At 38.1% G+C, this 72,089-nt stretch overlaps 1 protein-coding gene across 3 annotated transcripts; it reads right to left on the reverse strand.

The window, feature by feature from the left end:
• Positions 1–773: 773 nt before the first annotated feature.
• On the reverse strand, positions 774–33,671 carry LOC133995861 (myocyte-specific enhancer factor 2D homolog). Of its 3 annotated transcripts, XM_062435368.1 has the most exons (12): positions 33,491–33,671; positions 24,404–24,801; positions 19,065–19,268; positions 18,209–18,346; positions 16,067–16,283; positions 15,393–15,449; positions 14,473–14,654; positions 9,252–9,381; positions 8,857–9,043; positions 7,487–7,555; positions 5,792–5,842; positions 774–5,307 (listed from the first exon to the last, which is right to left on the reverse strand). In XM_062435368.1, exons 2-12 carry the CDS (start codon positions 24,455–24,457, stop codon positions 4,833–4,835), a joined length of 1,764 nt encoding a protein of 587 aa, XP_062291352.1. In that variant the 5' UTR covers positions 24,458–24,801; positions 33,491–33,671; the 3' UTR covers positions 774–4,832. The 3 variants fall into 3 exon arrangements, with proteins under 3 accessions (XP_062291352.1, XP_062291353.1, XP_062291354.1); XM_062435369.1 differs by lacking the exon at positions 5,792–5,842; XM_062435370.1 differs by lacking the exons at positions 5,792–5,842; positions 7,487–7,555.
• Between the last annotated feature and the right edge of the window lie 38,418 nt (positions 33,672–72,089).

Below are 72,089 nucleotides of genomic sequence, written 5' to 3' on the forward strand. Positions count from 1 at the left end.
CAGACGTCAGTGAAGCTTTCTGTGAAATTGAACAGATCTGAACCTTCATCAGTCGTTTCTTATTGAACACTCATCTCTCCACACAGTAGAGGCCAAAAACTGACCTTTTGCTTCCCATCCTTTCATTGGATTTTTGTGCTCTTGGTCTATTTTTTAATTTATTTTATTGAATGTGAAGGGTACCCCAACCTCCCACCACTTAGGAAACCTATGAACATTTTATAATGAATAGCAACAAATTAAATACCTTTACACAAGAGAAAGTACGAAATATAAAAATGGTGCTTACATCAGTTAAAAGTACTCAAATAATATAAACTGCGATTTACAATTATTTTTGATTTATCTTTTCATTATTTTTGCAAGCAAGTACTTCTATGAATCTTATCTAGTGTTACCATCTAGACAACTTTATTTTGTAAATTAAAAGCATTTAAACAGCACCTTCTAGTCTTTAACTAATCAAAACTATTAGATGCTAACTCACTCGTATTTTCTCTTAACCTCACAGGAGTTCACAAGTGATCAGTTAAATTTAGCCGTTTGGTTATCACTAAATGTCTGAAGCGAAGTTTCATTCTCACATGTTTGTAACTGTAACAGTACAAACACTGATGCAGCTCTGAAGTGAATGAAGAAAGATTGTGTGAACATTTTACTCGCCTCACTCTGCTGCTACATGTTCCTGATGTCGGACTTGAGTTTCAGATCATTTTAGAGGCGTTTTTGCTTTGTTACAAACCGTCAGTGTAGAAAACAAACCACAGATTCAGTTTAATTTCACTCAGTTTGTCTATTTAATATATAAAATACGGTAAAACATACGCAAAAAGGATAAGGTTTCAAGGGACTTGGATACTTTGGTACAACAAACACTTTTTTGTAAAAGCGGTATAGAATTTCAATAACATATCAGTGCATACTTTGTATATGAAAATATACACAAACTGTATATCATTCTCAAAAAACAAAACAAAAAAGAAATATTTTCTTTACAACAAAACCCAAAGCAGACTAGCTCAACACAATATATTAGCTATAAATTTCATCTTTAGTATTTCATATGCTACATTATTCTGAGTTGTTTTAAAACTCATTTGTGATGCATGTCCTTTATTACTGTATGTAACATAAGTTTTGTTGTTACCTGTATCCCATGCATTAACGTTTTTCAAATTTCATGAATTACTAATTTCAGTTGTTTCCCGTTTTTATAAATATATTCTATATCTTAATTAAAATTGCAGCATTTAACTGGTATTTCCTTCATTGCATTTGCTAATACCACAATAACTGATCGTGCAATTTTCAGCAAGTTGTTTCAAAAAAGGAAACCAGTACTATATGTTTATGATAAAATAAGAGCGAGAGAGAGAGAAAGAGAGAAAAAAACAGTTGGCTATCCTACACAATAGCAATAAAATAAAACCTCCATAATAATATCATTATAATCATAGACAATGGAACTGTCACCAGCACAAATTAATCCAAAAATAGTGAGATTCTAAAAAACATTGTACACAACAAGTAACAGGGGTGCAGGTTTTCATTTCTCATATAGATTGTCATGTGACTACACTGCTAGATTGGACAGAGAACCTTTTTTTTTGTACATGAACAAACCTGCGTGTGTGTGTGTGTGTGTGTGTGTGCAGGATGCTGAAGCCGAACGGTGTGGTGTCACATTTCAGTTAACCATCAGCGCCCACAAACACAAAGTTTCCGTGGAAATTAATTCAACTTTTTTGTTTCGTCTTTGTAAAAATGGAAATGACTGTGTGGTAAAAGAGATCATTATCTCTGTTGGAAATAATGTCGTTGGCATCACGCTGTGATGGCGCTCTTTGACCCAAACAGCTAATCTGCGGCATAATACAGCGCGTGGCGGGCGAGGAATACGTAAATTCCACAGATGAGAAAATGTAGTGCCAAAGAAAAGGGCTGTCTGAAGGTAGAGTGGTGAAAATATTCTAAATATAGCAAACACTACAACTGATACTGATTTTTTTCAAAAAAAGTGGGCCTATTTTGAAGGGGCTGAAATACATTTTTCTTAGTGCTCAGCTTCCATGTCGATACTTCTGCCTGTTTCTTCAAACTACGGGCGTGCTGACCCCCATCTACTGTCAGTAAAACACTGATTGTGGATAAGTACTTCACACAACCCCACTTTAAAAAATGTGAACTATCCCTTTAATATCTTCTACATGAAACATCAACTGTGCTGGACATGCAGCTTTAGCACGAGAGTAAGTATGTAGCCAATAAGTGCAACTTTTACATGGTTCTCATTTTAAAAAACAAGTCAGCTAAAAACATCAAAACAGCAGCTGAAGACCAACCAGCTCGTTAAACTATTAGCTGTTAACAGTTATCAATTATCTTCCCCTGTTGGAAATCAAGGACTCGTTGTTTCAAAACTTACTAAGACTTCTTTTAGTGGTAAATCTACCGCTGTTATCGTTGTAAACTGCATTTGTTTCATGATATAAAAAGGAAGCTGGGCAAGCATAGCAACAGTCAACTAGAGTGAAAAGATCCCCACCACACTTTAAAATGTGGGATGGAAAAATATGCATGATGATAGAAAATTTAAACACTGGTGTTCGACAGCTTTCCAGAAACTTGTCTTACTGCACCAGCTCCGCTTCATCTACACTGACTTTCATGTGTAGGAGAGAAAAAAAAAACGGTCAATAAAGGTGCAGCTGACACGCCAGCCTGCACCTTTGAGCGTCTTCTAAAGGAAAAAAAGAAAAAAAGCAATCAGGAGAAAACTTTTCTATTTGTAGACTATACACAACCTGTGTACACACACTCATACATAAACTTGAAATGATTCTGGCACAACAAATTTGTACTATAAAGCATACAATTAAACAACACAGCACTTGGTAGCCAAATTATTGACTTAATTTCAAAGTGAAAAAGGTGGAAAAGATTCGACATGATTCTGTCATGAATCAAAATACGCTGTGTACTGTTTTCTCTTTACTAGACTACAAGTGAATGACAGTGTCTTCATGATTTTATATTAAAAAGGTGGTTATGGACATTTCTACTTTGATCGTGGATTTTTAAAAGAAAAATGTGTGGCAAGAGAATATGATGACACCACAACCAAGCAGGCCTCTGTGAGTGAGACAGAAAGTGCACACACCATCAACACTAGCATTAAAATAGGTTTACTGAAACAAGTCCGATCCACCATCACTACCTAGTGTGGCGTTAACCCCTGCACCGTAGCTCGAAACATATCAAATTTCACACTCATATATGCAAACAGATCCACTGAGAATCAACACATTGCTTGTTTTTAGGGATACCTAGCAAAGTCTATGCAAATATATTCATATGTACATACACGTCGTTTGAAGCTGAAAAGCTATTTTACTTTGTCGCCAACTGAAGCGGTAGAAATATAGAAAATGTATTTTCCTTTCACTTTTTGAAACACTGCAAAGAGATAAGGAGAGCTAGAGAGAGCTAGAGAGGACATCAAAGCTTTTGTATAAGGAGTGATTTTATACAAAGTTCCTATTCGTGGACAACTAACAGACCTTCAAAACAGATTTTAAAATACCAACAGATAAAGAACACTTGGACTTAAAGAACCAAATACTTCCTTACCCAAAAAAACCCCACCAGAGGCTCATAAAACTCATACTATGCATTTTTAACTGGATGGCATCTACTCCTGGTAATAAACTGAGCGACTGGCTGGATTTCTGGTGCAACAAATTTCCATCCGAGTTGCAGAGGAGAACAGGTGCGAGGACGGGAGGAGCACCCAGTCTGAGGAGAGAGAGTGTGATGGCGAATTCAAAGCCTTAAAAAAGGCATCGATAGTTTTCATATGCTAGTCCCAGTCGTTTTCTGTGATAGTGTGAGTGATAATTCGTCAGTGTCCCTGCACCCCGTGTGTGAGAGGCATTTGGCTTTTTTTTTCTGAAGAGAGGTCGATATTGGCACTCTGGCAAAGGTGCTCGACTCCACGGCTGCAGAGTGCCACCTGAGGGCTCGGGGGGGTCTGGGTGTACGAGGTTGGTAATTGTGTCAGCGTAAAGATCCACTGGTGGTGGTGGTGGTGGTGAACTATCCTTATCGAGAAGACCCTGTTTGAGTCTCTTTGCTCAGTGCCAGAGAGATGCTCTGTCCTCAAACTCGTCCAGATAAAAGTTGTTTCCAAAAGTGCAGTTTGGAAAGTGACTCATGGAAGAATGGACAGCGCACGATTCAAATTATGATTTAAGAGCCGGACGTGACGAGTCGATTACTGCAAGTCTCATAATGTCGACAAGCCACCAGTCACATTGTGAAATAATGTAGCAGAGCTTGATGTAAATACATGAAGGTGATGAAGGAAACCATGTGAAAGATAAATGTTTTTTTATGGTTTCGTCCGATTGCAGATAGGTTTAACACCTCATTTCTACCAAAAGAAATTACTACACGGGAGTCCATTCAAGCAAAAAAGACTTTAAAAATCTACTGTCCCTCTATTCAAGGGCCTACCTGGGACAAAATATCCAGCTGAGCACTAAGCAGTCCTCCCTTCACTCAGAGCGCAATCCCCGAAGGATTTTTTAATGTTATTTTTCATTTATTTTTTATTATTTTTTTGGCAAAGCCTCATAAGTCTGGATGACACAGTTGAGTTGTATAATGTTGGACAGAGGCAGATGTGTGATGATAGTGTCACATGGCAGTGGGAGGTTCAGGGCTGTGTGTGTTTGTGTGTGTTGTAGGTGTTTAAGTGTCATCAAAACTTCACTCAGGGGGGCTGGGGGCGGGGCGGGGGGGGGGGTTGCAGAAAGATCACGCCGCTGCCTCTATGTGACCCAGGCGTCTAATCTCATGCGTTTGATGTTTCCTCCTTCCTGCTCTGGTTCGTTTGACGCCCTGAGGAGCTCGGCTGAGGGGCTGAAGTCGTGCGGCACGGACCGGCTGGCGGGACCAACGCTTCCTGTAGCACCAGCGACACTGCTACTGCCTCCGCCTCCACCGCCGCCGCCTGCGGCCGCAGCCCCATCATCCCTATCGCTGCCTTCAAAGGAGCTGGCGTTGCTGCTTACGCTGTCTGCGGGCGAGCGGCCGGTCGGGGGCTCCAGGCACAGCAGGGAGCCGGGGTAATGCGGCGGCGCAGTCAGGATGGCCACTCCTGAGTTCGAGGACGGCGTGGTGGAAGAAGGAGGGGGGCAAGGGGTGCTGCGGTCCCGGCCGGGCGAGACGGGCTCCGACTTGATGCTCACGCTGGAGTTTGTGTTGACGGTCAGCATTGCGCCTTGAGGTATATTGGTCACAGGCCTGAGAAGAGGGTCACAAAATGGGAGATAAGGGACAGAACAAAAAGGAAAGGCAAGAAAAGAAATTATTAACCACTTGAAAAAAAGGTGAATGAGAAACTGTAAGGCCACTCGCATCAGACAAAAAAAAAAACACATTACAAGGCACAGCACCAACAGGGAAAAGCCACATTCGATTATTCAACAATCCAAATCAATTCTGAGCCTTTTCAAAGCAGAAGTAAGAACCCCGCTGCTCCCAATAGATCAACAGAACAGCCCAGAAAGCATGAAATGATTCGTATGACAGGGTGGTTCGCAATGAGTCAGCTAGTGATGTGACTACAAATGAAGAAACAGAAAATAATCTCGGGTTAGAGAACATGGTGGAAACCGGAACTAGGTCTCCTGTTTCCTGTTTGACTGCAGACAGCACCAGACATGCTAAAGGGGGAGCCAGCCAGAAGCACACAGACACACAGGAAAAAGGAAGTGTGATACAGTACCGGCCCAACCACTCATCTCTACCCAAGAGCAGGTTGGACGGAGAGCCAACACTGTGGGGAGAAAACAAAATGTTGGAGCCCAAACCAAAGGTGGATTAGGAGGCATGTGTGGAGAAAAAGTGTGAAACATTATTGCGAGCAAGGTTTCTTTCAACGACAGCAATAATGTTAATAATGTTTTAGCATCAGAAACACAAAGACCCTGATCTGCTGATTTTTATTTGTTTGTTTGTTTGTTGCAGCACAAGTTAAAAAAAATCCAGGCATGATGTCAGAAAATCTTGAAATCTTGTTTTCTGATCTACATAACAGCTTTTACACAAGAATGAATATTTTGCACTGCCTTTGTACGGTGGCCTTAAAAGGACAAAAGTGACTGCAAAAACCTTAGCATTTTGGCCAAGATATTTCATCTCAGTAAAGAACTTTACATGTTAAATTAAGTGTGATTTTTATAAAGAGAAATGCATTTTAAAATCAGTCAAGACTGCAAATAGTAAAACACAAAACAGAAATGTGTTCACAGTGAGACCAACGAGAGTGACGAATGAGACGAGCAACAACACCACATGGTTTGCGTTTTTAATTGTTTCTGATATTAAAAATGCATTTCTCCAAATGTTGTGTATGTGGTATTTGTAGCGCTGTCACTGTTGTATATGTTTAGGGTGCTTTGAGGCCACAGTATGTGTGAGTGTTTCAGGGCTGTAAAATAGAAGTGAAGGAAATGTGAAAATTGGCAGTTAATTTGATTTCTCGCAGCAGCAGACTGCAGTGTTCCAGCGTTATTATTAAATGTTTAGACTGGGGAAAAAAGTAATGACTGCAATAATTAACATCCTGTTTTTATCATTTGTGTTGCTGGATAAGACTAATGATAAAATAATGATTTAAAAATGCATGTACTGTATGTGTATGAGATTCTTCCACACACAGACAGTAAATTTACTTTAAGTCTAGACAGAGCTTAAACATTAACTGCATTATTAATGCATATACTGTAGCTCGTGGTTCATCCTTCACAGAATAGAAATAGCGTGCTCAGTTTGCTTTAACACATCTTTAGAATAATTATTAGCATTTAGTAAACTAGCTTAAAGCTGCAGGATGACAGACCCACTTGCACCAAAATCTTAGTTTCCAATGTCTCCACTGCTATTGATATTAAGTAAAAACAAGGATATGTGATAATAAAATGCTAATTTATAATAGATCTAGTTCATTACTGTTCAGCTGATAGTCAGATTACTCCATATAAATGTAAATGTAGACTTGATAGTGCAGTGGAATTCAATAAGCTGGAGCTAATTTAATGTTCACGGTCAATTAAGAGATTTCTATGGGGTCGCTTTTTATTCAAACCAAATATTTGCATTTCATCTAGTTTGTGCGATGAGTTATCTTTAAAAGTTGCATATTTTTTAACAACCCATAATGAATATTTACATTCTCCTGATCGCTGTCAACAGAATCAATTACAGCCTTCACATTTTAAAGAGTCAAGCTGGTGTTTAGTAGATGTTGCAGAGCCTGTAAGAGTGCATTTTTAAAGGACAGTTCTTTCTGAGGAGTATCTTTTTGTTAAGACCTAATTAAATAAATGTGCTGCTGCCCTCATATGCAATGTGGACTACAAACCCCCCCTACAGACAAGATCATGACATTTCACACACGGACACACTAGTGGCTGTTCACCTCAGATTGGCAGCCAGACTGGACACCTGGCTAGACAGCTCGCTGCTCTGTTTGTCCATGCCCCACATGCTGTGGACAAGAGGAGAGAACACACTTCAAGGATCTGGTGTTCACGCTTAAAATTAAAAAAAAAAAACCCCAAACCTGAACCCTGCAGTGTTCAGCCCACGCAGCTCTCCACATACTGCAACAGCACCGATAGCTTCAATGAAAAAACATTCTACTTAAAAATTCTTTATAAGATTTAAGTTTAGGGGGCGAAAAAAAGAGACAAATATCTTCCAATGGTGTTTCCAGTGTAACTAAACCTTTAATGAAAAATAATCATTTACTCGATAATGTCTTTGTTTTCTGTTTTTAGAAAGTTAAATGGAAGAGTAAATAAGTTAAAATGCACTCAAGTCAAATAGATTTGCAATATTTTACACCACTGGGAGAATTTTCTACTTTTATAAAGAAAAGTTGTAGTAAAATGTCAAAGGACATTACTATCAGGCTGCTAATTATAAAAATAACACAAAACAAAGTCAGAAAACAACATGTGTAAGTGTGGATCTGTCTCACCGACATGTGGAACAAAAATCTCCATAAACATCTGGACAATAAAACTGTTTTATGTTTTGTCTCCACATTCGACTCATTCCTTTACATTACATTATGTCACGCAGACGATAATTTAAAAAGGTTATTTGTTGGATTAAACATGGCAAAGTTCCACTCACAACTCATTGTGAGGGAGGGTTCATTGTAAGGTAAAGAAAACACAACAATTCTTGTTTTCAGGTGATTATACACTAATTAAAACATACTTATGAATATTAATTTCCATTTCAGCCAAGTCTGCTCCGCATTAAATTTTACACACTGCACCTTTAAATAATGTATTAACTTATCATTTGTGCAAATACTTTGAATTCCTGTGGAGGCTCTAGTTTACTGCACGTTTCACAGCTATATTTGTATGTACAATTCTGCTTTTTCTTTGAGATAAAAATCTCTCTTCCTCTAAACACTGTGCGTACTTTCAAACTGCTTAGGTGCATCAGCTCAAGAAAAGAAAGGAATACTGTTCTGATTGATGTTATGAAGAGGCTGAGATGGTGAAATGCTGGTGAGAGACCAATTCACTAAATAAGGAATGTGAATTGCTTGCATATAAGGTCATGGTATGGATATCATGCAAGCTGACTGGGAGGGTCAGTAGTAAAGTATTTCAGCATTTAAACGGATATCAGTAGACTGAGCGCTTTAACACGAGGCTCCTGGTTTAGCACAAGTATCTCAGCCACCACTGGACGCGAGTGATGAAGCTTTTTAAGGAATCGGTTTAAAAGGAGAGACGCAGCGCCTGTGAGACAGTGAAGACTTACACCAAGTTGCTGAGTGATGCAAGATTAAGCTGTTGCTGCTGCTGCTGTTGTTGTGTTTGCTGTTGTTGCTGCTGTTGTTGTTGCTGTGGTTGCTGCTGTTGCCATGTGGACACACTGGTTGGCAACAAGCTGCCAGGTGAGGCCAGAGCGTGTAAAGCAGTGATGTCTGCGCTCGTCAGCTGGTACTCTGAGAGAGGACAAAGGACAGTATTTTATTACCTGGAGAATATTGTCAGTTTTTATTTGGGATACTGTTTTGGCATCAACACAGAACATCAGCTGTTAATAACTCCAAAAACACATATACTGAGCACTTCAAACGTAGCATGGACACACTACAGTGTAAAAATCCTTTAATCCATTAGATTTTTTGGTGCCTGAGCTCATGTGTTTACCTGTGTTGTATGCTGTCGGCATGGCGGAGAAGGGCAGCCCCTGTGCCAGGAGGCTCGGTGTGGCTACAGAGACCACCGGTGTTGTGAGGGTTTGTGCCACCTGGGCTCCAGCCGCCAGCCGCTGGGCGTTCTACCGGAGAGGACAACGACATGTTAGTCACAGTTGACATGAGAAACAGACTTTCACACCATGTGGCCTTAAGCTACAGCTCAATAATGTAAATCTGACATGCTTGGAATGACAAATGTGCGTATGACTGGATTCATAATGGATGTGCTGAGTCGAGTAAATCTCAAAGTCGCGTGGATTTACTATCAGGACGTTCTTGATGACGTGCATCAAAAACAGTTTCCTTGTTATGTGTGAGCCATGTAGAGTGTATTACATTAAAGGCAATTTATCAAACCCTCAGTTATGCAGCTACGAATTGTGATTTAGATTTAAATGAGATCTTCTAAAGGATAAGACTGGTATAACTCTTCATTACTTATGATTAGACAATCTGATAAAAAGTCGAGCAATGTGTTAGTTCCTCTCAATACTTTCCAACTTCCCTACTCTGACTCTGCTACTCAGCGCCAAGCCCGTTCATTCCTACTGAACACATAAAACAAGAAATTAGTAGAAAAGGTTACATAATATCCAACAGCAGATTGAGTTTTCAGCAAACATCACTCAAACTGGGGTGTATTTTTAGGGAGTATTTTAATTTTTTATGTTGGATTTTCTCAAAATAAACTGCAGTGTTCATAGAAATGAAGGAACGTGTCTCCCAGGGCAACCGTGTAGCTCATTTATCTGCTTTTAATAGTTTCTGGACGACTCTGGAGCTTTACAGCACAGAGGAGTAAGTCACAACAGGTTTTAGATATACATGTGTTTTTGGTCTTTGGATTTATTTACTTTCAGTGAAATATAGAATATAGACAGCTATATTTAGCACTACACACAAAAAAGCCCTAGAAATCCCTACAATGGAAAGGGAAAGCTTTAGCAGGATTTCTCAACCTAATTAAAGACACTTTAAAGATCACATAGATTGCAATTTTAATTTAAGTTCTACAATCATAGCAGCTGAAGTATGAAAGTATGATAGAAGGGCAGTTCTGATGATATAGTCTAGAATTCGTTATTAATAAAAGTACATTTTTTTCAGTACTTCCCAGCAATACAACATATATCATTTCTAGTAATATAATCAATTAAATGAAGTGACCTCTACTTGGAGAGGTGGCAGAAAATGCATGAATGGACCAATTAAAAATGGTGAATTCATTTAAATTGATTTATTTTTGCTAAAAATCAACACTTGCTCATTATGAGATGATGAGCTGCTGCTAGCAGTAATGATGGAGTTTGCGACGTGTCTGATGGCGATGACTGACGCTCCCCCAAAAAAGGGATTAGACAGCCTCCTGCATGTTTAATCCACTGTCACACCAGTAGCTTTAGATGTATAATGTCTCCTGACAGCCAGCAATCGGATACAAAAAAACATTATATATCTAACATCACTGCAAGAGAAGATATTTTAGAATTAAATTAAATTAAATTAAATTAAATTAATTGTAAGACTTAGGCTAATTTGTGAGGCATTTTTTGTTGGGGAAATTTAAACTTAAACTTAAATCTCAATTATATACAAGAAGATTATAGTTTCTCTAAAAACTACTGCATACTTTTCCTCAGGATTTCTATTAATCAAATAAAGAAAAACAGATGTCTACTTTCCCTCATTTTTTTGTTGAATATATTGTACAATTACTGGAATGTCAAAATACTTAATATACTACAGTTATAATCCACAATATACACAGTACATTCATACTGTATATTTTAAATTTCTCTTCTAATGAACAGCTTGGCGCAATAAACATCTACAGTGAATTATGTGACCCAGATCTTGTTTGACATTTAATTTACGTGCAGCTCATCTCATGTTTCTCCAGTGGATGTCAGTAAAGGCTTTGCAGCACGTTGCAGTGGTGCACTTCACAACTATAAACTGCACGTTTTATGTTTCAATCATTCACTCTTAAGAGGAGGTTAATGGGTTGCAGACCTGCTGCTTGCTCGGTGTTTGTACATTTAAGTCAGCCATTTAGATGACAAAATAGTCATCGCAGGTGCAACAGACATGCAGCTGGATCTGTGAAACGGCTCCCACTGAGGTTTTTATTATGATGTTCCTGAGCTGAAAGACACATTTCTCAGAAGAACCACAGCACTCCAGAGTCTGGTTTAGCTGAATTATTTCACAGATAAAAGCAAACTGAGATCCTTTATGTAAAAAAAAAACAAAAAAAAGAAGGTCTGCATACAAAAGGCCAAAGATGCAATAATACTTCTGGTCTGGAATTACTCTCCTGAATTGTGAGACTGATCATCCTTGGAGGAAATATTCTGGGACGCTGAATTTACAGAGAGAGGGGAGATAGGCCGGAGAGAGGGGCCAGATTCAATTATCTGCCTTTGTGAAGGAGTGAGGAGGGGTGGCGGGGTGAGAATGATGAAAATGAATCACTACCCGCTGTAAAATGAGATTCTTGCCTGTCAACTTTGGGGGAAATTGTACGATAGGGATGAAAAGCAGCAGCGGGAAGCAGGAGGTCGGCTACCCTCTCTCTCTCTGAGTAAATTCAGTATCAGTTGAAATGAGGTTTTACATAAAAAGAAGCTTTCTCAATCAGCAAGTTGTACTTTTTTATTATTTTTGGTTAAAAGACAATTCATTTTCTAAATTCTAATATTTATAACAAGTATTATTCTTGTATGACTGCAACTAATTACTTACTAATATTTGGTTGATTATTATCTTTATTAAATTTCCAGAGGTTAAGATATCTAAATTGCTTTTTTCTTTTTTTTTCTTTTTTTTTTAAAAATCAGACCAACAGTCCAAAACCCGAAGATATTTAGTTTACTTTCATATTTAACAGACAAAAGCATCAAATGTTCACATGAAATCAGAGAGCGTTTGCTTGAAAATTGGTTATCAGAATAGCTGCAGATTCATTTTCTGTCAATCAACTAGTTTTAGCACTTTTGAAGGACACAATTTAACGTTTTTGCATCAGAGTTAAATTGAGAGATGTTAACTGAGGTAAACCATTTGAGTGCAATGCCTTTAATGTAATGCCAGTTAGTTTTTAAACATCTCTAATTGACATTTTTTGGTGGAAGATGAAAATGAGAGTCGGTGAGAGCGTCCGGGTAAAACCAGGACAGAGTGAATGGGGAACATGCTCCGCGGCGCTCCGCACCACAATACCCATGCTTCAAGTGGTGTCACGTGATAAGTAAATGGGCCTGGTTGAAAACTGACAGGATCACTCCAGGACAATTCTGCTGAAACACTGTGTACTGATTACTATGAATGTGGGAGATTTTTCTAGATTTCTAGAGAAGGTCCTGAGATTGTAAAAATGCTGAAACAACACAACCATGAGCCCTGAGCCACATGCAGTCAGGTGTGAACCACAAACTGAAGACCATCGCAAGAAATGTCAGTGAAGGAAGACCAGAATGATGAGAGACTATCATATTGTAACCATGCTAATAATGTGCGGGCAGTCGATATCCATCGACTCATGCGAGTGACTGACGTAGGGGGGAATTCACCTCGTTTACCAATTCCAGCTCATCCTCTGTCTGCAAAGGGTGGTAACAGAGAGGGTTACAACTCTGATTCATGTTTGTCACTAAAAATTGTCAAAAAAATATATATAAATGTCAACAATGATAAAACTACTTACTGTGGTTAGGTGATTTTACTGATTTGTTTAGCAAAGTTAACTATGAAATGACTCAGTGTAGGCTAAATGTTGTTAAGTATAACTCTTCTTGCCTCCAGCCATCAGAGGTAAACAAAAACAAAATAGCTGACAAAACAATCTCACTGCAAAGTCCATTTAGTAGCTGTTCTGGAGCTTTTGATCACATTACAGAATTCTCCTCAGCAGCAGTAAACTTTAAACTTTTAAGCCATCATGAATGCAGTAATTTATTTATTTATTTTTTTGGCCATTTGGGGGCAGAGCAACAATCTGTAAACACATTATCACCTTAAACAATTAATGGATTCACTGTACGTCCAATATTCAATCTCCTTTTAGCTCCACTGCTAATGAGACAATATCTGGCTCTTTAGTAGCTGAATGCTGCACTATGTTCAACAGATATTGGCTCATTTTGTTGGTCTGCCGTTTGGTGCTGTTTATAATAATTTAATTTATAGGGATTCTTCACTGGAAAAAGCTGGTTGCTACGCTTGATAACTATGATGAGAACTCATTCAAAACTAAAACATTGAGCTGAATGAAAAACACTGTAAAGCTGAGTGCGGCTTCAGTCAGGTGATCATTTTCTACAGGTTTGTCACTTTGAGTGAACATTTTCAGATTACACAGAGATTTGATCCATTGTAAATATAAAAATGTTGATTATAGTAGCTATATAATATAAATATTAAACATTAAATATAAACATCTAAAATTTCATGACTACCCGGCAAAATCAAACTGCTGAGGAAAATCATGATATAAGTAAGAGCTCCAGAACAGCTACTAAAAAGGACCTTATAGTGCCACTGTTTAGTCAACTGTTTCCAAAGTCAAGAACATATTATAATACACATTATATAGTATTTAAATGGCCTACAACTACTGGTGGTATGGGAGCACGGTCGAACATGACTATAGGTTAACGTGGGTGCGTCTGTGGTTTAAGAGGTTATGGGAAATCTCATCAGTGAGTCAGTGGGAGTCGGCTGATTCATCCTTTAAAGACTTTACAACTTTGCCAGAGTAAATACTAGACATTTAGACCTCAAGTGTTCAGGTCCATACTAGAAAACATAAAAATGATGGCAGACAGCCTCTATTGGACTTGTTTATCTTCATTCTATCTAATGAAATTAATCACAACATTGATATTATTTAACAATGTGTTTATATAGTTTACATGTCACTCGTCGGCCAGATTTTCTTTTTCTTTGATCAAATGAAAATAATCTCAATCTCCTTTTGTCCCTGAACAAATCTTTCCATGTTCAGGTATGTAGGCAGTTAAAGTCTTTGCTTTGGTATTTATTTGGGGAGATGCTTAATTTTTATAATAAACATATCCACAGAGTTATAAAGAGCCATTCTTTTATTGCATGAGGTTAAAAATGTTACTAATTGTACCCAGACAGCACAAGTTCGGCTTGGTTAAGCTCACCATCTGCATGAGGCTCTTTCCACCCTGTGAGGTGATGACTCGGAGGTCTGGCTTGCGGCTGTTGACCATCTGGGGGCTATGAGGTGGGGGCGGAGACTTGGCCGGAACTACTTTCCCCAGACTGTTGCCGTTGGAAACGGTGAGGAGGCCTGGGGAGGCCCTGGCACTGGTGTATCCATTAGCTGTGGGGAGATAGAGGTGCGAATGGACAGAAATCGATAAGAAAATCAAACAGGTGAATAGAGACAGCGGGATCCGAACGGTGTGTGTGCACAGTTGTGTTAGACAATGCTCTAAAAAGGTTTCTTCATTCTATTCTGAGAGTCTCTAATTTAAAGACGAGTCAACGTCGACAGAATAAAGCCGTTTGTGAAACAAACATCATGTCATGCAAAGTAAAATCTTATCTACCGAGACCTAAATAGATGACGTCAGAATCTTTTTGTCGTCGTGATAGATTATTCAGCAATATGTCAAGACTGATTTATCATCTCTAATAAAATCTGATGCAATTTCCTCTACGTGTAATGTCTCTATATTTTCAGAAATTATCTAAATGATTTTGGAGGCAAATCTGTTTTTTTAAACTTAAATATATGATTAAAATTACGTATTGAAAAAAAAGTAAGAAGTGAAATAAATTCTGATTGAGTTTAAGTGCCTTTATGTTAAACAGTGATATATAACGCTGACAATATATCAGAGGGGGGAACGCTGGGATTCCCGTGCACGTCTGTTGATGTTACTGGTGGCATCCCCTGATGCCTCGAAGGCACAATCACAGATGGTGAAGAGGAGGAGAGGAGAGGAGGAAATAAATACTCAAATACAGACCTGATAACAACACTTGGCAGTGAAAAAGAAGCAACAACTACACAATAACACAAGCTCAGATTTTCAACAAATACAACAATACTCACGGACTGGACTGGGGCATCCTCCATTTGAATTATTCAGGTCGCCTCCAAGAAGAGCACCTATTGAAAACAGACAGCACAGACTCAAGAATAAATCATCCTGCATTTAACTGCACATCTTATTTGAGCATGTGACAAATAAAACCTTTGAATCTTGAATTATAACCCAGAAAAAGACCGTCAGAAAGGTGGATAGTAGCTCTAGTTCTTCCATGCCTTAGATTTGATTAATATAGGAACAAATGAGTAAATAAATAAACGCAACAAAGAAGTTTTTTAGAAATCCAAGTTGGAGGAGGAGAGCAGTAAATGTCACACATCACAGATTCAACCAGAGTAAAAATTCCCTTCATTCTCTGAGGAATGAAGCGGCTCACAACTCTGTGGTGGGTCTGTGATTATCTAACAAGAATGAATAACAACTGATGTAACAACGGACACAAACATTGCAGCATTATCCTTGAAGAATTAAACATCAAAGGGATTTTGAGGAAGAACAGATGGCATAAAAGTAGGAAAATTACATAATCAAAAGGTCAAATTTAGTTTCGAAGCTGTAACCGAGTGATTCCTCGTTTCTTCACGTAATGTGAGACATCTCTAACCAACACCTGCTGTTTATTAATCTAACGGACGTCTTCCGTCTTTCATCATTCAGCTGAACATCTCCTGCTCACCTGCGCTGGCTGGTCGCTGTGGCAACCCCGGAGACACCGTATTTCTCTGAAGAGCCGGTTGCTGTGGCGACAGGAGGTGGGTATCCGTGAGTGACGATGATGTTACATAGGAGGTAGTTACCAGTGCGTTGCCAGGGTTACTGAATTGCAGTGTGCTCTGATTGGATGCCTGGACCGTGATTGGCATGGAGAACGTCTGGGGCGGAGCTGTGGACTGCTGCAAAATGTGAAGACAAGAAATTCACTTTGATTGTAAAACACGCTGCTTCACTCTACAAGCTACAACCGATTCAAAACACAAGTAGGTATCATTTCATATATTCTTCAAGTTTAGCGTCAGTACAACCTTGTTTCTCTTTACCTGTATTCAGACTTAGACAATATAATAATAAGTGTCAGATAATACCTGAAAGGGTCTGTGTTTTATTGAAGTTCATTTACTTATAAGACCAATTTTGATCTCACTTTTCTTAGAAAGAAATTGAATCTGCTTTCACATTTTGATTAGCTATAATATCTTGTTACAGCTAAAACTTGGTACCCTAACAGAGGCTGACATTTATTTTTTGAGGCTGGTACCCATGTTGATATTTAAGAACTAAGAAATATCTGACAACTACATATTGGCCTGTATTTGCTTTAGCAAACAGCGGTTGGTGTAGTGGTGAGGACTTGTGCATTGTGTTTTAAATTTGATCAACTTTTAAGCAACACAAGTCTGCACCTCTCTTTGTGTGAGTTCTCAACATTAAAAAATGCTGTTTTTTAAATATGAAAAATCATACATATTCAGTAAGAATCCCAGTAATTTAGCAAAGAATTGTTACCAAGAAACATACTGGGGGGTGAGGCATTTTAGATAAATATGTCGGAGCTCTCTGCTGGGCAAATGCAACAGTGACACCATTTCTATACTACCTCAAACATATCTTCAAGTGACAACTGAAAGTGAGTTAAAATGAAATAAATATTTAAGGATTTCAACTTTTTTTAAAGTTAGTTGAAGGATGTTCTTGATATAAAGCCCAGCAATGATTGAATCAAAGTGGGATAGTTTAATTTAAATGAGAGATACAATTAAATATCATCAGCATATAGTCACAAAGGCCCAAATGCACTGACACGTGTCCTGAAGTGCACCCATTGTTTAAATAGCCAAACGTGCACCAAAGTCACTATGTGGCATGTCAAACTGCCTTGTTACTCTGACATTGTCTCAAATGAGGACCCACCAACCAAAGCTGTTTTTTCTGCCACTGAAACAGAGAGAGGGTGTGAGCAAACTGAGAGCACGTGCGAGAAAGAGGGAAGAAAAGAAAGAGCGTGTTGGTCGAGTGAAGAGAGGATGCAGTAGTGAGAACAACGCTGGTGAAAACATTGTTTTCTGATTGTTTCACAGTGGTTATGTTATAAAGCACAAATACATAACCATCAAAAAACTCAACAAATTATATTATTGTGGAGACAAATGCTCTAAATTTAATTTTCATCCTCTGTGTATCTCTTCTTCATTCATTCATTTCATCCAACTAAAGCATCAGTAAATACAACGACAACAGGACAATTCTGTGTTGGTTCTGTGGCGTTGGCATTTCAAATCGGATTCATGCAGAGTGCCAAAGGAGCATCTCTTAACCCACGTGAAATGAGGCATGTCAATTATCGCTTTCAGTGCATTTGGGCCGTAAAAGTGAAGCCAGAGCAGCAGTAGCTATGAGAGTTTCAGGTCTGAAACCAAAAGTTGAAAAGGTAATGTTTAATTCTAAGTCCACAACCAGTGAAGTCTCAAGGGGGAAAACTGAAAGCTTTCAGGCAGCAAATGAGCAGGATTTCAGTTTCATACAAATAACTATTTACTCTTATTAGCCTTAAGACCCATGACCAGATGTGACAGTCAACAGTCATCTCCTATGATCATCACAACTTTTTTGGTCTTCTGCAAAGGACCCAGTGTGAAAAAAAGTGTGAAACAGACAGTTAGAGGAACTTAAAACTAGTAGCTGTTTCCTGTCAGCATACCCAAGCTGAACACAAAAACAGACAAATCTTTGACCAAGAAGAAGAATCAAGCAAATCATACATTAAATTCTGCATGAAATATATGAGCACATTATATGGTGACGTGCAGGTTAGAGGACTCACTCCATAGCGTTTGAAGAGAACATCAAGGTCCTCGGTGGTCTTACGGTACTTTTCATCATTTAGGGGACTTTGGTCAATGGAGTCTTCACCGTCAGGCTCTGGACTGTCACAACCGTTAAAGCCTTTCTTTCTCAAAGTCTAGAAAAAGTAGACAAAGAAAAGGGATGAGCAGGAGTAGTCAGTCAATGGCCCGAGACTCTCTCTTAAGTAAAGCAAACTCTACCTGGGATAAAAAATACAGGAACTCACAAGAAATAAAGCAAACATTACAGGAAAGCTTAAAAAAATACTTGTGTTTTTTGTTTTTATCTGTGTCCCATCATCTTATGACTCCTTAAATGAATCCAGTGATCTATTGTGGGGGTCCCAGAACCACTGCTTTAATACACACACAATATAACACATATAGGACAATACCTTTGGATATAGGACTGTGCAAAAGTCAGCAAACCCATTCATGTTTTGATACTAGGATCATAGTATGAATTTTGACACTTTGACTTGTGTCTTTGTCTGTATTGCATTATTATAATAATTTTTTAATCTATAATGATCCAGTCAAATTAGCGGGGAGACAATCAGTAGCTCTTATTTGCTCATCACAGTGTATTCGTATAACTGATCAAGGTTTAAAACTCTAAGACATTATTTTTATTAATGAAAACTTACTTTGTGATAAAATGACATTTGGATTACATGTACCAGGTTAGACTACCTTTGCTCACACAGTTAATATGAATGGGTACTGAGTGACAACTCTGTTTAAAGGTTCGGTTCCCCCGTTATATCAACATGGAGACAGAAGAACACATTTTTCAGATCAACCCGAAAAATCCTGTTGATGTGATGGATTTACCTCAATGATATCTGCATTGGTTCGGCTCTCGTGAGGCTCGTTGTACTCTGTGTATTTGAGCAAGACCTTGTCCATGTCAGTACTGGCATACTGGAACAGCTTGTTCGCGTGGTTGAAGATGATCAGGGCGATCTCGCAGTCACACAATACACTCAGCTCGTAGGCTTTCTTCATCAAGCCGAACTTTCGCTTTGTGAATGTCACCTGAAAGGAGGACAGAGTTAACATCCTTTAAAAACTGAAAGAAAAATCTAAACACGGCAAAACTAATTTTCACTGCAGGTCAGAAAGTCAAGCATATATATATTAAATATTGTATTCTTTGTAAAACTTTCTCTGACAATTTCTGTTTTTTCCCCCCATTCTCGAAAGTTTCTTTCTCAGAGTTTCTTTACGAAGGTCTTCTATAATGTACACAAAGAAGTCAAAAAGATTCACAATTCAGGATAAAACACAATTATAGAACTGTGAATACTCATTCAGCTCAAGTCTGATGTAGAAAATATATGCGATCACATATACTGGATTATGTATTTTTGTTGGGCTCTAGACAGCCAGACCTATCACTGAAAGTCAGTGGAGTTAGATGCTGAAAAAGCTTTTGACGGGGTTGGATGGGAAATTGGGTAATGAACAGATTGGGCTTTAGTAAAGATTTTATGCGCCGTATCCAGGCACTTTACTTTTCTCCTGCGGCAAGATCTGTGACATGGCTGCAGGCTAGGCTGCCACGCTAGCCTCTGTCTCGTCAACTTATTCCTCATAACTCGAGCCCAAGCAATACGACAGGAGGCAGAATTAAAAGGCTATATCTATAAGTGGAGTGGACTTTAATGTAGGTTTGTACTCTGATGACGTACTGGTAACAATCACAGTCCCAGGTTTTGGCCTCTAATGAAAGTCACTAATGAAAAATGCTGGAAATGTGTGGACAATATTCAGGGCAATGTTAAGGTCATATGTCATTCATATACACAGGTTATGACATTAAATATAATAATTAAGAAAAGTATATATAGAAAAAGTATAATTTCAGCTAGTACTCAGCCGACAACAAGTACCAAATATCTGTCACAGATTTTGAACTATAATTACATTAACAAAAAAAACATGATGACCTCAGCGGGAGGGGTCAGCGCCCTCTCAATTTTGGCAGCAGAGTCAGCTCAGTTAAAACAAATATTTTCCCAGATTATTGTATCTTTTCCCATCATTTCCAGTAGAAATCCCTCAGAAACAAATTAGAGAATGGAACAAGCATATTTCAGGATTCATTTGGAATAAAAAGAGACCAACAGTGAAATTCTCTCCCCTTCAGCTGCCGGAGAAGGGGGGTTGTAGTCCTCCAATTTTTATGGGATTATTATTCATCAGCTTAGTAACCCATTTTATGAAGTCAAATGGGAAGACTGTGGAGTTATCTTTAATAGATACACCAATAATCATTGCTTAGCTGTGTGGCAAGGAGCAGAAAATATTACAGACAGATTTGGGTGAAAGTTGTTCAACGTTTCCAACTCTGAGGAGAGGTTAAACTGCTTTAAAGTGGCCATCAAGATCGTGGATACAGACAATGGGTCTATTCTGGTATTATTTCTATATGCAAGGCTGTTTAAAAAAAAAAAAAAAAGGAGCTTAATAGTTTATATTATCTATGGGTTGGGTGAGTTTTATAGGTTTTTATAGCTTTGTGATTATTTCTGCAAAAAGGTAAAAGGTTCAAATCCAAGAGAGCTAATTATTATTCATTGATGCTTATAACTCAGGAAGCAATAAAGGTCTTATAAGCACGTTATACCAAGGTATCACATCTCTGAATATAACATACTACAGACTATGTGAAACAACAATGGGGAAAAAGTAACTGAAGACATGTTGCTGAACACCTGGAGAACACAGTCGTCTTTCACCAACTCCCAGACCTGGAGACACTTCTGTTGGAAAAACTCAATCTGCTTCTTTTTTTTTTTTTTTTTTTTTTTTTTTAAATCACTCCCAAATAGAAGTCTAAACAAAATGACACTCAGCTATGCTGCTGGAGGGAGTGTGGAGAAAACATGGTTGACCATGCTCATGTTTTCTGGTTTCTTGTCCCTCTATTAAGAGTTTTTGGAAGGAAGTGGTAACAATCATCTCAAAAGTCCCGGGTTTTAGTATGAGTAAAACATCCACACCCATCTTTCTTAGACATATCCCTGACAAGTTAAGTAAACATGAGACCCACCTCATAAAGATCCTGCTGACAGCAAGTAAAAAGGCCATTACAAAATACAAAATACTGGCTTCAGAAAAGTCTCACTGGTGACTATACACCGTCTACAACAGATGACCTATTCCATAACTGAGAGAAAACAGTGGGGACATGTTGTGTTTATTTAGCCAGTGAAACAGATATTTCATAATTATTGTATGCATTATTTTCTGTATTGTTTGCATTGCTGTACTTATGTGTAAAACACTAATAAATAAAAAGTAAAGAAAATGTCAGTATAGTCAATTTTCAGCATTTTATGGCTCATAACAATTCTCAAGTCTTTAAACTTTTAAGCAATTATCAGTCACATTTTACTGATGACTGATTTCTTTAATATGCAGACAATAGTTTTCTATACAAGTGAAACTAATTAATTATTATTAATGATAGTTATTTTCAGTGTAATAGCAAACATCAAAACAGAGAATGAAAGTGCCTGGTTCCTCTGCCATGACAGCTTATTCAACTAATTACATTGGAGGTACATACAAATTATTGTAAATGTCTTATGTTGCAGCAATTTAACTTAACTAATGATTTACACTGAAGAACATATTTACTGTTTGAGAGGAACAGGAATCTGTCTACAGAGTCACAGCGTCAGGAAGTACAGATATTGGCTTTGAAACAATTTCTTGTGGTTTCACAAAAACACTGATAAAGGAAGAGAAATTCTACCAATACAGACTCCACACATTTTTGTACGACTGCTCATCCGACCCGCCTGAGAAGACACGTACAACCTCCTCACTCTGACTGTTAATCCATTCAAAAACAATAACAATCAATGCTGCATTCTATAAAATATGTGCTGTGTGGCAAAAGGGCCAAAAGAAAGTCTGTGATAGAAAAAAAAAAGCCACATGACAGTTTTTCTTGAACTGTTGCATGAGGCGAAATGTTCTGTGGTGTGACTAAACAGTGATACAAAGCACTCTGTTTAGCAGATTCATCTCATCACCCATCCAGCACCATCCCTACTGTGAAGTGGGGTGGCACCCTCATGAAGGGAAGACTTGTTAGGAGAAAAAGGCAAATTGTTGAGGGCAGCCCGCTTTAGACGACTTGAAGCAAACATATCTGAATGGGACGATGACATAAGTGTAAAATCTACAATAGAGCAGCTTCCAATACAAACTCGCATACAAAAAAATATAAAAAGCAATCTGTGACTGACTGCCAAACAGCTGCTATCCCCATCTAAAAAGCTGCCTGCTCCCTAAAACTGGTAGTGAAAAAGACAAATTTAGCCATCTGAACCCCAACACACACACACACACACACACACACACACACACACACACACACACACACACACACACACACACACACACACACACACACACACACACACACACACACACACACACACACACACACACACACACACACACACACACACACACACACACACACACACACCTCTCAGTTTAATTTTGGAGCCTTTTTATGATCATGCCGTTAGAATGCCGTCATGATGACCATGGATTTTTTAACTGAGCACTCAATTTCTAAATAAATAATCTTTTGGCACACTACATTCAATTAATAAAGTTAGACTTGGCAAAGTCATGAACACATCAAATGTGACATTATAAAGAAAATGGAAAAGGGATTATTGATGCATCCATTTTAATTGCAATGTTGTTTAAAAATATGCATACTGTGCAGATCATCAACTTACCATGGAAACATACTGTATAAATTCTTGTATAAGATTATTATAGTATACATTTGACACATTGAGTAAATAGCTTCGAGTAAAGATACTTATAAGTGCCATGCATAAATAAGACACTGTTTATTAGTATTGATTGAAGACACTATTTCTGAACAAACTTAATGACATGTTGAAAAATAATTACTTCTTCAGTTTACTTGTGTTCATTCTGTTGAGTTGATAACTTCGAGAAGCTGATAAGCTCCAACTGTAAATGTCACAGAAAGTGCTGGCGAGGCTAATTATGAGAGTAACAATGTAAACAGAAAGTGTGGTTTCATGTGTTGATATTCTGTGTTTTACTCATTCAGGCCAAAGAGAACAGAGAGCGATCTGGGTGTGACTTTGTGAGGTCCAGCAGGGTTCAGCCTGATAATAGCTGATCTAGTGTGATTGGCTAGCTGGTGCTCATTGATTATTAGTAAGAATGAGGCCTCTTCAACAGTGGATGTTAACCAAGTGCATTTTAAGATGCGATATTTTCATCCACAGGTTCCCCTTAAAATGACTTTTCTGATTTTAAATCAGTCATGTCATAGTTCAGACATACTTAAGATCATTTAGACTACACCCACACTAATTTTCGTTGTTTTCGTTTGAATAGTCTCAGTCTACATGAGCATTTTAACACAGTTTGAGAAATAACTTCTGTCCATACTAAAACACTTGGAAATGTATATCACATGACCATCCATGTACACTGGGCATACGCGTACCAGTGTACAAGCAGATTGTCTACTCTGCAGTTGGTTGCAGAAAACACTTCGGAAGAAGAACAGAGATCTCTTTGGTTGGACCGACAACAAGATGGAACTGTGACAAGTCACAAAAATCACAAATGAGTATACGGCGGTCAAGGTGGCGAAAAACATCACCAGATGATAGGGAAGTGATGAACCAGGGAAGGACACATCGAGACTGATCAGAGTCAATCAAGAGGTGAAGGTGGGTGTCTGCATCATCATTTTCAAAAAAGTTTTCAAGTTACTGCCCGTCCAGACTAAAATGCAATGTTTTGAAACGCAGCGTTTTCAAAAGCGTATTTTAGGGGTTCAAAAACATGTGCTTAGCGTGGGTGCTAGGCATAAATGTAGCAAAAGTTGTGCATTTTTAAATGAACACATATTAGTATGGATGTAGCCTTAAAGAAGTGTCCTAAATAATGATGAGTATAACCTAAATAATCAAGATTAAAACAGACATTCTATGCAAACTTCTGATACTTGATACGTGGTGGGTGATGGTGAGAAAATATTGAGGTTTGATACTCGGCTCTAGATTGTGAATTTATTTGAATTTTGAGCTGATTAACCAGTAGAATTATAATCAGAATAATTAATTATCAAACCAAATGTCAACACTCACCTGCTTGTTCCTTTCGTCGGTGATCCGTTGGATCTGAATCTTTTTCCTACCCATGATGCTTTGCAGTTGTGGAGGCAAACGTCGTAGTCAGTCAAATGGAGAAGTGCCTCTCGGAGAGGGAGTTCAGCCTACCTCTTACTTCAGCCCGAAAACACTCAGACACAGTCATGCATCCCAGGGTACACGCACACACGCATTTCTCTGCCCAGGTGCGGTGAGGCAATGAGGTCGACTCTTTCGCCGAAGGGCAGCGAGAGTGAAAAGTGGGTGATGCAGAGATGTGTTTGTGTGTGTGTTGTTGAGGAGTCAGAGGGTCCTCAGATCATCGTTTGCTCAGCAAGGACGAAACTGATAAACCTCCCTGGAGTCCGCGTGGTGAGGAGGACGTCACTCCTCTCCTGTGTGAGAGAGACAGAAAATGTTACTGAAAGTCCCCATCAACTCACAAAAAAAAAAAAAAAGACAAAGACAGTAGGGCTGCAACTAAAGGTAGTTTTCATTATCACTTCATCTGCTGATTGTTTTCTACATGAGTGAATCAGAAAATTGTGACATATCATCTCTAGTTTCGGGACATTTTCCAAAACCTCAAATGCAAAGTACTGTTATAAAATACTAAGAAACCCACAGATGTTCACACATAGAAATACATATTGGACATTTTTGCTTAAAAAATTGACCGTTTGTTGGCTGCCAATTTTTTCCTCAACGTATTGATTTAGCAACAAATTGTTTCAGCTTTAATAATAATCCTGATAACGAACTTCAGTCATTTATTACAAAGCAAGTCCAAAACTGGCTTTGCTCCTTCAATGTGGAGTTTATTGCCTCTTTTAAGCTGAGTTAAAGCTTCATGCTACCCAATGTATTATATTTAATTTACAACAACAAATCTGAGTGTGGAAAGTAAATGTAGAAGTAAAAGTAAAAGAAAGTAAATATGTAGTTCCCTCAAAAAAACTACCCACAATGGAAAGAAAAACTATGTCCACAGCAGGTACGTTTCTTTATATACGTATGTATATATATATATTTTTAAACTTATAACATAAATGATGATTATAACTGCATACCTGTAACATACAAAATAAGCAATTTTAAAGACATCAGTTGTAACTCAACATTTATCATATTTTTTATGCATTTTAAAGGCTAAATGATTAACTGATTGTGTAAAAAAGTGTGACCAGGTCAAGCAGATTAATAAACAAATCCATGATGATAATAATGTATTGCATTTATCTTGACATTGAACTAAGACTTAAACCTGTGAGCCATCATAATGTACAACAGTTAGCATGTTATTATTGGCCCTGAATCAGAGCTGAATGACAAAACTGACTCAATCAAATATCAGAAGATTGTAAACCTCAAGATCCACAGAATGATTTTTTGTGGGACGATTTTAGGAGATATTTACACACACAAGACAAACCATCTGAATCAATTGAGTATGATCACACAGTATTAAGAGTTTATTTCACGTAGATCGATCCAAATCCTCTAAAATGTCAAACTGACACTGTTATTCACAAGTTTAAACGATAAAACTTTTAAAAGTCGTAGTCAAACATTTTGGGAAATACCCTGAATTACACTAATCTATAGATACTACTGTCTTATCTGACTGTACAGTGCGAAAATTACAGCCAGCAGCCGGTTCGCTTAGTTTAGCATAAAGACCAGAAACAAAGGGGAAAAGCTAGTCTCACTCTATTTAACGCCTAGCTTCACCTCATGAGCTCACCAATCAACACACTATATCTCCTTTGTTCAATCCTAGTGCAAAAATGACAATTAGCTGTTTTACGGGAGGTAGCAGACTATTTTGAGACTGTGAGCAATCATTTGGAGACTCATGTTTACTCTCAAGTTGACTCATAAATATATCCATTACAAAAGCATTATACCTCAACATTGATTAGATTTTTATAAAGATTGACTGTTGGATTAATGAAACTGTTTGGCAAAACTCATCTTAACACCATTTTTTATTTATTCAAACCGAGAGCTAAGTAGTAAGACTGACGTCAATAAAAACAGTTGAGATGATTCTTCAGGTCGTGCTGTTGGCTGGCTCACCATCTTTGTGTGCAGGCTGAATCACTGTCAGGTACTCTTTATAATGGCCACACTATTAAATCCTTCTTACTATTTGTTGACCGTCATGACAGAACAATGACAATAATGCAGTAATTATGAATGAGACGGCCTTGATAATAACTGTATCCACCTCGACATGAGTCACTGCTCAGCTGGTTGCTCTCTTAGTCATGTTAGATACTAACTGTACTTTGACTGCTTAGGTTTAATGTTTAATTGAATATAAAGTGATATTCCTGCATGTATAATACGTTTGTTTTGTTTTTTTATTAAATAAATAATTTAATGTAAGTTTGTCTGACCAACAGTCCAAAACCAGAAGATTTCAAATTTGATCAAACATGAGAAAGAAAAGCAGAAAATCTTCACAAGTGAGAAAGTTTGGCCTTTTGGCTCCAAAAACGACTAAAACAATTAATAGAATATCTAGGATGCTTTAAAATAATTTTCTGTCAACCAGTTAATCAATTATTGAACTAATCATTTCAGCTCAAGAATATTTGGACATTAATACAAACAGCAGCAGTTTTTCATGTCCTTTGGCTTAGTTGTATCAACATCTTCAAGATCAAGTTACGCATCATCAATGTTTGTTGAATACAAATTTAGGACTAGAAATAGGGCTGAAAATTAAGCTTTTTGTCCATCGGCCAAACAGTTACTGAATGTTTGATTTATTTCCGATCGCTCAATAGATGACCAGTCACTTGTATATTTTATCAGCATTTGGCTTCCTAAATTTCTCAAAAAAACAACACATTTCTAAATTTTGAAACAGTACAATAAATAAGTGTACTTGCACCAATTAGTCAATTAATCAATTGTCTATAGACAAAATCAGTTGACAGAAAATTTATCGACAAGTATTTTTCATAATCAAATAATTTCTTTGTAATTTATAAAGCAAAAATGCCAAATATTTACTGGTTTCAACTTCTCACATGAGGGTTTTTATGGTTTTCTTTGTCTTATTTCATAGTAAACTGAATCTCTTTGGGTTTTGGACTGTTGGTTGGACAAAACAAGAACTTGGTCTGTGGGAAATTATAAAGCGCATTTATCACTATTATCTGACATTTTATAGATAAACTAGCTAGGTAACAGAGTTTTAATGACACCTATAACAGAGTTAATATAACAGTAGGGCTGCACAGAATAAAAAAACCTATATTTTGGTTTCAATCATTAAATAAACTCCATCAGGTTTAATATTAATGCTTTGCATTTGGGCTGGCTGCTCTGGTGGATTAATGTACTGCTTATATATGCATAATACTGATCAATCTTCAACAACGCTGAACAAATTGGACCATTTTTTAATGCAGGGATAAATCCCTTTTTATTTGGTTTCATGTTTGACATTTTTTATCATGGATTTGTTTGTGTGTGTGTGTTAAATGTCTTTAATTAAAGGATGAGGACTGTGGCCTTGTTCGATGGGTTAGCCACACATCTGGAAGTGAAACTAAGACTACAAATGAATCCCAGAGCTTTATCTTTCCAATCACACTGCTATAACGAAGAATGAGACCAAACACCTGATAAAATGCAGATGAAAATAACTGACAGACTAGTTTTTACTTGTCTGCTGTAATGATCATGATCGTCCCACATTTTCTACATCTTCTAAACCTGTTTTACATCCACCAAATGTCTATCAAAAACATCACCTTCACTAAAATCACATGCTTCTCCCCACGCATAAACTAAGCCCTGATGCAATTGTGTTAAGTTTTTCCTCCACATCCATGCCTTCCTGTGGGATTGTTGTTAGGCCAGATGGAAAAAATGAAAACGCCACTGGAGTGCACATGGGGCCTCCAACAAACCACATTTTAACACGGAGAGTGGCCAGCTTGAAGTTGTAATAAAATCCTGCGTGTTAGATTTGATTCTAAGAACAGCAACATATAACTCAAAAAATGTTGCAGCTCATCGCTGATGTTGATCAAGTTCAAATAATGGTATGTGTTTAAACAGGTGTACCTTTCTGTAAAGTCATCCAGATCATGGTTATCCAAGGAGGGTTGAATCGAGGGCAGCTGGACTTGGGTAGTCCAGCTGACCTAGATTCAACCCTCCTGTACCCCAACAACTATATCAAAAGGGCTCAAATACCCTTTTAATACATGGGGCAATTTTCCTGGAATAGTTCACAAAAGCGTCAGTGGTGGCTGACATGAATCTGAGGCTGCCAATGACTTGATGCAGACATAGTAATCCTGGAGGTGTTGATATTTAAGCTTTGGTCTATATGTTTTTCAGTTTTGTCAAGTTTGCATTCATACGATGATTACTTTCAATGGGAGCTGCATTTTTCAACCATTTATCCATGACTTTTAGGTCTCCGTTTTGACTTTTTAGCTTGTTTGATGATTCTTTTTTACATGGAAGTCCTGTATCAACACTACAGCAATCCCTGCCCTCATGTCATCTTTACATAAAAATAAATTTAATGATTTATACGCAGTGATGTATACCGACTTTAAACCTGGGAAAAAGAGCACTGGTATTGGATTTGTTCTTGGTATCAGCAGATATCCTGAGTTGAAGTATCAGAATCAATACAGTGAGAAACCATCAGATCAGTGCATCCCTAGTTTAGGTTTATTGACAACAGGTCAATATATTCTAAAATAAAACATATCAGACTGTAAAGTCTGAGACTTATTTCCATTGTTGTCCCTAGTGTATCCACAAATAGTCAACCATTCCACAAAATGGGAATAGGGCTTAATTGTCCGACTAGAAGAAATATCACAACACAAGCATCAAATGTAGAAAACCTACTCCCAAGATCAAGTAGTCAACAAAATTTTTTAGGATGAAGTGATGAGCTGAAAAGACAACAGCTGTTGTTTCCCTACTTGGTGTTAACATGTTACAAATGACATAAGCTGGTTGGAAACTGAGGTGTTTTTTGTGAAGTTGGCCAATCACAGTGGGTATGTTACTGGTTATTGTGACAATAAATACACCAAAACACCAATTTGTAACTCTATTTGTGTCTTAATCTTCCTCCTACACACAAATATATGGACGCATTTTGTCATTTCTATTAGCCATCACAGTAGGGCTGCAACTAAGGTTTATTTTCATTTTTGTTTCATCTATCATCTTTTCTCATCTGTTGTTATGAAAGTGACAAACATCAGTCACAATTTCATAGAGCCCAATGTGACATCTTTAATTGTCTTGTTTTGTCCGACCAACAGTCTAAATGTATTTGATTTACAGTGTAATAAAACAGAAAAAGGGCACAAATTAGCATATTTAAACACATAACTAAAGCAATTCACTGATTATTAAAATGTTTGGTGATTCATTTTCTGTCAATCACCTAGCTTCTATTAAAATGTAATTAAATCAGTTCTCATGTGGCCACAGCCAGTTAATAATTTGTGAAAAGAGATTTTAAATCGCTGTAATGACAGCCATTGTTACAGACCCAACAATTCATCTGAATAACCCTAAAAAACCTACACGATACTCCAAAGAAAGAGTCATGTAGGGTGTAGTTTGTGCTGTATGTGTATTTACAGCAGTGCCGGTCATCATCATACATCATTCATTAGCTGTAACTGTAAGGCACCGACTCCAAACAATTACCACAACAAGAAACATAGAAATATCCCACTGCTAGATGGAAAAATGATTAAAAAATACTCTTCCCGGCTGACTCTGCCAACTTTTCCACTGTCAGGCCAAAATGTTATCTTTGATTAGCCGTGAACTGCCCAGAATGGGGCTACGCTGCAAGGCTTCTGTCTAGCCTCCATCCCCTTGACTGCCCTCTGCATGGCTGCCCCCTCATTACTGTAATTGACACGTTCATCCCTCCTCTTCCCCCTTAAGGCGCTGATGGCTCAATTAGGAGCTGGCCGGAGGACTGATTGGATGCCAAGATAATGAGGTCGCCGTTTGGCTAAAAACTGAGCCCAGCATCCAGCCAAACCGAGCCTGCTCGGTGACATACGGAAACCCAAAGAAGCAGAAAAGCCACAGTATACAAGTCAATCTAAAGACGCTGAAGAGAATAATGGTGGCAAATGAACCACTTTTGGCTGGATGAGGTTTGCCTCATTATCTTAAGATGGCAGGCATCTGGTCATTCTGGTAATAAAATGAGCCATGAATATGTTATTTGAATCATCCAAGTGATGGTTATGCAACCCTTAAATATTCTTCTGACGAAGGATAGCACAATCAAGCTCAGGGTAGACATCCGTCTGTTTTGGAGTAGTGTAATTAGTGGAAGTGACCTTTAGCGGATTATGCACTAGCCAATGAAATGTGCCAAAGCCCTGAGATAAATGGTTGCAGCCTCAATTGTGATTTGCAGTGGGGTCTGCCTGTCCACAGCTCTGTCAGGGGTTCAGGAAGGCTTTAATGGCTCAATCTTCACTCCCTGAAGATGGACAAGGTTGATTTGCACTCACATTGTCTTATTACTTTGCATCAGCATAACACCTGACAACAAAAAGGAGCACCTACTGATGAGAGGCGGATACATTCATGTTGCCTACAAGCAGTACACACTGTTGGGCTGCAACTAACAATCCATTAATCTGCCTATTTTCTCAATTATCGCTTTTTATGAAAATACCCATTATGATATCCCAGAACTGAAGCTGTACTCCAAAACCTAAATATCGTCTATCTCCAATATACAACAAGCAGCAAATTCTCTCAATTGAAAAGTTAAAACAGAGAATGTTTCATATTTTTGCTTGAGATTGATTCATTTTTGTGATACATTTTCTGTCAATCGACTCATTCAAACAAACCGTTTTCACTCTACACGCTATTTACTTGAAATAAAGTTGCAAGTTTTCACACAACAAAAAAACTGATAATCATTAAACTGTCCAACACTGTAAGCAGAAGTACTTCACAGCTACGTACTGTGTAAATGTCATTTACGATGTTGTGCAATCAGTAACAGTAATTGATGAAATGAGCCGCTGTGACCACCACAAAAAAAACTGCTGAGAACACAAATTACAAGATGACTGCTTTTACACATTAACACAAAAATATACCTTTGCGGGGAAAAAAAGACAAAGTTGTTGCAGAGATCGAACATATGCCCAATAAATGCTGCTTGAGTCCTTGAGTCGGGTGCTCCTGTGAGACATATTTCTTAACACGTTTGGATGGAAAACGCTCCTCCTCCGCTAGCGATCATCATTACTGTCTTAAGAGGGCAGTTTAGGGGAACTATTTGTCTGACTTTACAAAAGGGGAAAGAAATCGTAACTATGTAGACATGCCCAGAGGATTTCCACCAACAGAGATGAGTCAAATTGAAAGAAATGTGCTCCAACTGCATTTAAGAAAATTAACTTCCATTTACTTAGTTTTATATTAGATTTTCCAATTGCTATCAATATGTAATGAAACAAATATGATTACTTGTTTGATTGTCTATTCTGCTGGGCTTTAATTCACCTGAGAAACCAAAGAGAATACTACAAATGAAGTTAACAATCAAGATATAAATGCTGCTTTGAGAAACCCTCGGTTGGTTTGTTTCTGTTCATCTTGGCAACCATTCACAGCTTTGTCAACTCAAAGTCCAACCCATAGGAACTGCAAGTTTCAACAGCATTGTTATTTTAAGCATTTCTGTTAAATTTTTTGTTGATGTTATTAAGGTTTTTGGCCAGACAATATGTTGACGCTGCTGTGAGGTCAGTTCAGAAATGAGACTTTGCAATCCATAAATTAGATTAAATTTTGGAACCAGCAGAACTTTGCTTTTACGTTACAAATTAAGGATAAAGCACTACATCCAAAATTGGTATTATGATAAACAGGGAAGTGGTAAAAAAAAACTGATTGTGTGTTCTCAGTCGGCGGGACGGCACTGCCTACAGATGTTTATATGAATCCATCAGCAAGGATGGTTCACATGGTGGATCACTCTGTCAAACTGGCCTACTTGTAGCCCAGCAGCTTTGGTATCTGCCCAGGGATGGCACAGAAATCATGGCTGCTGATTTCCTGTGCACATGCCAGCAGCCACCGAAGACATACAGCTCCACACTAAACCATAATCAGTGCCCTAATTTGTTTAAGCCTGATGAAGCTTTCACTTAAATTTAATGTTAAAAAATGTGATAATATAAGGATGGCAGCTTCCCAGTCTGGTGTTTTGTCTTTTGTATAAAATCCAAGCTACTCCTAAGCCAAAATCACACACACACACACACACACACACACACACACACACACACACACACACACACACACACACACACACACACACACACACACTCTAACTTAAACCAGTGCAGGAAAAATAATATAATTTTTCTTAAAGGCTCTTGTTAAAGTGAAGCTTCAAGAGCTGTAAAAATGCAGCTGCACGAACAGCTTTGAACAAGGTCTTTTATACGTGTTGTTAAGTCTCCTTACACTACTGACCATGTTAGATCTGGTATGTGGACATCCACATGGGGGTTAAAATAGCTTCTTTTTTTTGTGTGAGCAGGACTCGTTGCTGTATGCTATAAACATTATGACAGATGGAGTCTGGAGACATGAGTAGGCCCACTGACGCCACACAGGTATATTTACAGGATCTAATTTGACAGGTTGGACGCTAAGACCGCTATCAAACCGTGTGTCATTGTTTTACCGAGCCATATGTCGTCCTTTAGGACACTATAACCGGGTTATGATTTACAGAGCAGAGGACGTGCCACTCTATACAGGCCATTTCACAATTTTCTAGTTACGAGCCCGACCGACAGCCATTACCTTCCTCTCCATACTACTCGGCTTGGCAAGCAGGAGCACGCACTACTTTTAAATTTCACTACGGACATTTTTGTACTCAAATGAACACAGTTTGACTCTGTAATATAAATCTGTACAGCGTTTCTTGTTACTTTGTTATATTTAAATAATAAAGCAAGCGGCTGTGCTCCCTGTGTGCGAGAAAAAAGACGCAGGAAGGAAATGTATCACTCCACTTACCCTGAAATATTGCTGATATAAAACCGAAAATAGGTCTGCCACCACCCGCTCCGGAAGTGATCTGTCTTAATTAAGACACATAAATTATTTACGCTGAAGCAACGTCTCTATTTACATGAATCCACGGCATTTTATTCCATTTAATGTTGAAGTAACTATACTGTCCACCCGGGCGATTCAGTGTACCCAGTGTATGATCGACGTCATTGACATTAGCCCGTGATTGACCTGTCGGGAATCCAATAAGAAGCTGACGTGCGAGCAGCTCGTCCAATCAGCGAGCTCCTCTGACGAAGGGGGCGGGTCTGCGAGAGAGGACATGACGGAGGTGACGGCCATGTTCTGCACTAGTGTTTGTATCCCTCCGCCTCAGTATTTACCTTTTGCATGATTTTGCATGTGGGGAAAATGTCACTGTCGCCCCACTGTGCCCTGCCTGCTTTCCATAAGAGAGACCGCTAGGCCATTTGTTTTCCTCATCTGTAATCACCACAGCCTTGCTAGCGGCGAAATAACCGCGCGTTAAAGCTGCCAAAGAGGGGGGAAATGGTTAAAAAAAAATGTGTGAGGATTTGAAAGGAATAAATTGTTCTCCTTGGACCTTCTTTATCATGCCATCACACGTTATTGTATCGACATTGGCTGCTGAAATGTCCACAGATCTCTACTACCATGAATCTTATTACTGTACTTAAAATAGAGCAACACTGTTACATATCATGTACAACCCACAAGCATACAATGGTGGAAAGTAACTAACTACATTTACCCAAGTAGGCTACTGTATTTAAGTACAATTTTGAGGTACTTGTACTTTAGGTTTTTTCCGTTTTTATGCTACTACTTCTAATCCACTACATCTCAGAGGGAAATCTAGCTCTTTCTATTCCACTGAATTTATTTGACAGCTTTATTAGAGCTTTATAATATAACAAGCTTTTAAAATACAACACATTGTTAAAGATTAAACCAGTGTGCAGTCGAGGTCACATTTTCAGATGTCTGTGAGTTGTTAACAGCTCAACCAAATAGGGATTTTTCCCTCTGAACTTTTCACATGGTTTCATTTTCATAAATGTTTAAATGATACAATATTTATTTCAGCTCCACCTCCAGCAGCTACATCAGTAACATGCTGCTTACACACAGATGCTTCAGCATCAATAATCTAATGAGGTCATATATAATAATATATCAGTCAGAGGGATCAGACCATACTTTTACTGCAATACTCCAAGTACATATTGCTGCTAATGCTTTTGTACTTTTACTTAAGTGGGATTTTTTGTGTTGGACTTGCTTGAGGTTCAGTTTCTCAGACAGAGATTAAGACTAGTCTTAGACTTTACATTGCTGTTCTTGCAATTCCACCACTGATATTGCACTACTGTATATTAATATATGCACAAAAACACTTAGATTCATACAGCAGTTAAAAGGAACCCTGCTCGGGCTGAATAAGGCCCTCTTATTCCATCACCCATGCCAATGTCCCATGTTAATTTTCAATATTTTTATTACAATCCAATTTATATAGGAATATACACCATATAAACACAGTATAGACAAATATTTTTAAGGCATCAGAAATAGATTTTGACCTCATCAAGTTTAAGAAAGAAATCGAGAATCAATCTTTAGTGGTGCAAATTTTCAGTTCATCAAATTACAACAGCAAAGACCAATAGGGACCCCAGGGAAATACTACCTGTACCACAACTCTAGATACAGTAGCCTATATATAGTAATATATAGTAATATGATCTGTTTGTTATTCTGCTCTTGACTGTATAGATCAACTATAGGTTTGAGTTCATTAATACTTGTTTAGCCATATGTCTTATTTTGTAAATTTGTTCTCTGCATGTTCTCTGATTTAGAGGTTTGCAGGTTTAAACCTACTGTAAATATATAGTACATATGTTACGAGTTCATATCATGAGAAAATGTTCAGTGGTGTTGTTTTGATAAGGAACAATGCCGTTTCTGTGGTGACATAACACTGAAAATAAACTGTTGTCCTTGTCAGCCGATGAAACCGCTTATTCACTTTCATTCAAATAGATCTGCAGGCAGCAAGCTACTGTAGCCTGTTACTTTGCTGGCAGCAGTTTCAGTCTTTTCAATAAGATATACTGACAGGAACTTTGAAGGAGTTTTTTGCAGTGTGGCATATTTGGTGAAGAGAAACCTGGAAGTACTATTCTTGTCAGTTTATCAGTGTTGTCTCCCTGGGCGTTTTAAAAGAAGACAAATGTCTGCGTTTAAAAATACTGACACATTATGACATATGTCCTCAACATTTTTTGACATGTTATGATTTAACAGAAGTGTTAGTTCCCTGCACAGAAAGTTAGTCTCTGGCATTTCAGATTGAAAATGTATAAGTGAATTTGCACCACTGAAGTACAACATGAACTAAAGTATATTCTTTATTTTTACCAAACCTTCTGGCATTGGTCTTATAGAGGGGCCATGTGGCAAAACCAAATTCAGCTTTAACACATTTATTAGTCTAATTGACTTTATATTGTGGTTCCTAAATAAAGTTGTTTCAGGAAATTAGTTAAATACCAAAAAGTATTTGACACACAGAGCTACTGGTTGGTTTCTGGGTCTCTGGGTGCCCTCCACTAAAAAAATGTGTTTTGATTGAGGTTATTTCACTTTGATGTTTGGGCTGCACCTTGCAGAATGATGTGCAGAGTGTGACACTAGAAGGATGTTTTCACATTCATCTGTCGAGGGAGGAAAGTTTTTATTTGCATGTCTTAAATCTGAGTCAAATGTGTGTACTTACGAGTATAATTTGTGACATCAAGTAGTTTGGAGCCAGTCGTAGTCCAGTATGCAACCTACACAAGTGTGATGTGGAAACTTGAAGCCTCTGGTGCACAAACACTGAGAGTCGACTTTACAGTGAAGTAGAGGAGATTTTGCCTCCAGCAGTTCAAAAATGAACAATATTTGCATGTTCATAGATTCTGGGAGAGAGTAGGTGTTATTTTGAAGGTTTTAAGGGGGCAATTGAACTTTTTTGTAGACACAAATCATTAAAACATGTGAGGCAATCTTTAAGGGTACAGTTCCACATATCGGGAAATATGCTTGGTGCTTTTTTGCTGAAAGTTAGAAGATTGATATCACTTTAATGTTTTTATGCGTAACTTAATAAACTAAGCATTAAGACTTCAAAAAGGCGGAAACCGCAAGCCTGACTTGGTCCAAAGATGAAACAATCTATCTATTAACACATCTAAATCTCACTGATTAGCAGGTTGTATCTTGCTTGTTTAATCTGTACAAAAACCAGAATCTAAAAATGACAATCTGAGGTTTTACAGGGTGTTACTGAGGTGTGTTGACACTACGTTTTTTCAACACTGACTCCTCTAATCGAACTCTGTATAAAAAAGCAAAATAAGTTCTAAAATGTTGAACTATTCCTTTAAAAAAAAAGTACACATTGAGGGCAGTAGGTGGGAGGAGGTCAGAAGGAGCCTTTTAGCAAATCTTTGCCCAGGTACATGTAAATATGTTAATGTGGGTGTGACAGTTGGCTCCCGGTTATGGGGGGGAGGGGGGGGGGGGAGGGGGGGGGGGGGGGGGGACTGGTGGGCATGGTTCATCTTGTAACTAATATCACATGGAGGAGCCTTTGAAAACAACTTCTTTTAAAAACATTACGTTTCTAGTAACGTGCTGCCCACATTATTCTTACAGTGGATATATCTCTTCTCTCTGGTTTCCAGGCAGACTTGTGTCCTAGTTTAAAACCATTTGCTGTATCAGACCCAGTGCAGGGGACTACTGGGAATAGAGAGGCTGACAGAGATAAAACGCATGACATCTTGGAAATATGCCTCATAAGGGACATCTTGGATTAGAAACACAGTATCAAAGGCTGGCTTGATATGTTGGATTCAAACCTATAAGCTACAAATAGGCACAGAGATGAGTCATAGACAGACCTCACAACAACAACCAGCTCAGGCTGCAGGCTTGGACATTACTATGGACCAGGAACTGCAGGGGATTAGAAGCAGGTTTTACCTTGTGGATGAAAGGAAATTACCATGTTAAGGGAACCTATATGCCCCCCCCAAAAAAAAAATCAATGATGACCTCTAAGTTTTGAGAAGTACATGAAGTCATCTGGATGAAGTCCAGCAACTTAACTTGTGTCCAGAGGCAGACAAGAAATGAAAAGCAGGGTGCAGAGGGCAGAGGGATCAGGCAGTGAAAGGAAGGAACATTTCAGCTGAAGAAACTCGTGAAGGAGTTGGCCTCCGGCTCCTTAAAAGAACAGAGTGGGCATCTGTTTAAATGTCCTGGACCAGCTGTGGGAATCTTTGTAGTAAAATAGTTTAAACTTTCTCGATTAAAGATTGTTATTTGTGACTTTGGAGTTGTGAAACATTACAACTTCAGACAGGTAGAGTACTTTATCCGCCAAATCAACAGTGAACCAGAGGAGTAAATCCAAAGAATCATGTGATGGAGTCACACAACTCCCAAATCAAGATTAAAAATCAAGTCAACAACTATGTATTTGAGTCCTCTTTAATCATACAGTACAAAAATAATGAATACCTTTTAAAATAACTTAATATTTCACTTTAGAAATAAACTTTAGACCACCAAATGATCAGGTGTACCTTGATGTGTTACTGCTGACACACAATGAATCATTTGTAACTCCTGGGATTTATGTTTTGCATGTTGTGTTCCATTTCAGTCTTTATTTGAATCTAATAATCATCTATTGTCTGTTCACACTGACAAACACACCTTTCTATCCTTTCCCTGTTGATCGCACAGTGTCAACAGCTACTGATGGATTGATTCTGGGTTAGGAAACAGACAAATGTATCAGGATATCAAGACATCTCAGGTCAAAAAGGTTAAAGTCCAACGGATCAGGTTAAGATTCACTTGGCGAGTCAAACAAGTCCAAGTCCAAGAGAAAGCTAAAACAATAGCTAAGGGTGAGTCAGTTAAAGCTCAACTCAAAGCAATTGTAAAAAAAAAAAAAAAAAAAAAAAGAGGGATGTAGATGGTTTTAAGGCTTATTTGTTAATGCTGTCAGATTATTTAAAAACTACAATTATATTCTTAAAAAAACAAGCTGCACTTTAGATCTGCCTCTAATTATCTGAGCAGCATGCCATCGTCGCTGTGATCAGCTCTGTACTGCCTGCATTAATTAAGCTTAAAGGACACAGTATATTTATAGCAGATATGCACATGTAACACTTTACAGTACAGTACGATAGACTGCAACAACACCACAAATTACACCCTCAAAAATCACCATAAAGTTTAATAGGTACATTTCTGACTCACTCACAGGGTGTTAAGCAAATTCATATATGTGATATTTATGATTTTTGAAGCATGTTTTTTAATTTAAAAGAAAGACATAGTAAAAAAAAAAGATATTGAGCAATAATAAGACTCACATAGGTAGGATGCATTAGATGACTATTGTACTGAATTTAATTATCTCAACATAATTATTGCTTTCAGTCAACTTTGATTGTGAACTCAAATCAGATTAGGAGTATAAAATAAAATCCTCTATCAAAGAATAATCCAATAAATTAAATACTTGATGCAAAAATAATCCAGTTTTCAAAAAGCAATCCTGCTCACTGACTTGCAAAATTACCAACAGTGATCTCTTACAGTCAGAGATATTAAAGGATGACGGTATGACCAAATCTGACAGATGGAAAATGTTTATCATCTCATGATATGTATATTTTGTCATACCTCCTGACCCAAAATTAAAATTCACTTTATAATCTTGCCAGTTCGTGAAAGTAGTCCAACATACATACAGAAGTCAGAGTAACTCACATATTATCCATTGATTAAACCAAGTCGCTCTGAATAAACCTGAATAAAGTGCAGCATGACAAGCAAGTCTATTGTTTGACTTGTGGTAAACCAAACCTGAGCAGTCATCGAATCCCATCTGCATGCCTGGAAATGTGCTTTACGCTCATCGTGGTAATGACAACAACTAGCCAAAGTGCTCTCCATGCAGGTCTGCCCCCCACACACTCTACTGCCTGCCTGCCCGCACACACACACACACACACACACACACACACACACACACACACACACACACACACACACACACACACACACACACACACACACACACACACACACACACACACACACACACACACACACACACACACACACAATGACTCTGCACTTAAACTGCACAGGTGAAACCAGGTTTAAAAGAACACACACACCACTCTGCTGTCATGTTACTCTTTCATGATTTCATTAGATCGTGGAGACCTGCGCTTCTTGTAACTTGAGTTACTCTAGAGGATGTTTTTCTAACAATTTCTATCTATTTGTGAGATTCTGTAACAATAAAAATATGTTAAAGTCTCGGTTCTTCTAGCTAAAATAAATTATATTCACGTTATCCAATAAAATAACTACCAAATAATACTGTTAAAATGTTTTTGTGTCCTGTGTTTGTTATCAATAACTGTTATCACTGGAAATAATCAAAGATATGACCAAATAAAATGAAATAGGCAGCTTATTTTCAACAAGAGCCTTTATAAAAGCTTTAAGCCTCTAATGTAAACGTGTGAAGTGCTGCTGAAACAAGACTCTACTCAACTGTGCACTTTTACAATGACTGAACCCCAGCCAGCTGTTTCTAGGACTAAACATGACCTTTGACCTGAGGGCAAGAGAGTTATGTGAACATAAACAAAAAGTAGCAAAGTGTCTGTGTGTGGTCCAGGTATTCCTTACATTGTGGGGATCTGTTTACACAATTATGTTGTGGGGATTCGCCTCCCCTTATGGGTACAAGGCCCCTTAAAAGTCGCCATAAAAGGCAAGTCCCCGTAAACCATTCATTTTAAATTGCTGACTTGGATTAAAGTTAAGGTTAGTTTAGGGTTATGTTAAGGTAAGGGTTACACATGTGGTGATTATGGTTATGGTTTAGATAAGTATCCAGGAAATGAATGTAAGTCAATCTAATTTCCTCTAAAGTGATGGGGACATATTTGTGTGTGTGTGTGTGTGTGTGTGTGTGTGTGTGTGTGTGTGTGTGTGTGTGTGTGTGTGTGTGTGTGTGTGTGTGTGTGTGTGTGTGTGTGTGTGTGTGTGTGTGTGTGTGTGTGTGTGTGTGTGTGTGCGGTCAGGTCAACCTGACCTCAGTGAGTTAGGGTTAAAATGACCTCTGTAGAGTCTCTGGATGGGATTCTGTCACCTGCAGGCAGCAGTGCTGGAGGAAGTACTCAGATTATTTACTTCAGTAAAAGCAGAAATACGACAAAGCAAAAAATACTTCATTACAAGTAAAAGTCATTTAAAATCCTTCTAAGTGGATGTGGAGAACCAGCTAAATATACTAAAAGTATTAAAGTAAAAGGGCCGTGACTGATATATAAATGTAACAAAGTTCATTATTAATACTGATGAGTCACTGCATTAAGCAGCATTTTATAGTTGTAGCTGCTTGAGGTGGAGCTAGTTTGAACTATACTTTGTAAAGATCACAAGATCAATCTGAGAGGTCTTCAGATGATAGATTGTGTAGGAAGAAGAACATGTAAAGTTTCATTCAGATTCATTTGTCAGAACATTTCTTTAATCTTTGCATTTTTATATAATATTGGATATTTTTACTTCTTTCGGCCTCACAGAGTTATTTATTTGAAAGCATGTGAGAGGAAATGTCTCTTAAGTGGAACTGTTTGTAAACTGCAGTTTTAATTTTTAATAATGCAGCATAATGTATGTATAAAGTTATGTAAAATTATAATCTGAAAATTAACTAAACTAGTAAAGTAAAAAATACAATATTTCACTCTGAAATGTGGTGGAGTAGAAGTACAAAGTAGCATAAAATGAAATCATCAAACTTACTTTCCACCACTGGCAGGCTTAGACATTTAAAGCTATGATACAACCACTTAAGCTCTGGATGAATTCACTTTGTATTTTCTCTGCTGGTTATTATGTTTCCATGTATGTTTCATAATGAATTAAATAATACAAGAGGACATTTATTGTCACTTAAAGTCAGATTACATGTCCACCTCCTGCTACATGCTTCCACGGCTCCTTCTGGTTTCCCAGATATATATGTGTCGCATATTCTGAATCGCCAGTATTTTGGATGCTGCATATGATGATAGAATTGTTGACTCATTAGTTAAGGACATAACGCCATATGCTCCTTTTTTATTTAAGAGTGTGCGCTCCACCTACGACGGTAAAACTGGGCAACGCTGACTGTGTTTTCAAATGTCACTGAAAGCATACACCATACTACATGATAGGATGTAAATCAGGACACTAGAGAGGATTATGGAAGAAAATCTGTAGTTTTGATTATAGTCTGTGGGAAGCCTTTCTTCCTAAGATTTACATAAAAACGATAAACAGCAGTGATGGGTTTGGAGATGACAGGGACACCAAAGAAAAGAGCCAAGGTACTGCTGTTCTATGTCTTCAGTTAGCAGTAACGACTATGACTAATATCTAATTGATTTTGCCTTCTATAGAGGGATTATATATATATATATATATATATATATATATATATATATATATATATATATATATATATATATCTTTTAAAACTATAAGGGAAAACTGTTTATTGAGGGGAGGCCAGGGGTAGGGGGTGTGCCATAATAATAATAATAATAATAATAAACTTTCTATAGTCTATATAAGACCTTTTAAAACAACGTTACAAAGTGGTTTATGAAGGAGAAACCAATATTAAAACACATGTAATTAATTGATTTAAGTAATTGGTGTAGAAAATAGATGTAGAAAATCAAATAAAATGAAATTTCCCAACTTTAATAAGATAAAAAACATACCATGTGCTTTTAAATATGTTTTGTTTGTGTATTTCTTGTAATTCAGAGTCAAACTGATTCATAAAAGCAGTTTTAAGGGTCATATCAGAGGGCAGATGTCATAATTTACATTAGTAAATGAGGACAAACAGACAGCAGTTTATGTTAAGTACCCATTATGCAAAAATAACTTATTATCATAAACATACAGTATATGAGATGAGAAACTACCTGATCCACTTAACAGCTTATCCACTCACAGTAAGCAGCGGCTGTATACAGTTACTGAAACAAATCCACACTGGTCAGACAGGCCAAATAATCTATCTGTGGTATTCATTTTGTAAGTTTATAAGATGCTAAAGATGCTATGAGGTCATATTAATTGGAATTTACGTGAGCCTTGTTTACAATTTACTGCAGATTTATGAAGATTTGTGTAAAATATTTAATGTAATCCACAGCAATGAAAAACTTCCGCTTTTGTCAGGGATTCAGATATTTTTTGGAAGGCCAGATTTAGCCCACAGGACGCTGTTTACCCAACACTGACACATGATAATAGTGTGATTATAGGTGTTTGAATCATCTCATTTACTAATTCAGTCCAGAAGTGTAAACTGTACACTGTTTGTCCAGATGGGGCAGCAGATGGTCAAATATCAGTAATCCACAGTGGAGATGATGTAATACACAAACACACCACATGGTGGGAGCAGCAGACCAGAGAGACAATTAATCAGCCGGTGGTGGTGTATTTTCTGATTGATCTCCTCAGTTTGCTTCAAGAACAGATGCCATCTAAGTCATTACTTTAAACTAACAATAAACAAATAACATATATTCTACTGGCAGCTGATCTGTAAACACAAACTAGGACATATGATCGAGGATCAAACTCTTTATCCCCAAAACCGTTTGCATGTGCTATAAAACGACTGATTCTGTTATAAACTGCGTGCTACTAAATATTGTTACCTCACTGTATTCTATAATGCGTTTTATACTTTATTGTATGCATTAACACCTAAAACTGCTTCACAATGATGCTCTGTTGTTATGTTCCTATATTTAAATGCTACAGATTTACAATGCACAATCTGCTCTTACGGGACGTTTCTCTAATCAATCATCCAACCAATCAGCTACAACCTCAATTTAATTCACTGTATTTTTTACTATTAGTCCAAGTTTCTCAATGACTGGACTTCAGCCACTTAATGATCAGCTTAGTTTAGTTTTTATTAATTAAAATCTGCTGCATTTATGCAGAAACATGTTTTCAACGCACGCTGAAAATTAGAAACCTCAAAAAAATATGATCTCAAACTGTTCATCTCAAAAACAGGAAATTGGCGAAATATCTAGCCTACAACCTTTACTTTCTATTTTTCTATTTCTCTTATAGAATATTTTTTAGATTATGTTAAATAACGAACCATTGATTAATACGAAGGGGCTGTACTGACCGTCTGAAACATACTGACCCTGAAGCCATCATGTTTAACAAGCCAAGAAAAAATTACTGGTCTGAAATGGAAATAGAAAAGAATAACGATATAGAAAATGTACGCTATAATACACAACTTCAGCCACTAAATGTAGCCAGGAAACGGTGGCTCAGGTCAGATGGTCATTACATTTAAAACCACATTTCTGTTGTGACTTCAGGAGCAATCAAAGGGATTTCAAATAAAATTTAAAAATCATTGTGGACAGATGTTTGCTGAAAATGACAAACACGTGAGAAAATTACATTTTTATTGAAAGTCAGCAAAACTATTCGTGTTTTTATTTGTAATTTAGGATTAAATTAAAGAAAATGAATTAAGTTTTGCACGATCCTTATTAGATTATAAAAAGTAGTTCAGACTTGTCTCAGTGTGTAAAATTTAGGCTATAAAATAAAATCTCTGGGGCTATAAAATAAACTTTGAAAGCACGTGGAGAAAAAAACACAAAACAGGGATTTTTATAAGTCGATGTTTGTATGTATGTGACCAATTAATGCAGGTATTTGTAATTTTTCTGTAGGTTGCTGTTTCTCTGTTAATTGTCTCGTTGACTTGGTTTGAATTTGTTGGTCTGACAGTCAGTTTTTAAAACGCCTTCATCACTTTGACTCTGTTCAGACTCTCTCGCTGTTTGAAGCTTTTTGACACAGAAATCATGTTGAATCTCAACCCGCAACGAAATGTTTTTTTAGTCACTACACGTGTGCCTGTTCTGCTGTCATCGGGTTTCTTTATTAAGTTTATATCAAATATTATCTGTTAATATTAATATCAAATTGTTGGGATAAAGGAAAGGTTGGATTTACAGAAGATGATTCCCAGGGAGAGTCTCACACAGCGCAATCAAATGTGAGGTTTTTCTTTTAAATTATGTTTTTCTTCCTTCCTCTATAAGACTGAAAAATATGACTATAGAGAAATCTCAGACTATAGGGATGTGGATTGACCTTTAACTATACATATCCAAAATACAAATAATCAATTTAATTTGAATAATTTCTTTATTTAAACTTAATTATTTCTCTTTATATCGACTGTTTCAATCTTTTCATGTAGTGATTTAAAAACACATGTAACCAGATTTGAATCCTAACCTCTTTTATAATAAAATGCCAAAAAAAGTACATATAAAAAAACTCACTCATGATTCCTAATGAAGACTTAAATTGTGACCTTTGTATTCGTAAAGTGTTGTATACTTTGTATTATCTACCTTCCTACCTACCTGTCTATCATTAGTCTTTTAATCGTGTATATTCAGCATCTTTGGGGCGCCTGTGTTCACTTTCTTTTTCTATTATCAGCTACAAAACAAGAATAAAGTACAACTAACACAGCATACAAGAGCAGCTAAACTTGTGTTGGGTTGTTCCTCATCTCATTTATTATCCTGTTATTCTCACTACACAGGCTGCCGTGGTTGACAGGGGATTTTGTGCTATCACTTTTTAAGACTATCTCACACACACAGACCAGTATAACTTGTCAGTGACAGCCTTATAAAAGGCTTACAACCCCCATTTACTAAGAAGATCATTCATGTGCAGAGCTATACGACTGGTGAATAATCTTCCAGAGTGAAATGTCAATTCTAAGTTTTAAAACATGTAAAAATGTGGCAGACAAAAGTGTAAAAACAGCTGTTATTGTCACACTGAGAGTCCAACAAGTCCCTTCATGCGGATTACATTGTTGAGGCATGTTTATTTGTCCTTACTGTTATTAATTTGCATTAATTCACTATAAAAAACGTATTTAAATGTGTTTAATTGTTTTATGCGTATTGTCATTTTTATCATATGTGGACTGCAGAAAGAACTGATGGGACCCTTTAATAAACAACATGTGTGAGAAGTGACGAGGAGGTCGGCGTGTTTAGGGTTCACCGAGAGATGCTGCTGAAGTGCAGCTATTTGAGCTCAGACAGCTCAGACACAATTCATCAAGTCCACTGGCAGCGAGGACAGGACTCATTTTGATTCTTATTCAGGGACTGTCAGACACTTGAAAGGACACATGAGTGGCCAAAGACAAAGAAATCTAAACAGTTACGGCCTCAGGTCAGTGAGGCTGTTGGGATGCAGGACGTAACTCCAACAACACGTGTGAAAATTGCATTACTCTTCCCAAAGTCAGACAGAAAACCACTGAGTTCAACATCACCTCACTGGGATTTAAAATGAGGCTGCTCATTACTCTATGTGTTGACTTTTCTGGAGGCGTGAATTTAAAATGTTACCAGAAAGCAAAAAAAAATACCAATTCAAAGTCAGTCTAGTCATTTTCAGTGAAACAGCGTCAGATTTTACATCACAATTAAGTTATACATTTTCAGTTTCTCAATTTAAAATGTGATCGTATGTTCACTTGACTGAACTGTCCTGCAACACAAGAAGCATAAATGACACAGGCAGTCCTGTGAAGAGCTGCAACGATTAGTTCACTGACAGAAAATCAATCAGTGGCTATTTGAAAAATGGAATAATATTTTCCGTCATTTTTTCCAAGACAAGTGCCAACAAATGTGATGATTTTTTCTTTGTTATCTGTGGGAGTAAACTGAAAGTCTTTGGGTTTTGGACTGTCTGCTGCACAAAACAAGACATTTGAAGATGTCACCTCAAGCTGTGAGGAATTATTATTAAAGGCATTTCTCACTATTATCTGATATTTTATTAACAAAATGACTAATCGATTAACTGAAAAAATATTCAGCAGATTAATAGATAATGAATATAATGTTAGCTGCAGCCCTGTACTGTATCCCTCCTGAGAGAAGAGCTATAAATGCCATCTATTATTATGAGGATTGAAGCGTTTCTGTGTCATAAATGATATAGTAAACTTTGGATTTTTGGACTGTTGAAGACAAGAAATTACAAGTTATTTTCTGACATTTCATAGATAAAATGATTCCACTGATTAATCTAGAAAATGACCAGAAGATGAATCAATAATGAACAAAACTGCAGCCACAGTCCCCTGACCCCTGAGGGTGAACTGCTGTTCCTTTAACCAGACTTGAACTTTTAACAAGAACGTAGAGAGTGTTTTTAAGAGACACAACCACCTAATCTAATTCCTCTTGACAGACCACCAGATGAATTCATGCTTACTGTGAACAAACACTCCACATCAAGTAAACATCTCTTTGCAATTTGTAGGTTTTATATATATTTTATTTAAATGATGCATTTATCTGTATTTGAACAGCACTGAATGCCTCCTATGCTTCTATGGGCCTATCCTAAAAAATGTCTTCACATTTTTTTTTACACTTAGCTGGAGTTAATTGGCAATAGGCTATAAGTAAACTATTTTTTTATAGTCTTAACATGCAAAAAAAAAAAAAAAAAAAAAGATTTCTTCTCAGATTAATTTACATTAACATGTTAAAAAACTCTTCTAAAAATGCTTGCTACGTGTCTGAAATAACTACTGATCCTGCAGCATGAAGTGCCCCTACTTTCATTATTATACACCACTATGTCTCATTAAGCTTCCCATTCAAATGAGAGGATCCCAATTTGAATATTGGCGCGACGTGGGGGTGAAGGGTTCCCAGCATGCGTGCGCACAAATGCACACACACTGGATGCTCCCGCTCATGTCAAATGTATTAGCTACATATTTACAGCAATAACAGAAGATGTTTTGGTGCATATCAGATGTATAGCCTACCTCATACTGCTCGTGAAGTGTGCGTAAAAGCTGTCGCCACGCAAGCACGCACGCATGCACGCACGCCTCTCTGCTCATTGAAGCGCGACATGGTGTCTGGGGCTGGCAGCAGTAAAACAATGGAGTGATGCTGAGGGTGGTTTACTGCTGTCGGGAGGGTCCGAGACAGATTGCGACCCACCAGCCAAAAGACTGTCTGCTTCTCACGGCCTGTGTAACGCGTTACAAGTATAGAGACAAGGCACCAGGGAATATTATTATAGGCACACAATTCCATCTCAAGGTTAATTCTCCTGTTGTCCTTACCATGGCAACAGATTAGCCGCATCTAAACGTCGAAATGAAGTAAAAATGCAGACGTTTCAGGTTAATCACAACTTGTTAATTTTGATATAGTTGCCTAAAAATAACTATTGTCATCCTTGCATTAGTTTAAAGTTAGACAGCTCCACATCAAGTGACAGTAAACTAAAACTATTCTGCATATTATCAGCTTTTAAGTATAAGTAGGGGTGGAATTAAAGTACTTTTACTGTGATACTGCACTGACGTACAATTTTTAGGAAGTACTCTTATACCAAGAGTATTTCCATTGTGTGGTCATTTATACTTTTACTACTTCACTAATCTACATTTCAGTGGCAAATATTGTGAATTATTACATTTCTGATGTGTTATAGTGACTTTGCTAATGAATATATCACACAGCCTACAAAATATATGATAAACTAAATAAATATATTGTGTGAATTGCCCATCAATACGCCTACAGTTCAAATACATGTTAATGTTGGCCAACTATAGCTGTGAAATGTTGCTTATGAATGCATCAATTGGATAATAATCCAATATGACACTCATAGGAGCCTTTTCCCTGTAGCATAAAATGAGTACTAAAATTATGACTATAGCTTAACTTTCTGATATCAAGAAAAGCTTCTGAACACTTCTGGAGTTAGACACATTAGTTTAAACTCTTTAACTTGTACTATACCTTGGCTATATATAGCTACAAGGGTAACCTGCATTTAGTTTATAGCTTTCATTAAGTCATTATATTGTAATTATGCTACAAGGGCTGTTTTTTGACAGTGTTGGTACTTTAATTATGTGTAGCTTGCGTCTTTTTAATTATCGGTTGTAGCCTATACAGTTCTCAAAATTGTAATTATATCACTGATACATCTGTCTACATTTCAGGGGATCCTTCTTCCTCTGATGTTCCTGATTACGTTGTTGAGGATTTTTTCTAACCCTTATAGTGTACTGTAAGCAATGATTATCTAAGACTAGATTAAGAGGTCTTCTAACACAAACTTTGGGTCATATAATTGCGTAAACCTGACTGTATTAGCCTGCATTCAAAGTAGTTGTTTCCTAAGACTGGGCAGCAGTTCAAATATAGATAGCTACTGTATTGTGTATTTGGCAGACTAAGTGTGTTGGCGTGTAGCCTAAATACTACTATAATGTTGACTTTTTCCACTGTAAAGTATAGCTACTACCAGGGGTGGATTTAGTGATTTGTGGGCCCCATGCAGGCAAACACTGCCTTGCTTTACTTTCACCCTTTCTCTTACTGGAAATGCTGGTATGGATAGTGGTAAAAAAGTAGCCTACTCAAAAGCTTTTTTTCCTGTAGTAAAACTATTAAAACTGCACAGTAAAAGTCCTGTATTCAATTTTTAACTTAAAGCGACGAGTTGAAGACAGGAATTTTTAGTACAATGTACTTAAATTTACTTCATGCCTGTTTGAAGTGGAGCTTTTAATACAAACTATTCTAGCCTACATAATGCTGGATATCTTAACGCATTGGTTCTCAAACTCATACACATCAAGGACCCCTAAACTGACACAAATTAGACCAGATATCCTCATTTCACAAGATTTTATCTCAGGGTCCCCCATCAGATTAAACTATTTGCCTATGTATATGAAACCCATGACCAAACAGCCTTCTGTCATTGTGTTATTTGTGAATGGAGTTATTGTGAAAATAAATTATTCCCCCTTTTCCTGGAAGCCCCTAAATGATCCCTGGGGTTTCCTGGACCCCACTTTGAGAACCACTAGCTTAGATAAAAGTGCATCATATTGTAATCTGAATCTTTAACCAGTAACATCTAAACTACAGTTGCATATTTGTAAGTCCTTTGGGGGCCTTTTGTAAGTTATTTCAGGGTAAAATGAATTAGAAAAGTAACATAATTCAATATATTTCATATCTAAACATTATAATAATATAACTATTTGGGACCCTTTTAGTTGGGGGCCCCAGGCAGTTTTTCTATCTATCCCAATGGTAAAGTCAGACCTTGCCTCCCACATTAAAACTTACAGAGTCCATCAGTGCTTACAGCGGTCTCCTAGCAACCGGGTGCGCGCAGGCGTTGTTGTGAGCGCGCCTGTGTGCGCTGCAGCTCCTCCACAGAGCTCGTCGGTGGAGGGTGTCTGTCGGTAATGAACTTGAGTTATCTCATCACAGCTCAGTAAACGGGTCTGGATCTGGTTCCCATGCGTACAGCAGACACATCAACAGCTCCATTGTCCGGTGATATCCGTTTCCTGAGGCTGGCCCCTGGTTACAGAGTGTATTTACAGTGTTCCTTAAAAAAAGGAGTAAGAACATATGTATAGGCACCATGTATACTGGGTTAATACAACGTAACTACTGGCTTTATAAATGCCTAATCAATTCTGTACTAATACATTATCAGTTAGGTTACACCGTTTTGTAAGAGAAAAAAATTGGGGTTGCCAGGTTCCTTCTATTACCCTATACTTCCTATTTTTTTGGCAATGTTGGTGTAAATGTTGGTAATCCATTAATAAATGCTTAGCAAGTTGATTGATTTTGCTCCAGATTCTGGAAAGTGGTAGGCTTAATTTAATCACTCACAACCTGGCAACCCCAAATTATTATAAGTATAGAGCTATGGTAAAGCTTTAGTAAATAATGCATCAACCACTAATAAAGAGATTACTAATGATAGACTCATAAAGACTGCCATAATTACAAATATGTGCACTACTTCTAGGTTCAGCTTAAACGTGGGAGATTCGTGTATTTTACGGCGTGTGGGTAATCGTGCGCACTGCATGTGAAGGCATTTCCACACATTGATGCGGTCTAGACGGATCAACATGACTGAGTTAACTTTATTCATGCAAATGATGAGCATGTCTGCGCATACAGACAGACAGATTGAGACCCTACACAATCACATTTGAGTGGATTCGTCTTTCATTGATTCAAAAGATTTCTGGTGTGATTATCATGATAATTAGCCAAGCCGGAGCGCCTCTCAGGCCTGTCTACACGTTTCAGCTGCAGATCTTTAAGATATTTCAATATACTGAGTGAGAACACAACTTCAACATAGTGGCTCAATTCATAATACTGGATTAACCCATCCTCTTTGAACCTCTTTATATTCGGTATTGCTGTACTGAACAGCCTATATTAGCCGTATATATATCTTATGCACAATCCGTGTTCACGAAAGCTGCTACAGTTTCAACTCCCTGCACCAACTCAACCTTGCCCACTATACTCCATATTTATCAGTATAGACCCTCCTCGCAATTCCATTTCATCATGTATAGCATTGAACCTATGAATGTAACTGTGGTAAGATGTCAGTAAAGGTCCTTCTATTCTTGTCAAGTATCCTCCAGAAGCAAAAGCATGACTTTCCACATTTATCCATCTGAAAACGAGAAGGCTCTTCCTCTTGTTCTAGTGATCTCTGCACTACATTAATGTATAGATACCTCAATAGGCGTACAGGTATTAAAAGAGAGCCTACTATGGGGCCCATACACAAAAACTATCAGGACCAGTCTGTAGGAACATGATGATGCTGAGATAAAACATATGAGCACTTTAAAACCACGAGTAGCCACACCAGACTTACAAGTATAGTAGAAAAAACCCATCTTTATCTATATGCATCCGTGCCATGTTCTATAAGCACGTATGATATGGTTATATATGGATATTACAGGGATAATACATAACCCACATGATGTAATTGTGCAGCTGAACCACTCAAGCTGGAAGACCTTACAGGAATTAGAGTGATGTTTGGTGGATGAGTGATGGTGCCACCATGCACTTCTGCATGCGTCTGTTGGGGGGCGTGAGAGGCGCTGCCATAGGTCCTTATTATAATTACATCGGCCGTCTTGCATAATATCAAAAATCTCAGAGGGTGGGAACATTGTTATCTCACTGATTCACAAGGGGGAGGGCCTTGGACGGCGTATATGATTTTGGACAAATGAGATGTGAAACCATTTGGAGTCAGCGGTGGTGGAGATGTAGCCATCCAGGCGGACAGCCCCAACTCTCCTGTTTGGTGAGGGGAGGACAGGGGCTGAGGATGTGGAGGGCAGCCGTGTGACGATATGCGCGGAGGAAAAAAACAAGGGGACCCGTTAGATTTTAAAAAATGGACGGGGCCAGCGGGACGTCACGGTGCGCCGTCGCCACAAAGCTCAGTACGCTCGTGAACGCGCTCATTTGGCTCCCAGCATGCCACACGTCCGGAGGGACCGCTGCTTACCAGGAGCTCCGCACAGCCCGGTGCAACCCACCCTGCTGCAGCTGAGGAAAGAACAGTAAGAGCCACGTTTTTTAAATAATATAATATAGACGCGTGTGTAACATTTGATGTGCTTTACCCTACACTGCTAAATAAGTGAGGATTTACAGGCCCACCAGCTGTTCCTCACTAAATCTACATCTCCTTCCAATGAGCCTTGTTTGGTTTCCACACCGGTGTAAGATTTGTATAAATGGTGCGCAGCAGCATCATCTGAGAAAAGGCTAAACATCATCTGATCGCAGCAGCACAGACGAGCAGTTTCACTTGTGGCTGCAGTTTGGCACCAGATATGTCCATGGGAGTTTACTGAGTATGCGAGTACCATGCGAGTATGAAGCCAGTCAGCAATTTTCAGCACTGAGTTTTGGCCACAGATGAGAAGATATGCTTTCCTCTGACTATATACAGGGTCACAGGTGATCTACAGTCTCCCAGGAGGCCTTTTGATTAGTTCTCAGTCAGCTTCATTTGTATTTATGTTAACTGCACTCTTGTGGCGAACAGTGAGGATCTGCATTTTCTTTTGAGGTCTGTTTTTCTTCTCACTCTCGGCCTATATTTAACCTACATTTTAAACAGGACTCACAGAAAATCCCACAGTAATGAAAGCAAGTTTTTTTCTTCTTTTAGACTATTTTGGGAATCTTAATGTCTTAATCAAGCACAATTGAATCTTTCCAGAGATGTTGACCCCATATATATACTCCAGTAGTTTATTACACAAGTTGAACCTTTTTCACTAGATTACTTCTGAAACTGGAGAGATTGTATTACAACCACTTCTGCACTTACAAGCCGTCTCATTTCATGTTTTATGGACTATAATAATGATGTTGCAGTGGGTCTATACCGCCGGCCTGCATGCATGTGACGGTGTCAGTGGCCTCGGGCGGTGCAGCCTTGTACAGCACAGTGTTGTGTTCGGCCTGTTTGCTGTCAACGGATTACGCGCTCAAAAGGCTAAACAGGGGTGAAAGCATGTTTAAAAAAAAAGGAAAAAAAGCAAAGGTGATTATTGTAGCTACATGAACTCAACAGCAGTGTGCGGCTCAAGCTCTGCTTCCTGCAGCCTGGGATTATGATGCCAGGGTAGTGCAGTGCATGGGGAGCTCTTACATAAAGCCTGCTGCTTAATCTGTGGGAGAGGGACTCAGATTTATGCATACATGTAATTCTTTTATTTCTGTCATGAACAATTACTTAACATGTTTATAACTTTGATGTTTTATAACTTTGAGTAGCATGTTCCGTGAGTGCTGCGCCAGACTGCAGCTGTAAGCGAAGACGCTCAAATTTATAATTTCTACTAAAAACGTATTTTGTACTTTCTCTCGCAAATCTCATGTGCATAGGGATTGTTTGCAATATAAATCTAGATTTTAGAAATGCAAGGAGGTACTTTTGGATCTCGCATCTGCTTTGGGGCCCTGCACACTCATACAGGGTCCAGGCCAGGTGACGCAAAGGCAAAATGAAGACATGACACACACACACACACACACACACACACACACACACACACACACACACACACACACACACACACACACACACACACACACACACACACACACACACACACACACACACACACACACACACACAATGACTCTGCACTTAAACTGCACAGGTGAAACCAGGTTTAAAAGAAAAAAAGAAAGAAAAGGAAAGGAAATAAGATCCGGTGTGGATTGACTTCGCTCATTCACGTCCTGTAAGTCATGAATGAATGAAAGGGTTTAGAAGACGTGCTGAGAGAACAGATGAGGCTGTGAAGATGTTGTAATTTGAAATGGGAGCGCTGTGAGTCTGCAGCAGCATCTCTGGAGCATCAACTGGTGCAGAGCCATTGAAGCTGCAGGTGCAAGCTCGGACTGAAAGAGCCTGCTGAGCTGAACACACTGGACTACTTTGGGGCTACCAGTGACCTAGTAGGCAGATTTCCAGGTGTTTTCCAGGGATTTTCCACAGAGACAGAGAGGGAGAGAGGTGTCACTTCAGCCTTCTAATTTACAGAAGCATGTCTTTGGGATATTTCTGTAGTTTTCATTCCTAAGTAATGTTTTTTTCTCCTTTCAGATCCTCACATTGCAAAGCATCAGGAATGAAGATTAAAGCTTCCTGCAACTTCCAGGTGAATATGAATGATCTTTTCCCACTGATGACTCTTCATGTGTCTCAAACTGGCTCGCAGATGTTATTGCACATCAACAAAATGAGGGAAAATCCATAAACTGTATACAACAATAACAACAACAACTCTCTCTTAATTCAATTCAGAGGTTTTATTGGCATGACCATATTGAGGTACAGTATTGCCAAAGCACACTGTACAAAGTAATGCAAACAGGGAAATGAACAAGTTTTAACATGATGTAATGCAAATGACAACCGTGCTTGAACCAATTCTCTCCTCTCAAATTTAAATAATCTTTATTGGCATGAAAGCTCAGGAACTTATATTTCCAAAGCAGTACAGAAATGTATAAACACTGACAAATGATTAGTAAATAAATATACAATAATATGCAAATATCAGCAGTCTTATCAAATACAATACAATTATTATTTTTACAAATGTAATCACTCAAAAACCTTTACAGTCAGAGCTTGTTTCTCGTAGTGTATGACAACATTCAACATATGTTGCAGCTATTACTGCACACTGACGTTTCTCACATATGGATGGATAAACTCGGAATATACATATACATCTCACATTCTTATATTTCTCACAGTATATATAATATAGGAAGTGAGATTTTGTCTCAACCTCTCTTTTATGACAAAGTGATCTCTTTCCCTCTCTCTCTCAGCCACCATTAAAGACAATCAAGCCACGCAGCAGCAGCAGCAGCATGCTGTGTAGAACTAATTGATTACTCCTGGAAATCATTTCTAAATCCTTTCGGGATCCTTTTGTGAACGCGACTGTTCCGCTCACATTTTGCAGCATTTACAGCAGCCCTTTTTTATGGCCCTGACAATCTATTAAAGTAGAACATTTTTCCCTGTATTGCTGCCAAGTTACCTTGAACGAAGATTCAGTGTAATTTCCCTGCAGGCCTGAGTGTCAGTGGCACCTATAGTCACGTTTAACGCCTTCTCTGTATATTTGTAATGTATACTTTTGTATAGCTGCTCCATACAAATCAATACTTTCGTGGAAATCATGTTCTCTGCGCTGCGTGCATTCAAATGCATCAAAAATCCAGCATGAAGCAAAGAAAAAAAATAATTTGAAGAGTTTAAAGAATTTAGGACAAGTCGTCTCATTTGAGCTATTCATTTATAGTCAGTCAGTATTTGATATTTGCTTTAATTTATGAAAGGATGGCGAAAATCTAAAATGAAGGAGAGGTCTGAGTTGTAGTAAAATAAATGTTTAAATGCGAATGTTATTATTATTATTAGGTGACCTAAAAGTATTTCTGTATCTTAATCATCGTCGTTGTTACACGTTCGTCATAATATTTAACGATCTCCGTTGCAATTTTGTCCATTTTAACAGCCAGGACTGCAGACATCCTGCACACATTTCATGCATTTAGAAAAATAAAGACTCCCCCGGACCAAATCTCTACACAGTCCAGGTGATGTGTGTCTGTATGGCACTAAAGACCATCAGCAGATGTGAGTGTGAACCTGCAGTCGTGAACTCGTGTTAAAACACGTGTCTCGGCCTTTAAACGCAAAACAGCAAAGTGATTCTCCACTAATGGATTTTTTTTCTTTTTTGGCCAAAATCCAAATCCTCCTGTGATTAACTGAAGACCTTTCAGAAAGCAGTTGTAAAAATAAAATTTAAAGTACGGTTCAAATTAACATAACATCTCTATATTTATATCCCGCGTTGTTTTAAGATGCTTTCTGCAAACAGCGTGGTGTATTTTACTGACTCTGGTTTGTAGATGGAAGCTGTGGCCTATTTTCACCAAAGAACATCTTCTCCATAACGGCGTGTGTGTGTGTGTGTCTTAATTAGGCATCACACCTCGCCGCTAACACATTAATTGAAAGGCACCGACGCCTGTGACGTCACCCCCCTTTCGCCCCTTCTCTGCCATTAAAGCCAATAAAAGAAAAAAGAGGGTTTTTTTTTTAAATTGAGGCTATTCAGGAAGGAAATGCAGAGAGACATAAAATTGTATTTGACTCAATATTTGATCATTATTATTATTGATTCTTTTTAACAGAATTACAGGATATTGTAGAATATAAATCATGTGAAAATATATTTTTTAAGAGCACATTGTGTGTACATAATTCTTCAATCAGCTAAAAGGAGCTTAAATATCTTCTAATACACAAAGGTTCCGTTTATTCTTCCACAACATCCTCTTTGATTAAGTGGTTCAAAATAATAAAGTCAATTAAATTAATAACAGAAATTACAGTAAATGCCACAAGTCTATGATTTATTTAAAGTTACCTTTTATAATGTGAAGTCTTTGTTATGTGAAGATATGAACCTCCTGCACAGTCAGTGTAGTGAGGCATGTTGCATATAAAGCCACATTTATTGGATTTGAGGTTTTCTTTACTGTTTTTATATAATATGTGGGCTGGGAATATTTTGAAGCTTTGAAAAGTTGATGTTATGTTGAGGATAATGTTTAGGAGGGGGAATGTATGAATTAATGGTTTAAGATTTAATATAACCTCCCAGCGCAGGAATATAAAAACATGTTCTCATTATAGTGAATATGGAGAATATGAACATTATAGTGTATTTATTTAAAATCAATGTATTTTTCTGAGGATTTCCCTTTTTTACACTCTGCAGTATTATTTTCTTTACAGGAGTATTTGTTGTAAATTACTCCCTTCAGTGCTATTTTATCCTCGGCGTCGGATGGCCTCATAAAGATTTTCATTGTTGCTGTCTTTAGTTCACTGCGTGGTCGGCTGTAGTGCTTTGTTTTGCTTTGAATTCCTACAAGAAGCCATTCACATTTCAGTCATATAAAAGCACTTAATAGCTTGGAAAATGTGTTTTCCCAGCAGTATCCCCTGTGAATCTTTAGTCATGCTTGTTTTTCATCTCATTTCACTGAAGCATTTTTAACACTTGTGATTAATTGTCTGCATTAACGCTACAGATATATGGCTATTATTATTATTTCCACCTCTGAAGTATGTGTGAGACAGTATATTTAGCTTTCTTTTGGTGAATTAGCCCTTTAAACCATTTTTCCCCCCCCCCTGTCATTTTTTTTTGTCCTTGCAGGTGTATCGGAGGTTGTATGTGTGTGTGTGCATTGCTGCCACAGAGCTGTGTTTGCAGGCCTGAGGGGTTGTCTGTTATCTTTGGTTATCTAGCTGTATGAGTGACGTACATTCTTCATAAAGCTAGATAACCGAAAGTAACAAGAATCCCATTACACGCCTGCACGGAAACAAGAAAAGAAAAAGCACAAAAAGAGAGAGAGAGAGAGAGAGAGAGAGAGAGAGAGAGAGAGAGAGAGAGAGAGAGAGAAAGTAACGGGACTCGGACGTTGCTGACGGATGACGCGAAGGTATGATGCTGTGTTACATAAGGGGGGCATTTTAAAGGGAAGGGAGGAGGTATTGTGTCTCATGTAGGGTGTGATGTGCACTAAAGACAAACAAAATCACTGTTTGTTATTTACAAATCTACAAATCCACATAAACTCTGCTATAGCTTTTGCTGCCCTGTGGGTGTGTACATTGTGCTGGTTGCCAGGATGATTGTGTAACATGTGGACTGTGCATGAGTGTGTTTGTGTGTGAATATTTTCTCACTTCGGGTCGTTTTGAACTGCTGGTGTAGCACAGACTGTCAATCAAAGGGTCATTGAGGATGGAAAAGAGTTCAACATCAAGCTTTTCTTTGTCCTTCTGAAAAATTTTGAATTAATATTAACAACAACAATAATAATAATAATAATAACAATAATAATATACACACTTATCAAAAGATATATTGCTGAAAACAACAGAACAATCTTGTGTTTTTACATCAAAAATGTACTTTTCTCTTCTGGCAAACGAAAAATCTTCAGTGGTAACATTTTGGTGTAAAGAACAATTCAAACCAATGCATTCAGACACATATTATAGAAATCTTGTTGAGTCCGACCTCCCAATCAAATCAAATTGCCCTTTTCTGACACCTAATTGTTTTATTAGTTTGGAATGACTTTTTTCCACTTTATGTCTGACTCCAGCACCGTGCTTTAGCAGGAAATGCAGCAAATTAGTGAAACACAGAGCAATGAAAATTCATTTCTCTCTGACTTTTAACCTCTTCTGAGTCTCTGTGGTGAGAGACCATCCAGAGGAGAAGTCTTTATTATATGTATAGACAATGTGGCTCAGTTAAGGGTCAAATTCAAGCATTGCTGCCTTTTACCCAAACCTGTACGAAGTGTGTATAAGTTTAATTTTTAAGTAACTTCTCAGGTTTAGCTTTAATCTGCTCTGAGTATTAGATGACTGCGGAGCCTAGATAGACATTAAAGATCACCTAGTATATGAATCTAACTATGACAGACTGTATGATTAACAAAACATTGTTTATTTTCTTACATAGCAAAGTCCAACAATCAATAACAGGAAAAGCAAACTGTGTAATTCTTTGCACGTATAATTTTACACTCTGTAAACAAGGAGGCTTATTCTTGCCTCAAAGATTTGTGGCCCTCACATTCGTCTTTTCTGGTCTCTTTTTAGTTCAGAGGCCTCTCCAAATGATTGAAATTGAAATCAGGTTTCAAGTGAGGACACTGAAGTCTTCATCTGTGCAGTTTGGTAGTTTCATCTTAGACAAATCTGTTATTAATGCGAGCACAAATCAGTAGAGAATGAAGCAATTCACTTGCATAAGCTACAGTTAACTCATGAATACAAAGAATGAGAGAGCAAATTGTGGAAAATGATGGTGAAATACATCAGTTTTCTATTTCCTCAAAAACAAAAACACTGATTTGATTTTTGAGAGACTTTTTTCTAAAATCCTGAACCTTCCCTTTTGTTGTAGGCCTCTCTCTTCCTCTCCTCCTCGCACACACACACACACACACACACACACACACACACACATAATGTATACACACTGAATTTTCTTTGTCTAATTGCACTTTGTTTTGGGTAAGAATTTGGCCCCAATCTGTTTCTAATTAGCCTTTTCTTTTGCCGTATCACTATTGAGATCTCACTGTTGCAAGATAATTGGCTAAATTTTGGTTTTAGCACAGTGCGTTTTTTTTCTCCTTTCTTTAGCAAGGAAATCTGTTTGTTGCTGTTGCAGTCGTCAGATGAGGTGTGAACTACACATGAGCTTGAGACATGCGTTCAGACACCTGCTAAATCAAGTCATCTGTAACTGGCAAGCTGGGAGAGATCCATTCTCCTCCCAAACAGCCTCACATAAATACATTTTTACAGGTATTTTATCCACATGAATAGAGAAATTAATAACCGTGCAAGAGAGCCACCAGCTTCTTCAGCTACATACAGTAAAAATAGACAACTGTCTCCTCTATTTTTGGCGAGTTTCAGGGTTTGGATGATTCATAAAAAGGATGATAATGTGCATGCAGCTCTTCTGAGATTTTTAGAGAGGGTGTTCTACAGAAGCTGCGGCGGCGGTGAGAAAGGTGAAACAAAACAAAGAACACCTCGAGAGGCAATTAGCGGCACTTTGCCATCATTTGGAGCATCTCCTCTTCAGTTGATGCTCTTCCGCAGCTGATTTTCTGCTTTGCCAGCTAAAGAAGTCAGTGGACTTTGTGACAAACGAGGCGGGCAGTGTGGCATCAGTGGGACACAGCGAGAACACTGTGTATTTATCTGTGTCTTTCCTCGTCGCCCACCTTCAGTGTTACTTTATCTAAGAAATGTATTGCAAAAATCTTGAGTTCTTAAACCTCTAAGGCTTCATCAGGCCTGCATGATCAGCATGTAAACACTGAGCCGTCTATAATGAGACGTAGCACAAAGAGCATTCATCTGGAAAAGCCCCTAGTTTGAATTTTTTTTCCCCACTGAATTAAATCTTAAAAGTTCCAATCTTGCTTCCTTTCTATTAATCTGTTTCTATGTTGCTGATAACCTGCAGCTACCTTTTACAGATTTTAGATGTTCTCTCGCTTTTTAAAATTTCAAAAAGAAAATTCTAGTGGACAAAGGATTTGTGTCCTAACGAAGTAGATTTTAAGGTATTTTCTGTTGACCACATTCACTTTTTAGCACCTTAAAGTGACACTGTACTTTCTCCACACACACACACTTCCCAACGTGCTTTTTTCTGTCTTTTCTATCCTTTTCCCCTCATTCATCTAATTTTATTCTTTTCGTTTTTTCCCAGCTTGGATTCTCAGATGGTTGGTTCTGATTTGTATGCATTTGCATAATGAATGTCATTTGCATGCTCAGGGGCAGACCATCATGAGAACGGCTGTGTTGGTTGTTTGTGTGTGTGTGTGTGTGTGTGTGTGTGTGTGTGTATGTGTGTGTGTGTGTGTGTGTGTGTGTGTGTGTGTGTGTGTGTGTGTGTGTGTGTGTGTGTGTGTGTTCATGCATGGGCACATGTGTGAGTGTGTTAATATGTGCGCAGCATATATTAAGCACATGTAAATTACATGTTTTTTTACACAAACAGACCATCACAGGGCAATGCGTTTCGCACCCACACTGTATAAACACTTTGTTCTTTCTTTCTGACATATGAGTGTGTGTGTCTTTGTGTGTCCATGTGTGGGAGAATCCCTCCTCTATGTGTGGTGCATGTAGGGCAGCAATCTGACGATCATGCCTCTTTCTGTCTCTCCACCTCTCTTTCCCCCTGTCTTGGTAACCGTTCAGCAATGCACCGACTAGAAGAATGAAAATAAGAGACTCCCTCCTCAATCCCATAATCCTCCTCTTCTCCAACCCCTCCCTTGCCAGTTTGTCCTCCTCTCCCACACGGCAAGTCACAGTCCTGCCACCATCTTAGGTGTAAGACTGGCACAAAATGGCAGCTGAAAAAGGAACGTGGATAGCCAGCGCTGCACCTTCCCCCACTTCACGTTGGCCCCGAGCCTTTCCGCGCCATTGGTTGCCTCAAGACAGTGTTAATTACTGCCAGTGTGTTAATTGTACAGATCGCCCCAAGAGACATGCGGGAAGGGATGAGATAGGAGGAAACCGTGGAGCCAGTAGCTTTTTGAGTGTCGGCAAGCTGGCATTCTTAAGGGCAGCTGTGTTTCCTGCATCGCTCTCGTTGTGCCCGTCGTCACGCTGCAGACGCTGACGATCGACCATTTTGTGGATCTCCAAGACGTTCTGAAACTTTTGGCCGCGTGGTTTCTGCAACATTAATGAATTATCAAAAGGTTTTGGATTGCAAAGAGTTATCATTTGCAGTACTTGCATCATTTCTGCTTATGAAGGATTCACGTGATATTCATCCTGCGTGCATGTGCAGAAATTTGATGATGTAAAATTTTTTAAAAACTACTCCTACGCGTTCCCTGATATCCGCAAGGAGACATAATTAGCAACACAAGGGTCTTCATAAATCTAGACTTGTTATCACACTCACTCAGTTTTCTAACATGTGCAGTACACTTCCTATTTGGCTCATAGAAGGGAAAGTGTGTTTCCACGTGGAATATTTGACACAGCATCATTAACGTTCCCTGATTTATCAACTGCGGAAATGTTTGAGATTTAATTTTAAAAAAAACACTTAATTAACCTAAAATAATATATTATCACATTCAGTTTTGTTGCGGTTGAATGAAAACCATCATGTCAACTTTTCTCGCCTTAAATTGAGCTTTATGAGCATGCGTTTTTGACACCAATCAGTTGGTTTAAATGGGTTTTTACATGTCCAAGAGGTCAGAGAAACATCTTAATCAATGTAATCCTCCAGCTGGTGTGAAAACATAAAAAAACACCCAATTTGGAGTTATGCAGTTTTCATATAAAAGTGGCAATTGATCAAACATTTAAACCAGGATTAAGTAACATCACTTCCTTCGATGTGGTATCTGACCTCACCACTGAGTCTGCAGCTTTCACCACGACCACAAGAAAACGAGGGACCCATGTAAGAGAGCAGGGAGGAAAAAGTGTAGCGAGTGAGTGAAAGGGGGAAGAGGAGGGGAGGGGAGGTGGGGGGGGGGGCAGACAGACAAGGAGAGGGAGCCTGCGACAGTGAGATCTCAATAGTGAGAGGCCTTCTTTGTGTTCCTGTGTGAGGTTTATTTTGGGGGGTGCAGGGGGCGCTAAGACAGGAGGGGAAGAGGAGAGGGTGGGGATCCTATCCTAGGCCGTCAGACAAGCGGCACATTGTCCTCCCCAATGTGTGGCGGCACTTGTGGCGTAACGCCATTATTTAGGCCAGTGGAGAGAACGGGGGTCTAGAGACCAGCTTAACCAAAACGCCAATTAGAGCCGGATCGTCCTGATTAATGGACGAGGGAGATTGGTAAACAATGCCGGCCATTGTTAATATAACCCCCCTTTCTCTCTCTCACACACACACATATATATACAAACCCCTACCCCACTGATTTCTTTCACACAGACATTCATGCGTGTACACACACACACACACACACACACACACACACACACACACACACACACACACACACACACACACACACACACACACACACACACACACACACACACACACACACACACACACACACACACACACACACAATTTGTCTGTCATGCCAGCGCTCAGAGGCCTGCCAATAGCAGCTCTTGTTTTTTTGTTTTAGTTTTCCCAGGCTCACTGTAAATTTCGGGTTGATCAGATCATACAAAATTGGCACACGTGTAAAATTATAATCTTTTTATACGTAAATGTAATTAGTTTGAGTAGTTAAGTAAGAATAAAAATGTAAAAAAATTAAAGAAATCATGAAAAGAAAGTACAGAAAAAATAGTATCAATGATAAAAATGATTAAAATTGTAATTAAGATATATCCTGATGTATTTAACATAAATATCATAGTTGATTATTTTGTGTGTAGGTTGTGCATGTCAAGATAAAACTGGGCCGTTTTTTTCTTCAAAAGCGGCGCTGGGCTCATATGTTAATCACACACACCACGCCATGCTTGGCTCTGCATTTCAATACGTCCTACTTTATTGTTTTTTTTAAGCATATGCGCTGAATAATTAGCCACCACATACTCCAATCAGGGGCATGCCAATGTGGGGTTGCCATGGCTACCCCATCAGTGCTTACCCCCCAACCCCCAACACACCCCCCCCCTCCCCTCCCCTCTTATTCCTGCACCACCACCACCTCCTTCTCCTCCTCCTTCTTCATGGCTACAAACAGGATGGAGGAAATTTAAAGCGTGGGAAAAAACAGTTTGGTGGCTCAGACAATGATGTTGGGGTGAGGAGGAGGGGGGTGAGGAGGACGGGGGAGAGAAGGAGGAGAGGAGAAGAGGAGGAGAGCAGGAAGGGTGAGGGAAGGAGGAGAGGACAAGAGAGGAGAGGAGGTGTGATGTTGGTTATTGAGAGAGCAGCTTGTGTCTAGACTGGCGACTACAGTTGCTTTGGAGTTTGGTTTTTGGGGGTTGTGGGGGGGCATATTAGGCCTTGTCTGTGTGGGTTGATCATTTGAATTTGTTGTTCCCTCTGTAATTAGTGTGCCATCTATTGGCAGCGAACTGGAGCTTACAATATAGAATTTAAAAAGGCGGCACAGTAAGCTTTGTGATATATTATACGATGACTGAAGATACACGGTCATCCAGGTCTTGGAGGGTAACTGGACTTGGCTGTAGATACTCGATACTAAACAACCATTAAAACACACGACTCAACACAGAAGGGCCAGCTAGTCAGGTTAAGTAGAGAAAACTTCCCTAAACAGAGGAGGTTCCTTTACGTGGTCTTAGGTGACTCCAACAGCCAGGAGCACTAACAAATCAAGTGGTCTTAATAACCTTGATAACAACCCCACAGGGGTTAAATACTCCCCGCCAGACAGAAGTGATGAAGCCCCCTTTGAGGTGAAACGGCTTCAAGTATCTATGACCTGGCTTGACTCACATGATTCATGACTCGAAAGTTGGGCTAGATGTAGATATATATCTCATATATGAATCAATACTTCTGAAATTCAAAAATCCTTTGAAATTCAGTTCGGATTTTCTTTAAGTGGAATCAGAACATGAAAAATGACCAAGAAGTGTTCGGGCTGCAAACAGAAAATGAATGCCAAAAAAAGAAATGATACAAAAATAAACTTAAATCTTCTCAATATAAACTATTTGTTGCCTTCAAGCATTACAGGACGATAAAAATACACTTCCACAAACTTGGTTTCCATAAGTGCTCAGTCAAGACACACTTTCTGCTTTGCTTTCAGCTTTTGGGTCCGTTACTTTCATTAGCTTTTTGAATCAGGCCTTTTGCAAGAAAAAAAGCAACAGCTTGTGATATGTTAGTGTTTTTTTGCTTTTTTTGTTGTATGGTGTAGTGCTAGAAAATACAGACAGGACAGTTTGTTGCTTTGGCTTCTTTGAGCAGCTTCTTGCTTGTTCTAGGAGACAGATTTGCTGGACGTTGTACCTGTAAACACTTGCATGTGATGAAATAAATCTGTATTTCCCGTTTTAGTTGACACAGGTTTACAATATACTCTATTGACAGACTTTTAGTAGCCAAAGTACCGCCATATACCGGACATCTTTTTACGTAATTTATCCACAATATCTCCTTTGTTTATGGCTGAGCTTTCGTTTTCTTTGTCGACACTTGAAGTTTCCTCTTAAGGAGTGCTCTCCTCTTTCATTACTCTCTTGTATAATCAGGACAGTAACATGTGCTTTGTTCAGCTAAGCCAACCAACTGTGCCAAGGGCATGGGATGTTTAAAATACTGCCTTATGATTGGCTACAAATAGCTTTGTTCCTGTGATTTGATAGGCTGTTGTGGCTTGTCAGGCAATGTTTCCTTCTCAACAGTTACCAGAATTTCTCATTCTGATATTCTTATGTCAAAATTTTATATCGCAATGAGTGTATATATCATTTATATTGCCCAGCCCTATTCTGATCCTTCCACATATTTAACACTACCGACAGCTTCTCAGCATGTACAAGAATTAGAAAAAAAAATGTTGGCTTTGACTCAAAAGGCTGACTGTTCCCAAGTAATACAGGATATGTGCATCACACTGGGTACATGTGTGAGGTTATTAATTGCATGTGTAGATGCAGTAATTATTTAAGCAGGAGAGTCTCTTGAGAGCTACAATATATCTTCTAGTTGTCTCCAGTCCTTTGCTGTAAATGCAGTAATGTAGAAGACAGCAGAATATGAGCATCTGAGTTTTTTTTAATTGATTTAAGTCCCAAATGACTGATTTCGTTGACATACCTTGAATAAAATACAGCATTAAAAATGGATGCACATATACTCTGTTGCCCCACATTGCTGTAGACTTATTAGTAAATAACAAATCCATAAACTGTACATCTTATAAGGATATTAATGATTAAAGATTAGTGATTATATTTTCTGGTATTGATGCATGTTTTGGTCTTTCTGTATGCTGTAAAGGAATATGTTTTCACCTTCATAGCTCATTCATTTTAACATGTCCTCTTTCTCTCCTTTTAGGTTATCTGAGCAGTTTGGAATTGGGAATCACCTCAACTTTTGCCTCTAAGCATTTTGGACTATGGGTTTGAGTCCAGTGATGCCTGTTACCCCACCGGACCTGTTCAACATCATCATCATCATCATGAGCTGCTGGTATTATACAGAAGGAATCTGGAAAAATACAGGGACAGCAGCCAGACAGCGGACACAGTTAAACCTGACAGGTGGATACAAAAGTCGCTGTTGTCGGCTGTTACATCAGTCCTTCTTTACCCGGATGATCATGGAAATAAGAATACAACAACATACTTTGATAGAAGAGGACACATTTTGATGTTTGGCCATCGTGAGGCTGAAACTTAAAGTAAAAGAACTTGAAGGTGTGTGTGTGTGTTGTGTACTCTGTGTTCTTGGGAACTGCTCTGCACAGCTGTTCGGGAAACATCTGTACTAGATTTTCATGTAGGTCAGAGCTTAAACCCTCAACCCACCCCCTCTCTCTCTCTCTCTCTCTCTCTCTCTCTCACACACACACACACACACAAAGAATGAAGTTCAGATTCATGCGGTTCAAAGTATTTTTAAAAACAGAAAAAAAGATTATGGCGATTAAAGTAGTAGCTGTGGTATTTTTAATTATTAGTATTACTCATTAGTTTAACAAGAATTTTATTTTAGAATAGGAAAAAAAAACATTTGTCATTTCTATCTTGTTTTTATCTATTTTATACATTTTTAATTATTCTATAATTAAATTAGTCTCATTTGTAAAACAGACCCCCCCCATTGATGCAATGTCAGAAATAGTTTTCATACTTTATATTCAAAGTATGAATTTTATATCAACTCATGATTTTAAAAATCATTTTTAGACACATACAGTTGTACATCTTATACTTCTTTACATTCACAGAGATGGCTGTATAACCTGTGTTCATGCTGACTGAGGTGGATTGAATGCAGTGCAGGTTAATGCAGCTCTTGTACTATATTGTCTCAGTTGTTTCTTCAATAGCTACTGTACATCACATTTTATTGTACTATTCTGTATTTAATGCACAATATTAAGAGACTGGAGTGTGATTTGATAGCAACTATTTACAATCTTTATTAAATGGTATCGTTTATCCAGCACATGTTCAATCGAGAGATTATCACAGGAGGAAGTATTTTATCCAATCATTTAAAACTATGTCATGTTTACTTTGTATCTATGCAAAAGAAATTATAGCAGGTGTTGTTAAGTTTGCACTATTAGTGTTTGCATATGTTAAGTTTGCACGTTAACAGCTAAATGTACGGGTTCAGTTTGTGTGAGTGAAATGTGAATGTTGATGATTATATTAGTATTAGTATTAGTGTGTGTTATATATGAGCAGAGGTGCAATGTATCAGCTGAAATCTGTCTTTGATTAGAGGTCATTGGTAGCAGAAGTGTTCTTTTTTTGTTGATTAATCAGTCTCCACATTTCTGTTAAAATCAGCTCTTCTGACAATTTACATATATTTGAATACACGTTTTTTTTTGTGTTTTGCTCTAATGTGGAGATTTGGTCAATAAGTGCAATAGATGCTATGCAGTTTGAAAACTAGATTCAATAATGTGATTGATTATATGATTATGCACTATGATCTTCTGTTACAGGAGTCATATATGAGCTCAATTTGCACATGAGCTGCTGTTAATGTGCTCTATTATTTGTACTATGCAAATGTTTGTACTGCACTAATAAAAATCAATAAAAGTATCCTGTTTACAATGAGACAAAAACCGTCTGTATGTGGATGTCTTTTTCAACATTTATGATTATGATCCTCTTGTGTGTCTTAAAAGGTATATTATCTAAGATCAGACTGTCTAAGATGTTAAGTCAACCATAATCATGATGCATATTTTAGATAATAACAGTTTGGTGCACCATTACATTACTTCTTCAATCAAGTTTCCTTCTACGCCATCAACATCCTGATCTTAAACTACCTTTGAAGAGTTTTGCAGCTAACCTTCGTGAACTGATTAACCCAGCCTGCAGGTACCATAGTTGTTTGAGTGTAGCATTCATATTTAAATATGTTTCAAATTCAGGATATTAATTAATTGGACAAAGTATGAAACACTTATTTGTTCTTTCTTAGTTTTTTTTTTACATTACTAATGTATCAAACATGTAACAAGTAAGACATCATCATGATAACAGCCTGTCCACTTCCTGTTTGGTCTCAAAATTATGTAAATAAGCACAAGAAGGCAGACGCTATAAACCCCTGCTCCTACTTGGCAAAGGCTCAGGAAATAAGTGATGCCAGTCTTGTATTGTTATTGTTTACAAAAGGAGCCAATGGTAAAATTAGATCTACAAACTTTAGATGCTGACTTGACAGTAACTCTTAAAGAAAAAATGTCAGACGCATCACCCCACCCCCCCAAGTCTTATTAACCCAGTCAGTGCTGTCTGTAATAAGAGTTGGACTACGAGACGGGGTAATATTTGAATTAAAAGTGAATTTAAAGATGGCTTTCCTTTCTATAAATGAGAATTTAAGAATAAAAAATATTTCAGGTACTTGTCAGGTTGAGTGGATCCATTGGAGTTAAAATAGTGTATAATATGGTCATCCTTTGCTCATTCACTCAAGCTGCCTCAATTTGATTTTATTAAGTTAATAAATACAGAATAAAGAAGTGCTTGTAAAAGCTCTACACCAAAAGTAATAATGTAATGTACACATATGTAACCGTCTAACTTATTCAACAAACGCTCATAAAAATGATGGAGAGGTGGGAACGCTCCAGTGGTGAACAGAACAACATGTTTATACTGTAGGAGCACTAAACGCAATCATTGATCAATGTTTACACGCACTGCACAATTGCAGAGGAACATCATAGTCACATCTGGATGATGTGTTTTGTCTGGGACAGTGTGGCACAGCTGTTCTTAAGAAGGCACAGGCCAGTGGATCCAGCTGCTGCTGCTGTGCTGCTCGCAGCATCTGGAAACATCTGAGAGGACGAGCTCCTTGTTCGGCTCACAAACACTGAAGAGGTGAAAGGTTGCATTAAGAGATGATGTTTCTGAGTTTTTGGTTTCATGCATTACAAATACGATAAGTATGAATTATTTACGGTTAGAGGTTGTCATCTAAAAGATTTGCAAAAAAATACTTTCCAAACACATAAGTGATGCAAAACTCTTCTTCAGCCTACTATATAGAATGACAGACGTGATGACGGTAAGAACATTATATAAACTACTTTCACTTGTATGTGAAACCCATTTTTTGTAATTTCTGGGAGCACACATTGCCAGTATTTTAGCATCTGGGTTACACAGAGCAATGTTGTTGTACAGCTTTACTAAAAGATAGAAAATGAGCACAGACTGAATTGGAAACGTTTGTTATTTTAACATTGTTTGACATTAGATGGTTAATCACAGACAGCATGATATAACAACAGAAGGCTTTCGTGCCAACACTACAACAATGTCTACATAATACGGTCTCAGCTGGCTGACCTTCATGCACCTGCCTTTAAAAACGTACGATTAGAGAGCTTAACAATTAATAGACACAGTACTTAAATTTAAAAAGGCACTAAAACACTGAGCTGCATCACAGGAGGCAAATGTCAATTTGGAACACAGAAAAAGCTTTTAGCTATTACTTCTCGGAAATATGATCTGAAAGAAAAATTACCAAAGGAAACGTACTGAATTAACTGCCTCTGCTGTTAATGCAGCACTCTGATGGAATAATCTCCAACTTCACTTAAAAATCTAAACTTCACTGAGCTCGTTTATTGTCAGTTTTGTTCATTCTATTAATTGGTGCTGCTGTAAAAGAGCATGTACAGTATGCAGCTCAGCTTAATAAAGGGTGAAATCTATAAATATTAACAATTCCATCATCTTGCATGTGGAAACTGGGTTAAAATAAAAAAAACCTGTTAGACGTTAAACATGTTAAATACCGCAAGAATCAACTATAAGAGGAATTATGCATTTGAATGGAATTATGTTGTCTGTAACAGGAGTTTAATTACATTGTAGTCAAGATAAGCTATTTAGAATTAGATTTGCAATAAGATGAAAACTAACATTTCTCAGTTATCTTATTTTCAATTTTTTGGGGTATTTGTTGTGCTTTGTTGAGCTAAAACTCCTAAAAAACCTCCAAAAACATACAACTTTTATTTAAATTCACCTTGTTATTACAATAATAAGTGCCCCTACAGATCTTGTAAACATGAGAATTTGTATTCTAGACTCTGACTTACAAGGTAAAAACCATAAATCCTCAGTGAATGAGAAGGGCCATATGACAGGTAGACCCTCTGAGCCGCAGCCCGGCCTCCAGACAGCAGAAAAGTTACGGGAACCGTCTGATTATAATGGAATCAATAACAAAACAAAAGCTCACGTCTGGGAGGAAAATCGTGGGAAGTGCCGCCGAGGGCCTGATTAGCATTCTGTATTGCGAGTCCCCATAGGCCGTCTCCTGGAGCCCCCCAACCCAGAAGTGAAGAATGGCTGCATGGGGAATGGGGGTGTTGGGGGGGGGGCAGAGATGGAGGAGAGGTTGCTGAGGGCCAGACGGGGGATGCGGAAAGTCAAGGAAGACAGCTTCACAAAGACAGGCATGGTGTTGACGGGGGAAAGGGTGGGGTGGGAGGACGGGGGAGGTGCTGGAGGGCTTGTGGCGGCCACCGTGAAATCAGGCGGTGTAAGGGAACTGGGTTCAAGTTCACCGGCAAACCCTCGTCTGAATGTTGAGGCGATGAAGAGAAAATGTCTCCCAAAGAATCCTGGTCTGACTAACTTTGAGTCCACATCCAGCCTGACTCCACCTGTTACTGTTACTGGTGTAAGTCTGAGAGGAAAACGGAGAAGAGAAATCTATGTGTGGTTACTTTGGCTTCCTTAATGAGATTGAAATGAGGTCAAGAGCTGCTCAGAGGGAGTCAAACACGCTTCAGCTCATATCTCTTAATCTGAAGTGTGACGGTCAAATTTGGTTAAAAACTTCTTTGAGCACACAGCAAAGTGCAGTGAGACTTTGAATCACACTATCAACTACAAAAATCCATAAATATATACCCTGAAGAAGATACTTTGATATGAAATATGGAAAACGGATTCAGAGTAAAACAATTATCACTTAATATAACCAACATTAACCTTATTTTTAGATTCATTTTAACCTATCTATAGGTTCACTGGTTTATACAGTAAGGTGACGCAATCTTTCAAATTCAAAGTAACTCAATACATTGAAATAAGAGTCGGGATTAAACTTCAGTGTGTTTATAACCTGCGTGTGTCCTTAGCTCTTAAAACAAAAGTTAAGTACTGAAAGCTTGCACAGAATTCTTGCTCAGACTCAAACACTTCTTTACTTATTCTTTGATCTAATACTTGCCAATTTAAGTCATGATTTCACCAAATTGAGAATGTTTTATTTAGGCAACATCTTTTACAGCTGCTAGTTTGAATTTGTGTCATTAATCATTGTGCTTCTTTTTGTTAAAAAAATTTAAAAAGCTTTGAAGAAAACGTGTAATATGCATCAAAGTAAGATAACATAAACTATGTACAGGAACTTACGTGTCATATCAGCACTAGTAAAAAATGTTGAACTATACGCAGCCATAATGAGTATATGCTTTGTTACAGCATGAATAAAACACACTCAGTATAAAAACCTCCTGCATGGAAATGATATGGGCTGCCAGTATAATTAGATTTTTACGTTTAAAGGTCAAGCAAATCATTGTAATTTTACTATAAATACACTGACATTAAAAATCAGGTAACTGGTTTCTGTTACTGGAAACTGTAGATCATCACTGATTAGATTACAGTAACAGATATAGTGTAAAATGTAAAGTCTACATCAAGGTTCAATTATGAAAAACAAGCTGAATGAATTAAAGTCCTCAGCCTGTTTGAGGTCAGAAATTAAGTGTGACATGAAGAGATCTGACCTCAGGGCAGACGGACAATGGTCACTTCCTCCCTAATTCACCATCTCTTTACACACAATTGACTGTTTGAATGTGTGTGTGTGTGTGTGTGTGTGTGTGTGTGTGTGTGTGTGTGTGTGTGTGTGTGTGTGTGTGTGTGTGTGTGTGTGTGTGTGTGTGTGTGTGTGTGTGTGTGTGTGTGCGCGTGTGAGAGAGAGAGATGGGAGGAGGTTGCTCCGTGTGACCCTCTTCGATGGCCTTTTAAATCCACAAATTGCTTGACCTTTGATCCCTTTGATTGTTGTTCTGTGTCCTCGTCGAGGGATTTCTCATAAAGACACTTGCAATGTCCTGCTGGT

This window comes from Scomber scombrus, chromosome 16 (assembly GCF_963691925.1).
Source record: "Scomber scombrus chromosome 16, fScoSco1.1, whole genome shotgun sequence".
Taxonomy (NCBI): domain Eukaryota; kingdom Metazoa; phylum Chordata; class Actinopteri; order Scombriformes; family Scombridae; genus Scomber; species Scomber scombrus.

Excerpts from the sequence above, each read along its gene's own strand:
- LOC133995861 (XM_062435368.1), bottom strand. The coding sequence starts at position 24,457 with ATGGGTAGGAAAAAGATTCAGATCCAACGGATCACCGACGAAAGGAAC. Across the intron at positions 7,556-8,856 it reads GCATCACTCAGCAACTTGGT|CATGTGGGGCATGGACAAAC; the intron begins GTAAGTCTTCAC and ends TCTTGTCCACAG. Across the intron at positions 5,308-5,791 it reads AGAGATGAGTGGTTGGGCCG|GCCTGTGACCAATATACCTC; the intron begins GTACTGTATCAC and ends CCCTCTTCTCAG.